The sequence below is a fragment of the Schistocerca americana genome, chromosome X (assembly GCF_021461395.2).
Source record: "Schistocerca americana isolate TAMUIC-IGC-003095 chromosome X, iqSchAmer2.1, whole genome shotgun sequence".
Classification (NCBI taxonomy): Eukaryota; Metazoa; Arthropoda; class Insecta; order Orthoptera; family Acrididae; genus Schistocerca; species Schistocerca americana.
In genome coordinates, this window is record NC_060130.1 from 212,511,539 (window position 1) to 212,583,627 (window position 72,089).

The following is a 72,089-nucleotide window of genomic DNA, read 5'->3' on the forward strand; positions in this document are numbered from 1 at the left end:
ATCATCATCATTTCATCCCCACCGACATGCAGGTCGCCGAAGTGGAGCCGGCACGGTAGCTCAACGCGTTCGGTCACAGAGCTGGTGCCTCTGTAACAAAAAAACAGTGGAAGAATCAACAAACGAATTTTAACGGATGTCATGTGACGTTCGCAACGACCAAACACAACGATCAACGACGAACAAAATGAAAAAAAAAAGTGGCGTCAACTCGAAAGACTTGCACCGGGCAAACGGTCTACCCCCCGGGAGGCCCTAGCCACACGGCATTTCTATTTTACTGCTTTTGCCAGTATACTGGGTCTCATACTAGTGCATACGTACTGTGCACAACTACTACAAACGACAATGTTAATTTTCGTACACACACACACACACACACATAACCAAATAAGTTCAATAAGTGGATAATCTAAGTAAATGAGTGCCTACAGGAAATGCACTCCATTGTCATCTAACTACCCTCTCAGTTACCCATAGGTTATTCTCTTATTGATATTATTTGGATGTATTTGTCTCTCAGGTTCGAATCCTGCTTCGGGCATGGATGTGTGTGATGTCCTTAGGTTAGTTAGGTTTAAGTAGTTCTAAGTTCTAGGGGACTGATGACCACAGATGTTAAGTCCCATAGTGCTCAGAGCCATTTGAACCATATTTGTCTCTCATACTATATTTTTATACTGTCTGAATAGTGTTAATTCATTATGGTGTGCTATATTGGTTTTATATTTTCGTTTTATAATAGGTATGAGGCACCTTAGGTATATGAGGTTGGCATACATTGCTGACCTCTCATACACAGGTAAGTTTTTACTGTTGTATCACGTTTCATACATATAAAATTTGATAAATGTCTTTGCTTTTGAATGGTTCACTAACAATGATGTAACGTTCTGTACGGTTCGGCAATTGGCAAATATTTACTGTAAATTTCCTTGGACATTATTTAACTCTCAATTTTTGTACCGTTCTTTTACTAGTATGGTTGTTAGCTTGTCTATATTGTCACTGTTATTTTTACACAGGGGCCAGAAAATAGTGTAACGCAACGGTGAAACTAATTGCGTAAATGAGTTAAATTCAAAAGAGACAGTTGCAGGTCATTTTATTTTGATTCCTTCACATATAATTTAAGTCGTACGTTTTCGCTGACCAGACCACTGAAGGCACATCGTCGTTCATGTCACTGATGGCACTATAATCTTGTGGTATTGATTCTGGTTAGTCTTACACATCTGGTCACGCAAACAGTCATGCAGTTCCCAGACTTTCATTATTAGAAGGTGAAATTAAATGCTTCATCATTCGTAGTTCGCTGTGCTGCAATTATTTTTCTAGTTGCTCACTTCCAAACATTTTAATACTGCCATTTAACGTTTTTGACTAGACTGAGCTATGCATTTACGGAAATGAAACAGCGCAGTACTTTCAAAGGACATAATGAAATTCGGTTTTGCTGTGGTCTCTGTCACTCTTGAGGGATTTAAGTGTTTGTACGTAAACATTAAGGTAAGCTGTTCCAAAGGAAGGAACGAACGTTTGGATTTAACTCGCCTTCAATGACGACGTCATCAGAACCAGTTCTGGTTATTTTAATATTCATATTAGATATTACTGGCACTGTTAGAATGGACATGCCATTACTGTTAGATTTTACCGGTTGATGTCTCCCGTGAATGTGTGCGCTGGAGTGGATCTTAACTGTACTTCTGCCAGGACATCGATGGTGCAGCTTACCATTATTTTCTGTATACCATACTCACAGTGCCACCTGACGCGTGTGACAGCCTTTGGTTCCAGCAAGATGGAGCCAAAACAAATTTCATTGTTTCTGTGTTCATACTCGCAAACAGCTAACTGTCGACTTTGGATAGAATTAGATAGGCAGAGCCCAACCTGATGCCTTACTTACCGTTCCTTGACATCTTTCTTTCGTGTCATGTCAATAATGTGGTGTACATTACTGTAACTACCAACAGGTATGAGCTGAATAACCAAATGAATAATGAGTTTCACGGCACTAAATTGTATTCTCGGAAGCTACACTGATTTAGATGTTCATGCTGCGAAGGTCTGTAACATATGACTACGTTCAGGGCAGACTGTTTGTGATTATTGTATGCTGCTTTTAATAAAGTATAATCTCTGTACAATTGTGATTACTCATTCGCAGAACCTTACGGACGTCTCATACGCATAGCTCACAAACGAAGGATTAAAAGTAATGTGTTCTACAACAAAAACGTAGCCAGTGTGGGACCTATCAGCCCCTGAAGGTTGTCGGTGAGACCCTGAAATATCTTAGTTGTACAACGTTTTTCATAGTGCTGTCGTATTGCTCCTTTTGCTGAGACTGGATAGTTACGACATCTCGCGAATGGAGTAGCCTGCTTATTCACCAAACGTGAAATCCACGGACGACACCTGAGGCGCATTTACATGTGTCACTCAGAGGTTGAAGTCACCATGAACCATTAGAAACCTCTACAGTGTATCGAAATTAGAATCTAACTACAAACTTACGAAATTTCCGACTCCTTCTTGGAGCGTGTCATTCTTTGCTGCTTGGGAGTGGTCATTCTGCTTTCCGTTGTGATGGCATTCGTTGAGCACTAAGAACACTTCTGATTGCACGGTGTTACACCGATAGCAGCTTTCTCATTTTTTTGTCGTATGTTCGTACGTTTTAACGAATATTTTCGTACACCCAAGGCTTTCTTGTGTGTTTTCAAGGTCACCGCAGCTACGTTAAGAAAACTGAAGACCAACAAGCATACTTGTAGGTTATTGGGTGTTAATAAAACACTTGTAGGAGACAGAGCTCTTCGTGTTTGGGTAACTGATTTACATCTACATCTATACTCCGCAAACCATCTTGCGGTTTGTGCCGGAGGGTACTTTGTGTGCCTTTGGTACTTTCCCAAGTTCATGTTCCAGTCGCGAATAGTTCGCGGGAAGAACGATTGCCGGCAAGGCTTCGTGTGGGCTCGAATTTCTCTAATTTTGTCTTCACATCCGTAGTATGAAGCAATGTATTTCTTGACTCTTCTAGGAACGGAACTTAGCAGAAATTACACCGTGGTGAAAAACACCTTTTTTGCAGCGTTGCCACTGGAGTTGGTTGATCATCTCTGTGACGATAAATGAATCTGTGACGAAACTGCTCTCGAGCGCAAGAAATGGAATGCTAAGGAGCAGATCGTAGGCACATGGTTTTGGAGTACTAGTCTATGAGTGTTTGGATAATTAAGAGAATTTCAAATCTGACATTGGTTACATTCTCAAACTACCATCGGAATCGATGTGGACGGTATGTACGGGAGGAATAAAAATTAGTTTAGTGTACTGGTTCAAATGGCTCTGAGCACTATGGGACTTAACTTCTGAGACCATCAATCCCCCAAAACTTAGAACTACTTAAACCTAACTAACCTAAGGACATCACACACATCCATGCCCGAGGCAGGATTCGAACCAGCGACCGTAGCGGTCGAGTGGTTCCAGACTGTAGCGCCTAGAACCGCTCGGCCACCCCGGCCGGCCTTTAGTGTACTGCTGACAACCACTCCATCACCAATGAAGCATAAGTTCAGATTGGACGAGTATGGTGCACAAATCCGAACGTGGTCTCGTATAGTAAAATCATGGAAGCACTGGCCCTAAGTGACTTAGGTAACTCGAAGAAACCTCATTCTTCAGGGCTGGGCGTGAATTTAAACCACGCTTCACTTGAGTGGAGCCTGAACCGAAGAAAAGTAGGTAAAGAGTGGTATATGCCTGGAAGAACGCCAAAATTGATGAGATGGCGCAGACAATAAGATGCAGATCTGTGAACCTGAGGAAGTTGTAGGATTTAGACGGATCTGGAGGCGTTGTAGAACTGAAGGAAATCTCATTATTCCCTACTGGATGCTTGCCGCTGGAAGCTATCGCGGCGAAAGACCTTGTAATTAATTTTCGGTGCAGAAATTGTTCTGGTAACCATAAAGATTGAGTGTCTTATATACGACCGGATTTTAATGGAATGACTACTTCCTCGTAACCAGTTTTCCCAGACAAAGTCCGATGCATCCATTGGGCACACAACTTCCTCGAGAGCTAAAATAACCGCATTTTATGATCATGGCATTCCAACCTTTAAAGTTACTTTATAACAAAACTTCCGTAAGATTAATTGAAATACGCGAAGGAAATCCGTGGCTGCAGCTCCGCAGTTTGTTTTGGTTCCTACTGTTGGGTAAGAATGTGCATCTTCTGTGACGGTAAGTCGAAGCAAGTTACATAAATTATCCCCACAACAGCGTGATGGCTTTCAATTCACTATCATAAGATTAATCAGCACTCATCACCCAAGTGCAATACTATTCTAGAAGCAGTTATCTGTATTCCTTGTAAGAAATGATGGTCATGCTAAATATATGATGAAATATTGGTAGCCATAAACCGTCTGTGCAGACTTCTCGTATGTTTAAGAAGGCTCTTTATTAAGGTTGAGGCGGGATGAATGGAAATGTCGGATCAGTTGAGTTGCAGTTTGCAGGGCGGGAAAATACAACTTAATAAAAAGGTCAATGCGTGGTAGTGAACCGCAAACCGAGCAAAGTTTTCCAGGTAACCATAGGCCGTAAAATTTGTTATTTGGATAGTAGTTACATGTTTCATAGACCTTTTGAACGATTCTGTTACAGAAATAACGTGGAACTAGCCAGTATAGAGGATATGGATAGATTATTAGCGTTAACATTAATTATCACATTATTATTTTAGTCCTTCTTCTGCAACTACACTTCAGAACAATTTTTTCTACTTACTATCATGTTTTAAGTAAAAATTCGTCAGTGGAATAAAAGGAGTTGTCCACGGTAAATAATTTAAATTTAGATTTAGAACTTGCTTCGCTGTTAAGACATATTATGTTCTTGGGCAAATGATCAAAGATTTTTGTTTCTGCGTATTGAACTCCTTTCTGAGCCACTGGCAGTTTTGATAACGGGTAAGAAAGGTCATTTCGCTTTAGTGTGGTAGGTATGGACATCACTGTGTTTCTCAAATTGTGGTGGATTATTAATGACGAATTTCGTAAGCGAATATGTGTAATGTGACGGTTCCTTGATGAGGTATGTACATGACGCCCGTGGGTGAATACCACATATTCTTACTACTCGCTTTTGTGCAATCAATAATTTCTTTCCAGGTGATGATTTGACGCAGAAAATCATTCTGTAAGAAGTTATTAAGTGTAAATATACAAAATATGTCAGAAGGTTGCTTGTTTGTTCCAAGATTAGCAATTATAAGAAGCGTAAAACGATGATAGGCAATGAACACCTCGTAACTCCATTTTGCTAAATTTTACAGGAGAAGGATAAACGGTTTCTTAAAAAATATATGAAGTGATACGTAGAAAGTTCCTACACATGTAACTATATAGTAGAAGCCCAGTTATTGACAGATTAGAGAAATCCATGCCCTTTCAAATCTGTCTTTGACAATGGAGTTACTGATTGCTGGAGTTGGGAAGTGTTCACAGACAGAGGGATTTACGAGGTTTTTATTGCCTGCCATCAAAAAGTAGCTGAACTTAATTGTTTGAGAAGCTCAGTAATATGCTTCTTCCAGTTCAAGCTGTCATCAGTATACCCACAATTTTGGAGCATTTTTACCCTGTTTATTGACTCCTGCTCCTGTGCTACAACGATTGTTGGTATCGTTGTGGAACTACGGCCCTAGCTTGGCAACCAATCAGCGACTTGCGCGTGGAAGTTTTTCCGGAAAGCGAACGTGTTTTCTGACAGTAAAAATCATTCGCAACATGCCAATAATTTTCTAGAGACTGCATCAATGATTTCTTCGACTATGTCAACTTTGTAGTGGTGTTAGCGGAAGCAATTCCTAACTTTTGCTCTAAAAATGCAATTTCAGTAAAAAAAAAGAGTGATTAAAATATAATTTCTGTTTCCTTTCTCGCCATTGTCGTATTTCACACATACTGATCTACTGTACTTGTTAAACTAAAAATTCATTAATGCTCTCTTTAAAGTGGTTAAAATGTGTAGCCTTTAGAGTTCATTTTTTAATAACATAGCACATTACAATGCCACACGTTGACTTGTCTTCCTCTAGTTGTGTCTCTGCATTATAGCTTATTATATTAATAAATAAATTGCCTTAAATACTTTTAGCGTGGTTGATTTAATAGTCAAGTATTATCTAATAACAATCACAGAAAATTCGCACCTGACGCAAGCAGCCATGAATAGGTAGGCCTAGCTGAAGCCATTATTTTCATCTACAATTATTAGTAACTGAGATTTAAGCTGGGTCAAGTTATATTAATTGCCCACACCTCCGCGCGCTCGTCGCTAATTGGCTGTCGTTTCATGGCCGTACATTTCCGATCTGTGGTTATGTGGAAAATTTTTGTCAATTAGACGTTCCCAACATTGCACCGGCATTGGAATCAGGCTGTTTTTCTCTATACTAAAGAACAATTCGCTACAATATGCCTCCCCCAGTTATTCGTCGGTCTGCGTCTGTTCGAAATCTGGAAGTATCTGAAGCTAAGTCTGAGATTGTTGTGGTTCAAAGACTTTAGTGGGACAAATGGTTCAAATGGCTCTGAGCACTATGGGACTTAAAATCTGAGGTCATCGGTCCCCTAGAACTTATAACTACTTAAACCTATCTAACCTAAGGACATCACACACATCCACGCCCGAGACAGGATTCGAACTTGCGACAGACTGAAGCGCCTAGAACTGCTCGGCCACACTGGCCGGCTTAGTGGGACACCAGAGTGCGTTAGTCGAGACCGGCATATCACTACTGAACAGAATAAACTGACTAAGGATAGAGACTCAAGTGCTAGAGCGAAAAAGTAAATATTTTGTATGCAGTGCGCATGAGGTAGCCACTGAGCTTAGCACTGAGCGTATCCAGCCAGCCAAGTCTGCGTTAGCTAAAGATTGCGTCCTGCTGCTTACTGTTTATCACCGCACTTGTCCTTGGACCGTCCCGTTTCTTTACGCGACCCGTGAGCAATACTCCTCACCTAAATTCCACGTAAGTGTGAAAGCAACGTGGGAGTCGCCGTTAGGTGACTAACGTGGACAGACAGATTGGCGTTGCTGTACCGACCACGTGCGGTGAAGCATAACAAGCAGACAGTTATTACGTCGTATTCCTTCGGAGACACTATTCGCTCCGTTATCCATCTACGGCTCTGACGAAATGAATTTCGTTCATTATTAAAAATAATTATTTACCTTCAGTTTCATCACTATGAAAATAACTATTTCTCTTCGACAGTGCTTATATGCTTGGAAGAGCTCAGTCTTTCTCTCTCTGCAGTTTTTACCCTCCACATCTATTCTATGACGACACAATGAATGTGAGTATTAATTATCTGCAATGTAATACTTCTAACTATTTACCCTCACATGTCTTTTGAAATATGAACGATGTGTGAGGATATAAAGCAGGATACTCCTCTTGGTTTCTCTGTGATTTTCCCGAACGTGTCCTAAAGATTCCTTTACTATACAAATTTACTGTGCTTTATGCAGAGATAAATATGATTTTGAGGCCACTAGAGCTAAGGAGATTTTTTCCTGTTGTTATAATACTTCGTATTCTGCGAGTTCCTTGGTACCCTTCAAACTATAAGGCACATGTAGATCAAATAGATGAGATGATCCATGATATCTTTTTCTACCTAAAATTCTGATGAGTAACAGAGACTTTGGAATTCAGAGTAACGATTTAGCAGATGTGGCAACGAACGAAATATGCAATGAAAATCCCGTGATTCAATGTGCCGACTCCGAAAATGCTATCACCTCGCTTTTGAGATACAAAGTTATGTATCGTTGGAAGAACAGTAGTTGGAAGTAAGGAACAAGACGATACAGCTGGTAAAGGCAGCTATTCGACGGTAGTCATTTAAACGATACCGTCGTTCTCGCTATTCAACAGAGTGCAATGATGCATGATTGGGCCGGCCGAAGTGGCCGTGCGGTTAAAGGCGCTGCAGTCTGGAACCGCAAGACCGCTACGGTCGCAGGTTCGAATCCTGCCTCGGGCATGGATGTTTGTGATGTCCTTAGGTTAGTTAGGTTTAACTAGTTCTAAGTTCTAGGGGACTAATGACCTCAGCAGTTGAGTCCCATAGTGATCAGAGCCATTTGAACCATTTTTTTTGCATGATTGGCTGCTCCAGTGGCGAGGCACTTCAACACATGATGCTTGTACTGCACAGATAAAAGTGTGTCATATTTTAACTGATCGTATTTTATCTTTTGAGAAGAGATCAGAATAATTTTGACCCACTCGTTAGCCCCCAATTTTAGTTGACGATCATACATCTACATCTGCATACATACTCCGCAATCCACCATACGGTGCGTGGCGGAGGGTACCTCGTACCACAACTAGCATCTTCTCTCCCTGTTCCACTCCCAAACAGAACGAGGGAGCCTCTGTACGAGCCCTAATCTCTCTTATCGTATCTTTGTGGACTTTCCGCGAAATATAAGTTGGCGGCAGTAAAATTGTACTGCAGTCAGCCTCAAATGCTGGTTCTCTAAATTTCCTCAGTAGAGATTCGCGAAAAGAACGCCTCCTTTGCTCCAGAGACTCCCACCCGAGTTCCTGAAGCATTTCCGTAACACTCGCGTGATGATCAAACCTACCAGTAACAAATCTAGCAGCCCGCCTCTGAATTGCTTCTATGTCCTCCCTCAATCCGACATGATACGGATCCCAAACGCTCGAGTAGTACTCAAGAATAGGTCGTATTAGTGTTTTATAAGCGGTCTCCTTTACAGATGAACCAAATCTTCCCAAAATCCTACCAATGAACCGAAGACGACTATCCGCTTTCCCCACAACTGCCATTACATGCTTGTCCCACTTCATATCGCTCTGCAATGTTACGTCCAAATATTTAATCGACGTGACTGTGTCAAGCGCTACACTACTAATGGAGTATTCAAACATTACGGGATTCTTTTTCCTATTGATCTGCATTAATTTACATTTATCTATATTCAGAGTTGCTGCCATTCTTTACACCAATCACGAATCTTGTCCAAGTCATCTTGTATCCTCCTACAGTCACTCAACGACGACACCTTCCCGTACACCACAGCATCATCAGCAAACAGCCGCACATTGCTATCCACCCTATCGAGAAGATCATTTATGTAGATAGAAAACAACAGCGGACCTACCACACTTCCCTGGGGCACTCCAGATGATACCCTCACCTCCGATGAACACTCACCATCGAGGACAACGTATTGGGTTCTATTACTTTAGAAGTCTTCGAGCCACTCACATATTTAACAACCAATCCCATATGCTCGTACCTTAGTTAGGAGTCTGCAGTGGGGCACCGAGTCAAACGCTTTCCGGAAGTCAAGGAATATGGCATCCGTCTGCTACCCTTCATCCATGGTTTGCAAGATGTCATGTGAAAAAAGGGCGAGTTGCGTTTCGCAGGAGCGATGCTTCCTAAAGCCGTGCTGATGCATGGACAGCAACTTCTCTGTCTCAAAGAAATTCGTTATATTCGAACTGAGAATATGTTCGAGAATCCTGCAACAAACCGATGTAAAGGAAATTGGTCTGTAATTTTGAGGATTCGTCCTTTTACCCTTCTTATATACAGGCGTCACCTGCGCTTTTTTCCAGTCGCTCGGGACTTTACGTGGGGCAAGAGATTCGCGATAAATGCAAGATAAGTAAGGAGCCAATACAGTAGAGTACTCTCTGTAAACCCGAATTGGAATCCCATCGGAATCGGACGATTTATTTATTTTCAACCCATTCATCTGCTTCACAACCCCAGGGATGTCTATCACTATGTCCTCCGTACGGGAACCTGTACGAGACTCAAACGGCGGACTGTTTATACGTATATGATATGAAGATTTAAGTGGCCGACCTACCCCGTAAATTATTAGGAAGGCGTCTATAATACACACTCCAAGAGAAAAAAAATTGGCACCACGGAGGAATTGTTGAATGGGGTCAATATCGGTAGATTCGATGTACTTGCATAGACAAACAAACGACTACAATTTCAGAAAAATTCGCAAGAGTAAAAACATCGCCCTGGGACCTCATTGACTGGAGTAGAATTGTCTTCAGAGACAAGTCCTGCTTCAAACTGAGCCCCGATGACTAGCGAAGATGTGTCTGGAGAGGTCCCAGATAGCAGTAGGATTAATACCTGACTGTCTCCTGCCGTACAGCGTGACGACCAGCACTGATGCTCTGGGGTGCCATTTCTTTTCATAGCAGGAGTCTTTTGGTTGTCATCCACAGCACCCTTACAGTATAGTGGGACTCGACGACATTCTACACCTCGTTTTGTTGCCCTTCATGGCAAGCCATCCTCGACTTCCATTTCCGTAAGGTAGTGACCGCCCGCACTCGGCGAGATATCCTGCCGCTTATCTTCATGCTTGCCAAACTGTACCTCGGCCAGCAACGTCACCGGATCTCTCCCGAATTGAGAACTTTTGGAGCGTTATGGGTAGAGCCCTTCAAATAGCTCAGTATTTTGACGATCTAACGCGTCAGTTGGACAGAATTTCGCACTAATACACACGCAACAGAAATCTGTCTGTATTACCACGTAGCGTTATGTACCTTGAAATTAATATGCCATTAGGCATAACTAATCTCTCTAGTAATATTTCACTATAAAAATACATCAACCAGCCACTTTTTAATGCGTTTTATTTATGCCAATATGCATTTCGGGTTTGCACCCATCTTCAGCTGGCAAATTACATGTATCTTTTTTTATATACATATAATTTTTTTGGTGGCAGTATCTTCAATACTGCCACAAAAAAAAATTATATACATCGTACTTAGAATACTTCTATCACCCAAGTCAATGTTTAGAAAACAGTAGCTTATCTTAGAACCTCAAAACTTTCGAAAAATATAACTCTGTCCATAGATAAACCGCTTGTATGTGAACAAAAACTGTCAGTCGACAACATGGCGGATAACGCAGTGCGCCTGTGTAAAATACGTGACAAAAAGTGTTTGTGTTGTTGCAAAAAGAAGAAAAGCCAAGAAAAAACACGGAGAGGAGAATGTAAGTGAAATGAACAACTGACAGTGCGTAACTTTAAACTCGCGAAATTGAAGTAAATGATTGGAATCGTTGCTTTTGCACAGGCCAGCTGCAGCATCCAAACTGCTGTCGAGATTGTACCACTGTAGAAACTGAAGATACATGTAGTTTGCCAGCTGAAGATGGGTGCAAACCCGAAATTCATATTGGCATAAATAAAACGCATTAAAAAGTGGCTGGTTGCTGTATTTTTATAGTGAAATATCATTATCCACGGCCACGGAGCTCAACAGTCCAAATAAAAATGGACAAATTGTTAATCTCTCTAGTAGTCAGTAAGCTTTAATGTTTACTGTTTGTAGTTTATAATGTACAAAGAGAGCACATTTTGGAATGTTGGTCAAATGTTAGTCATGAATATCGATTCGTTTGCCAGTGATGGGGTATGTGGGAAGATACAGGGTGTAACGGATATAAGGGCAGATATGAAACTTCCAGGCAAATTAAAACTGTGTGCCGGATCGAGACTCGAGCTCGGGACCTTTACCTTTCGCGGGCAAGTGCTCTACCATCCGAGCTACCCAAGCACGACTCACGCCCCGTCCTCACATCTTTACATCTGCCATTACCTTGTCTCCTATCTTCCAAACTTCACAGAAGCTCTCCTGCGAAACTTACAGAACTAGCACTCCTGGAAAAAAGGATATTGCGGAGACATGGTAGAGCACTTGCCCGCGAAAAGGCAAAGGCCCCGAGTGTGGTGTCACCGCCAGACACCACACTTGCTAGGTGGTAGCTTTAAATCGGCCGCGGTCCATTAGTACATATCGGACCCGCGTGTCGCCACTGTGTGATCGCAGACCGAGCGCCACCACAAGGCAGGTCTCGAGATACGGACTAGCACTCGCCCCAGTTGTACGGACGACGTAGCTAGCGACTACATGGACGAAGCATTGCTCATTAGCCGAGCCGATAGTTAGAATAGCCTTCAGCTAAGTCAATGGCTACGACCTAGCAAGGCGCCATTAGTAACATTGCATGTATCTAAAGAGTCTCACTTGTATCGCCACAATCTCCAGATGTACCAAAAGGATGGATTAAAGTTAAGTATTCCCGAAGCTACGTACTTTTCTTTATAGCCTTCATTACGTATCCTGTTTCAGACCTCACGCATCCGGCTTTAGCTTAGCGCGTGCCTTTCGGCTTCCTCTCATTGTGTCTAGGCTGTCTTGCCTAGACACAACACCGAGTTCGAGTCTCAGTCCGGCACATAATTTTAATTTGCCAGGAAGTTTCATATCAGCGCACGCTCCGCTGCAGAGTGAATATCTCATTCTGGATAAGGACAGATATTTTTATATTTGGTACCTTAATATATAATACTGGGCTCTCTGCATCGAACAGTCTTCCCACAAAGACGTCACAGACTTTAGGATCTGGTGTTTCCTATATGCCCATAACTCCATCCCTAAGCGGACTGTGCTTGTCAGTATAGACTAAACGTTTTTGGTCCAAGTGTCCACACTTCAACACATGATCTGCTGCCCAGGGGAAAATAGGCATTAATGTCTTGCTCTTGCCACATGTACTTGGACGTACTAACCAAGCTAAAAACATACTACTCTTAATAGTTCTGTTTACTAGTTCGCAAATGAAGTAAATACTGATGTAATGCTGTTCACCACACGGTCCTCAGTCACCAATAGAAATATCTGCGCTTATTCTCGTTAGACCGTGTATATCAGTGATGTTATGTTTTGTCAGTTCTCAATACATGCAGACATTGTAACATAGGTGTAAGACTGTTTTTTGATTGCTATGACATGACACAAAAATATTTGAAGATTTTACTGTCGAAAGAAGCATTGTTGATAGATACGATATATACATAGCGAAACAGCATATTTTTTTCTTAGGTGATTGGCTGTTGATTTTCGATAGTAAAAGGACCTCTTGAAGCATGATGCGCCATCATAAGAACGAGTCTTATATGTTTGACAGTGCATGTTTCCTTTTTGCTTATTATTTTTGACTGTGCTTACTGGCACTTAATATTACACAGCAATATTGACAGATTTCCATTAAATGTGTGTTAGTATGTGCAATAATGACAAGTAATGATTTGTATTTTCCTTGTTTTATACAACTTGGTAATGGGAAAATGTAGTCCTGGAACATTTTGTGTTAGTTAAATCATACATTTTTGACAACTGGTGTTTAACAATCGCTGTACTGTTACCGTTTGCCACATTATCGTTATTTCAGCAGCAAATTTCAGCAGAAACCATGGAAAAATTTAACAACTTCAGTTTCTGATTATGATTAGGCCGGTGAATACGTGTAAACGTGAGAGAGATAGAGCAATAGTTCAAGATTTTATCTCAAGTGTTTCTGGTTTTTGTGCATTAGTCTTTGATTAACTTAGCGACTTTAATAACCATGCGCCCTATCAACAAGCGCACTCTGACCGGTGCACACATTTTAACGATATTGATAATCTGTTTTTATCTATACAAACAGTCGTAAGGGATTCATAAAATAATGACCAACGTATTTTCGTAATGTTATTAGGCACAAAGACAACACATCATCTTTGTTTCTTCAAATGGAGCAACGTTGTATCTAAACCTTAGAATAACAGTAATCGCAAGCGCAAAACGTGGGCTGAGAGAAAGTGTAGACTACGTATAGACCCCAGCTCGAGCTGCTAAAACAGAATAAAAAAGATTGCAAAATACGAAAAATGTGTGCCACCGATATGTAAGTCATTTATCTGAAAATCTATGCATGTGTGTAAAATCGATGTTTGAAGGTCTTAACCACAAGTCGCTGAAGATGCAATAGCGTATAATAGACAGTTGTGACCAACAAATTCATATGTCATAAAGGGGGAGCATCTGGGAAATAACTAACATTTGAATGAGTAATATATATTAAGGCATGCGGTACTTACAGAGTCGTATTTGCAAGCGTACGACAGCACACCAATTTCTATAAGTTGGTGTGTTGTCGTACGTTCTTCCCTTATTCGTCACTGAAGTGTTACTGTGAAGATTCAACGAAGTGATTAAAAAGCCACAGTGATTAATTATTCATATCTTTGCCATTCCTACGTGTTAGGCCTGTTGTCCATTTTCTTTGTCTGCTGGTACTCGCAGTAGACGCAAAAAAAGAAAAACCTTATGTAACAACTCTGTTTCTTATCCGTTTTCTTCTCGGCTGCGTCGACTGCTGATTGCCACTGTAAGACAGAGTAAGTTTGCAAAGCCTCTTTTGTCTTTCTCCTCCACTTTCTACAATGGTATTTGTTCGAGTAACAACTCCTAACTTCCTAATTCCAACTCCATCTATAACCAATCTTTTGCAGGAGAAATTGGATTATATTGTTTTTTCGGCGGTAAAAGTTGAAACAAAAACGTTCTAACAGTTTGGTACTTGACCGATCTTGAAATGTGGAGCATGTAATCCGCATTCGGGTACGTCATTGCCATTGTCATCTAACGACAAAAATAAAGTAATATTATTATCTTGGAATACATTATAGTCACGCAATAATAAACATGACATGAGGAATAAAATTACCATCAATAGTAGCGATTTAACCAAACTCTGGCACAGAAAGGAGCAAGTCGCGCAGTCATAAATAATTACGACCACATTTCTTGTGAACTCAAGTATCTGACTGACAAATGAATTTAAACGTAACTCTATAAATAATGACTAAGGTTCTCAGATGAATTACAACATTGTGACAGCGTTTTCGCTGACAAAATGTAAACAGGTTGACATGCTTTACGTCACAGATATAGCGGACATGATCAGTGGGAAGAGAAAATAATTGACTGTTTTATTATAATGCTCACGTTATTACTACAATCTACAACGAACATAATGTTTCATTCCAAATAACAAAGAACAGTCTTGGTAGCGCTGAAAGCGATAGGTGATCTCGGGAGCTGTAAGCGATATCGTTCAGTGACTCAGCAATATACAGCACAAGGGAGCTGAACTCTCTTCGTATTGTATAGTATCGGATAGTTTATTAGTAAGCATAATATCAGCTCAAAGTAGGTTCGTATTTCCACAAAGAAGCTAAGATATATGGAGAGGGAGCTCACCGGGCCTCTGTAGCAGTCCGTCCGGCTATCGTTTGTGAACAATCTTTTATAGCATATTACGACAGAGGAAAATGTGCCTTTAAACTTCACAATAAACTTCTTCCGTGGCGTTAATTGCCTTGTTTTTTGTCGAAGCTACGAAATGTTTTCTGCCGCGTTGCCACGACCACCTGGACTTAATGTTAACTTCTGTGTGGAACTGCTAGTAGCTAAAGTATCCCTCGGACAGATTTATGGGCCTGATGAGTCAGTTATAACAATCTGCTTCTAGCGGACCATTCACCAATACTGGACACCGTACATTCGTTTTATTTCGTTATCCGCATAAATCCAGATGAACGCTGTACCTGACTGAAAACTGTCACCCTTTTTCTCTTTTTTCATCATTTTATTAGTTCTTGAAACTATCTGCTGGAAGAAAACAATATATTTCGATACAGTGTATGATATCGGAAACAGTACTGAGAGAAGAGTGCGACAGCGTTGTCATCCATATTCGATGTTCCTCAGTCTGTACATTGAGCAAACAGTAAAGGAAACGAACGAGACATTCTGAAAGGGAATAAAGAGAAGTCTAGGTCTGCCGATGGCATTGTAACTCTGTCACAGACAGACAAATTATAACAAGAACATGAAACACTTACAAGTAACTAAGGATGGTGGAGAATCAAAACAAGGAACCGATGGGCAAAAAATGGATCATATGGCTCTGAGCACTATGGGACTTAACATCTCAGGTCATCAGTCCCCTAGAACTTAGAACTACTTAAACCTAACTAACCTAAGGACATCACACACATCCATGCCAGAGGCAGGATTCGAACCTGCGACCGTAGCGGTCGCGCGGTTCCAAACTGAAGCGCCTAGAACCGCTCGGCCACCGACGGCCGGCAACCGATAGGCAAGTTGCTACATTATTAGCACACTGATCCGTTTCCGCGATCTGACTACAGTGACTGTCAAAGTCGAAGCCGATCACAGATTGCAGATCTTACCTTAAAAAGCGCTGGAAGGTTTCTTGCGGAATGGCAGCCCATTCTTCACGGAGTACTGCACTGAGGACAGGTATCGATGTCGGTCGGTGAGGCCTGACACGATGTCGGCGTTCCAAAACAGCACAAAGGTGTTCTGTAAGATTCAGGTCAGAACTCTGTGCAGGCCAGTCCACTATAGGGATGTTATTGTCGCGGGACCACTCCGCCACAGGCTGTGCGTTATGAACAGGTGCTCGATCGTGTTGAAAGATGCAATCACCATCCCCGAATTGCTCTTCAACAGTGGAATGCAGGAAGGTGCTCAAAACATCAATGTAGGCCTGTGCTGTGATAGTGCCACGTAAAACAACAAGGGGTGTGAGCCCCTCCATGAAAAACACGAACACACCATAACACCACCGCCTCCGAATTTTACTGTTGGCACTACACACACTGGCAGATGAAGTTCATCGGGCTTTCGCCATACCCGCACCATGCCATCGGATTGCCACATTGTGTACCGTGATTCGTCACTCCACACAACTTTTTTCCACTGTTTAGTCGTCCAATGTTAACGCTCCTTACACCAAACGAAGCGTCGTTTGGAATTTACCGGCGTGATGTGTGGCTTATGAGCCGGCGCTCGACCATGAAATCCTAGTGTTCTTTCCTCCCGCCTAACTGTAACAGTACTTGCAGAGGATCCTAATGCAGTTTGGAATTCATGTGTGATGGTCTGGATAGATGTCTGCCTATTACACATTGCGACCCTCTTCAACTATCTGCGGTCTCTGTCAGTCAACAGACGAGGTCGACCTGTACGCTTTTGTGCTGTACGTGTCCCTTCACGTTTCCACTTCACTATCACATCGGAAACAGTGGAACTAGGGATGTTTAGGAGTGTGGAAATCTCGCGTACAGACGTATGTCAAAAAACGTATTTTTTGGGATGTCCGGATACTTTTGATCACATAGTGTATTTCATCACAATACAACAGTGGCTTTGCTAGCGTCCTTGCCTTCATTGCACTGATGTTCCTGGTTAGATTTCTGCTGAGTACCTTGGAGTTTTCTAAGATGGAAAATTCTGGAACGATATCTGTTCATTACTGAGATCAAAAGAGAAGTCGTGCGAGTAAACCACCGCAGAGTCTTCAAATGGAAAGGGAGCAGCACATGAAGTGGTTAACTTTGTAACTTTTTTTTAAATTTTAGAAACCTTAAAGAATACATGAATTGAATTAGCTGTCTCTGTTGCGTCAATAAGTGTCCGAAGTCATTTCAGTTTCAATGAGTCCTGGTATCAATCTTTTGTTGTAGAAATGAACCAGAACGTTAACATTCTGAAGAACTTTTGCTCCTAATATGCCTTTTTAGATGACTGCAGCGATAAATGGCCATTGAAATAGACGTTTCAATCTTAGATAAACAACTAATAATTTTTGACCATTGCTGTCACCTGAGAACCATTCATTGTAAATAATTTATATTCAGACTTTTTTGTTTTGTCATTTTCTGTTGTTGGTGTAACGAGGACGTCTGCTCCCAGCGTCTGTCAAAACACTGTTGTTATAGCTATCATTAAAATTCACTATTTCGACCTTGAACAGTTCACCTTTCTCTGTGGCTAATCATATCTACCATGCAAATCTTTCTGACTACAATATCTACCTTCATCTGGTTTTCTGTTCTCATACACTCTTTCGCAACTTCATCTCCCGCTTCCTTTTCCACCCACGTTCGAAGGTCATTCGTTCTTCGTTACGCTTCCATGAGTTTCATGTGACACAGTGGAAAAATACCTACAACAACACAAAAATATTTTAGGTTTTACAACAGTCACTTCGTGTCGTGCAAGTTTCCGACACATCCGGTGTGTTTACGTCTTGCAACCGATACGTTAGTGCAACGTTCAAGGAAATAGCGAAACACTTGAATAGTAATCTACCAGACCTAAATTTGTCCACTTGCTTGACCACTGTCATAGATGTTTACCTAGATTTACCCAAAAGATTCCAGACCAAAGCTTTCATCTATATTTGCTCTGTCTTACTTATAATTCTAACATTCTATAATTCTAACATTTATTTGTTATTAGTGTGTAACACGATGTATAGCTGCATTGCCAGCTTAAGACTCAGAGGCCCAAAGGATTTTAAAATGCTTGCAGGTTGTATATACACGGCTGAAAGGTCGCTACTGACAACGGCCTTGAGCGTCCTCTCGGCTAATGCGTGAAAATTCGATAAACTGTGCTGAACAACCTTGTATAGACATAACACTGGTTTTTAACTACAATGTCATTTTAGTGTTGTTAGTTGTGTCAAGTGTGATTAAATGTTTTGTGTTGGCGATCCAGTCAAGGTTGGCTTGATTAGGAGTACCCCCGCTGATTCAGAATATTTGACAATACTTTTCGCAAAGTATGTGCGTTTGCCAACAACACTGTCTGCAGGTTGCTATTTTTACTGTATCCTTCAACTTGACACAGAGGTCTATTTAGACTGTCGGGCATTATTTCCAAGGTACCATTTACGACATGGCTGAAATTAGTTTTCACTTACAATTTAAAAAATGGTTGAAATGGCTCTGAGCACTATGCGACTTAACTTCTGAGGTCATCAGTCGCCTAGAACGTAGAACTAATTAAACCTAACCAACCTAAGGACATCACACACATCCATGTCCGAGGCAGGATTCGAACCTGCGACCGGAGCACTTGCAATTTAATTGGAATGAATTAGTTCGAGCTGTTGTTACTGCTGATAATCCACGGACTCTACGGTTCTTCCATTAAAGTGTCTACTCCTATATTCATTCTTCGACGAGATTACACAGTATGGTATGTGATCCGTGGTTTCGGGTGTATTCGAAAAGATCGGAGTCTATCGTCCTGAGGCATTTTTATAATTAACTTCTCATAATTACTAAAGTTTGGTCTTACACAGCTGTTATGAGAGATTCAGATTCCGCTGTGTTACTCCTCTGTTAAGTTACACGTATGTCCGATCCAAATCGACGTTTCATTCCTCAAGGCTTCTCATATAAGTAAGACTTTTTCTCTATGATTTTGCTAATTTTATTTGAATCCAATGAATTATTATGACGTGAGTCTGTATCTTTCCATTCTGTATTCTGCTTTGCAAAATTTATTAGCATTGCGTGTAATTCTACTGGCTCCATTTACTAGCGTAAATTTTGTTACTAAAATAATAACAACATTTTTCATATGTTGACTCATATACCGCTTGGTCATACAATGGCATATACATGAAACTAGACCATGTTCAAGGAGCACACGATCTAATATTCACAACTGTTCTTATTGAATTTGTCTTCAAAACAAAAATTAATAACAAAATTGGAACAGTTTCAACTGTTACAGTTACCATCAAAACTAAAAAAGAATGAAAGGCAAAATTAAAATAGTTACTGTAAAACATGAGTTAAAAATTACATAAATATTAGAGGTAACATACCCATTTATCTTGTCACACAGCAACGTGTCTCAGTAGTGGTTACAAAATACCAACGTCCTTTCGTGCTTCTGCGACGATTACAACAGCGAGATTAACTATAACGGTACACAGCGCAGACGTGTATTCGACTTACATAAGTTAGAAAACCCAGATAGATATAAAATAGAGATGTCGATAAAGTGGCAGTAGAAGCTTTACCTAACATTCGTAAATCTGCAAATCAAAATATTTTGTTTTAATCGGGAGAAACATATAGCAAGTAAACACGACGTCACAGAAAAATGTCGAATAACATGGTTATCATATCGTATTGCAGCGTGTTTCCTCTAAATGATTCAAAACTCACCCACCACTCTTGTGTACCATTTAGTCTTCCTCTGTCAGCTATGGGACATTATTATTAGCAATAGTCATAAAATAAAAGCTATGCAGTAAGTTTTGAAAGCACTAGGCTTACTTTCAGAGGGACTGAGGTTTCAATATCCAACCTGCATTCATCTATTCTGACTTCCCGTGATTTCCGTACATGACTTAACGTGAATCCTAGTACCGTTCCACGCCATATTTCAAGTTTCATCTTTGTCTAGCCGAGGCCTGAGCTTCATCTACACTACTGGCCATTAAAATTGCTGCACCAAGAAGAAATGCAGATGATAAACGGGTTTTCATTGGACAAATATATTATACTAGAACTGACTTGTGATTACATTTTCACGCAATTTGGGTGCATAGATCCTGAGAAATCAGTACCCAGAACAACCACCTCTGACCGTAATAACGGCCTTTATATGCCTGGGCATTTAGTCAAACAGAGCCTAGATGGCGTGCACTGGTACAGCTGCCCATGCAGCTTCAACACGATACCACAGCTCATCAAGAGTAGTGACTGGCGTATTGTGACGAGCCAGTTGCTCTGCCAACATTGTCCAGACGTTTCCAGTTGGTGAGAGATCTGGAGAATGTGCTAGCCAGGGCAGCAGTCGAACATTTTCTGTATCCAGAAAGGTCCGTACAGGACCTGCAACATGCGGTCGTGCATTATCCTGCTGAAATGTAGGGTTTCGCAGGGATCGAATGAAGGGTAGAGCCACGGGTCGTAACACATCTGAAACGTAACGTCCACTGTTCAAAGTGCCCTCAATTCGAATAAGAAGTGACCGAGACGTGTAACCAATGGCACCCCATACCATCACGCCGGGTGATACGCCAGTATGGCGATGACAAATACACACTTCCAATGTACGTTCACCGCGATGTCGCCAAACACGGATGCGACCATAATTATCCTGTAAACTGAACCTGGATTCATCCGAAAAAATTACGTTTTGCCATTCGTGCACCAAGGCTCGTCGTTAATTACACCATCGCAGGCGCTCCTGTCTGTGATGCAGCGTCAAGGGTAACTGCAGCCATGGTCTCCGAGTTGATAGTCCATGCTGCTGCAAACGTCGTCGTACTGTTCGTGCAGATGGTTGTTGTCTTGCAAATGTCCCCATCTGTTGACTCAGGGATCGAGACGAGGCTGCACGATCCGTTACAGCCATGAGGATAAGATACCTGTCATCTCGACTGCTAGTGATACGAGGCCGTTGGAATACAGGACGGCGTTCCTTATTATCCTCCTGAACCTACCGATTCCATATTCTGCTAACAGTCATTGGATCTCGACCAACGCGAGCAGCAATGTCGCGATACGATAAACCGCAATCACGATACTATAAACCGCAATCGCGATAGGCTGCAATCCGACATTTATCAAAGTCGGAAACGTGATGGTACGCATTTCTCCTCCTTACACGAGACACCACAACAACGTTTCACCAGGCAACGCTAGTCAACTGCTGTTTGTGTATGAGAAATCGGTTGGAAACTTTCCTCATGTCAGCACGTTGTAGGTGTCGCCACTGGCGCCAACCTTGTGTGAATGCTCTGAAAAGCTAATCATTTGCATATCACAGCATCTACTTCCTTTCGCGTCTGTAGCACGTCATCTTCGTGGTGTAGCAATTTTAATGGCCAGTAGTGTGGTATTGATCTTGTCGTGGAAGTTTTACTTTAAGGTGCTTTCCTTTTAAACATAAAGTACTAAAACATTCCTCGGATGTTATTAGCTCTCTTTCCTGACTGCAATGGACATCATATGCCTGGAATACCTTGATATTCCTTCTAGCACGGTAATAGTCCTCTCGGGGTAGATCACGTAGAGGTAAACGAGGTTTCCGCCATCGCTTTTCTTTGAAATGTGTATTAAATGTTGAGTTTCGTACAAACATATTCGTCATTAATCATTATGAGATAGTGATGAACCGTAAAGGTGTCTTCCCTGTGAGCTTAAAATCGGGCGGGAATTGGAACTGTTGGCCGATGCAGCTAAGTTTGGACGGTAGGACGAATGACAACAAGATTTGCGAATGCAGTTGCGACGCAAATGGGGACAGAAGTGGAAGCCAGTGAATCTGGAGGCAATGTTTGCACTTTCGCTGTGGACCTTTGGCCCCGCTCCCACACGCTCACGTCCGTCAGCGCGGTTGCCTAAGTACAGAAACAGCACAATTAGCCAACTGCCGGCCGCCTTCGCCTCCGAATGCTACTTGCCCGATAAATTACAAGTCCCCACGACCGAGCGCCTTTTGTCTGCGGCCAAACGTTCTCGCTTTCTGGAAGACTGTTGTAAACAAAGATCATCGCTTAAAAATACACGTGATCTCAACGTCACGTTCCATTACACGTTATGAGTATGAAACTGCGCAATGCAGGGATACTAAAGCAAAAATAATTGATGATGGAAAGCCACAGTGGAATAATTCAGTACGTTCAAATTTAGGTTTACGCCTATCACACTTAGTGAAACCTGCTGTTTTTTTCTGTATTTCTGGAGCACGTCATATTTCTCACTGTTACGAGGAGACGGCAGGTCTAAACAAATGCATGTGCAAGAGTCAGATTTAGCGACTGAGCAAGTGCAGCGTAAATTATAGCTGCGAGTTACATAGCTACCCAAGTCTAAATATTTTACCGTAATCGCGGGGAGCACTTCTAGATAATTCTGGGAAGGTCATCTAGTGAAAAATTTCTCATGTATGTGTGGAAACATCCAGAGGATTTTAAGAAATAGCTTTTCGTCTAACAAAGCATATAGAACGTCGAGCAGACGACATAGAAGTACACTATTGGTCATTAAAATTGCTACACTACGAAGATGACGTGCTACAGACGCGAATTTTAGTCCACAGGAAGAAGATGCTGTGATATGCAAATGATAAACTTTCCAGAGCATTCACACAAGGCTGGCGCCGGTGGCGACACCTACAACGTGCTGACATGAGGAAAGTTTCCAACCGATTTCTCATACACAAACAGCAGTTGATTGGCGTTGCCTGGTGAAACGTTGTTGTGATGTCTCGTGTAAGGAGGAGAAATGCGTTCCATCACGTTTCCGACTTTGATAAATGTCGGATTGTAGCCTATCGCGTTTACGGTTTATCGTATCGTGATTGCGGTTTATCGTGTCGCGACATTACTGCTCGCGTTGGTCGAGAACCAATGACTGTCAGCAGAATACGAAATCGGTGGGTTCAGGATGATAATACGGAAGGCCGTGCTGGATCCCAACGGCCTCGTATCACTAGCAGTCGAGATAACAGGCATCTTATCCGCATGGCTGTAACGGATCGTGCAGCCACGTCTCGATCCCTGAGACAACAGATGGGGACGTTTGCAAGACAACAACCATCTGCACGAACAGTTCGACGACGTTGGCAGCAGCATAGACTATCAGCTCGGAGACCATGGCTGCGGTTACCCTTGACGCTGCATCACAGACAGGAGCGCCTGCGATGGTGTACTCAACGTCGAACCTGGGTGCACGAATGGCAAAACGTCATTTTTCGGATGAATCCAGGTTCTGTTTACACCATCATGATGGTCGCACCCTTGTTTGGCGACTTCGCGGTGGACGCACATTGGAAGCGTGTATTCGTCATCGCCATATTGGCGTATCACCCGGCGTAATGGTATGGGGTGCCATTGGTTACACGTCTCGGTCACCTTATGTTCGCATTGACGGCACTTTGAACAGTGGACGGCCGGCCGGAGTGGTCGAGCGGTTCTAAGCGCTGCAGTGTGGAACCGCGCGACCGCTACGGTCGCAGGTTCGAATCCTGCTCCGGGCATGGATGTGTGTGATGTCCTTAGGTTAGTTAGGTTTAAGTAGTTCTAAGTTCTAGGGGACTGATGACCTAAGATGTTAAGTCCCATAGTGCTCAGAGCCATTTGAATTTGAACAGTGGACGTTACATTTCAGATGTGTTACGACCCGTGGCTCTAGCCTTCATTCGAACCCTGCGAAACCCTACATTTCAGCAGGATAATGCACGACCGCATGTTGTAGGTCGTGTACGGGCCTTTCTGGATACAGAAAATGTTCGACTGATGACCTGGCCAGCACATTCTCCAGATCTCTCACCAATTGGAAACGTCTGGTGAATGGTGGCCGAGCGACTGGCTCGTCACAATACACCAGTCACTACTCTTGATGAACTGTGGTATCGTGTTGAAGCTGCATGGGCAGCTGTACCTGTACACGCCATCCAAGCTCTGTTTGACTCAATGCCCAGGCGTATCAAGGCTGTTATTACGGCCAGAGGTGGTTGTTCTGGGTACTGATTTCTCAGGATCTATGCACCCAAGTGAAAGTGAAAGTGAAAATGTAATCACATGTCAGTTCTAGTATAATATATTTGTCCAATGAATACCCGTTTATCATCTGCATTTCTTCTTGGTGTAGCAATTTTAATGGTCAGTAGTGTATAATTTCTTTCAACGCTCCATGCAATAGACAAATCAGCAAAATCTAATAATATCCCATATGTTTAATCTACACTGTGCAACCGTAGATTCTTGTGGTATTAATAAAATGGTTGTCATTGCTTGAAATGGCCTATTAATGGCACACGCTCGATTTCGATTACCGACAAACTTGCACTTTTTGTTAGTCACTGAGTTTCCTTTCGAATTGAGCAGCATTTTCAAAATCATTCTCGCAGCATAGATCGATTGCACAGAGAGTAGTATGTGGCAATCAGATACGACAGGGAGTCGTCGATATTCCATAAAATTAATTCTGCCTGGAAGCGGATCTTCCAGTCAGGACCAAGGAAAGAGAAACATTTTAGAGGTCGTCATCATAAAGGTTCGCCCAAGTCGATGGCTTATCTCTTGGAAATTGTTAGGGGAACAGCCCACTGCTTCCACGTAACAAATCACCAGCGTACAAATGAAGTAGAAACGCCAAATAAGACTTCGCAAGGTGAAATACATCGTCACTATGACAATGAAGGGCATAAAAATTGCATACGTGTCAGATAATTAGAAGTAATTACGAGAAATTAACGTAAGACTACCCCTACCAGAAAACCAAGAACAGAGTTCTAGAATTTTAGTACTTTTGCAGCTGCTTAATCTCATCGAAAATAAGAAAAGACTGTTGCTAGAGAAGCTTTCTGTGTGGTGTGAAAAATCAACAGTATGCAATGCCGATCCAAGGAAAACACTCATTTTTGACGACTATCAGAAAGACACAAATGAATGTAAAACACCTTTCTCATTTTATACACCGCACTACCCTCTTGCTAGTCATAAAGGTTGAACCAAAATGTTTACTGTAGGACAACTGAAATGGAGAAACATTTTCAAAACCGTGTTACTCACTCTTTCTCCTGTAGGTGGCAGAAGCTATCATGGCACGGTATATCGCAGTATGACTGCTCAGTAAACCCTATGCTTCAAACATATTAACAGACCATCACAAGGTTCCTCTGTTGCTATCCTGTGAAGCGCTGTGTAAAATGTAATGTACTTCCCATTGATACTAGCATCGACGTAAACTAGGCCTACAGGAAAAAGCATATCGCCTTCTCGTATGGTGGTGGTGGTGGTAGTGGCAGTGGCGGTGGTAAGTTGCTATGGGACCAAACTGCTGCGGTCATCGGTCCCTAGGCTTGCACACTATTTAATCTAACTTAAACTAACTTACGATAAGGGCAACACCCACACCCCTGCCCGAGCGAGGACTCGAACCTCCGACGGGGGGAGCCGCGTGAAACGTGGCAAAGCGCCCCATACCACGAGGCTACCCCGAGCGGCTCTTCTCGCATGTTTCTCGGCACACGCATACTAGTGCTAGGTGAAAATCTAAAAACGAAACAAAAAATTTGAATATCGTGTGGTAAAGTTGTCTGATGCAATCTGTCTGCTCAGAAGTATACGGACACTCCTATGTAATTCGGAGTCGATCACTAGATGTCACTAGAGAGGAACTGCCAATATTTAAGAAGATGGGGAACATTGCGTTGATAGCAAACTGTAACAGAAGAATGGGTCGGTCAGCAAAGCTCGCTGACTTTGAACGTAGCCTGGGCACCGGATATCACCTGAGTAACATATGCATTCGGGACATTTCAACACTTCTAATGCTGTCCAGGACGACTTAGTGATATCATTGTGAAGTGGAAAGGCGAAGGAAAAATCATACTTAAACCGAGGCCAGATAAGTCTCTTGCACAGATGGTCAGGGACCGTCGACCATTGCGGAGGGTGATTGTAAAAAATCGCATGAAATCAGCAGAAGGAATAACTTGTGAGTTCCAAACTGCTGCCAACAGTTCAACTAGCACAGTGGATGTGTGTAGGGAGATAAAAAGCATGGGATTCAATAGCCTAGAAGCTCCTCGCTAGCCAAACATTGCTGCAGTCAGTGCTAAGTGACTCTTGAGGTCGTGTAAACAGCGACGCTACTGGACAATTGATGACTGGAAGCGTGTGATTTGTAGTGATTAATCACGCTATACCCTGTGGCAATCCGGTGGAAGGGTTTGGGTTTGGCGAATGTGTGGAGAAGATTACCTGCCATCATGTACAGCATCATGTGTACCCTGACAACTTATCCCGAACCTAACACAGGCAGATCCACCTCTGAATCCTACACATACGAACTCTGTCCCATACCTAACGTTGGTGGATTCACTTGCGTACCCTACCTATGCTGGACACAAGCAGCACCTGCGACGTGCTCTCACATGCACACAATCACACACACACACACACACACACACACACACACACACACACACACACACACACACACACACACACAGCAGTGCTATGGGGTTTGGAATTTACAATTGGAACATTAAAGACCCAAGACGTATGTAACAGATGGAAATAGAGCATGTAGGAGGCTTTGAGAGCAGCAGCTGATCATTATTCTGTGTTATCAACACACAAGGAAGGTAAATGGGACATCACCTATGGTATGTGACCAATAATCAGTAAGCATAATGAATGGTGCGCTAACTAACATTATAATGCACTCCACTTCCGCCATAATTTATGTGTTTAAGTGTATTTGAGAGATGGCTTTGACAGCTAGCATTATGTTGACGGAAGTTTTTCCTTGGTAGACGTTTAGAAGAAGAAGGAGAAATATAACTCCTCCAATCACTTTACAGATACTCAGGATAGGTGGGGGATTTAGGACAAGGAATAAGAAAACAAATGTTCTTACACAAAATCTAATTTTTGCATATGCATTTACACATAAAAAACACATCCTACTTTACATTTGTTCGTCTTGGTTCTCATAGTACGCAGCTTAATTTTTAACTTATAATTTAAATCTGCATCCGAATCGTGTAGTTCTTTCTTCAACTAGTAATTCGACAAATACAAAGATAGTGTGCTCTCTATGTCTGATATGTATATAATTTCCCTTATTCCCTTAATAATTAGTTCTGGTCCTTCTTGCAGTTCTTCTAGCTGAGGGAATTCGGAGAGTTCAATTTTGCTTTTATTTCCCACATTACGCTATTGTTAAATGGTTCCATGTGTTCTTCTCCCTCACATTCTTTTCCAATTTCCTTGTATAACTTTAAGTTTACAACATTTGCAAACAAACTACCATTAAATGTAATTATTCCGTCAGTTTTAAACTCTGCAAACGACTTTTGTGTTGCTAGCTACATGATGGCCAGTCCACCACATATAGCTACGATGCAACCACTGTTTTTAAGCAGATCCAAATAAGAATGAAGATTTATAAACCGATTTTTCGTGTATTATGAGCAAAAGATCCGAGACCTATTAGATCCGACGGCATACCGAAAACTAAGCGCAGATCCGACGCAGCGTATCACACGGAATACGAATCGTTTAATCAAGGCGTCTCCTCTGCCGGCGGACATACAGAGAAACCTGCGCAACACAGAAGCCCTACCTAAGATCCATAAGAACAACGTTCCACTAAGACCGATTGTTAGCGCTCCTGGCTCACCGACGTATAAACTGGCAAAATACTTGGCCTCTCTGCTCCAGCCGCACTTGGAGAAGACCGATAGATACATAAAGGACTCAGGACATTTCACTGAGAACCTGAAGAAACTGAAACTTGCACCAAACGACACCCTGGTCAGCTTTGATGTTGTTTCTTTGTTTACGAAAGTGCCACTCAGTGACGCTCTGGAGCATATCGGTTCCATCGCAAAGCTCTTCCTTGCATGTCTCACCACGAGCTATTTCATGTGGAATGGCTGTTCTACGAACAGCTGGAAGGCGTCGCCATGGGTAGTCCTCCTAGTCCAGTGATGGCCAACTTCTTCATGAACATTTCGAAGCACAAGCACCGGACTTGGCGACTTGCACACCTAAGGAGTGGTACAGATACGTCGATGATACTTTAGTTGTGTGGAGCCATGGTGAAGAACAGCTCGGTCACTTCCTAAGACACTGGAACAGCCTCCACGCCAACATAAAATTTACCATGGAAGTAGAAAAGGACAAAAAACTACCATTCCTAGATGTGCTGGTTACAGGGGATGGTGAAAACCTGTGACACAGCGTGTATCGAAAACCAACACACACGGACCGACACCTGCACAAACTATCAAACCACCACCCGAGCCATAAAAGAGGCATGATTAATACGCTCGTAACGAGAGCAGGACGAATATGTGAGCCGCAGCACTTCAGATGCGAAATGCAACACCTGGAAAGGGTTCTGAGGAGCAATGGGTACTAAACAAATTATATTAGAAGTGTAACATAGTCAAACACTCGGCGAAGTAAGGAATCAGAAAAAGAAATATCGGGCAAGGCCTTTCTACCATACCTTCCCAGAGTGACGGACAACATCAGCCGTATATTGCGCAACACGGCGTAAAGAAGATTTTCAAACCGACAAGGAAGATCAAAGGGTGTCTTAGATCGGCAAAGGAGAAAAGGGACCCACCTGCAGTGTCCTATGCTGTGGGGTGCCCTTATGCCTGGCCAGAGAACATATACCGTGTACCTTGCACATGCGGGAAAGTGTATGTCGGAATGACTGGACGATCAGTCAACACCAGGATCAAAGAACATAAACGACATTGCAGGTTGGGACAGGTGGAGAAATCGGCAGAGCACGCACTGGGTGAGACCGACCACGTAATAAAAATCGCCGACACGGAAGTTCTGGCTGTAGAGAAGCACTATCACACCCGCTTGTTCAGAGAAGATGTAGAAATACAAAAACACGCGAACAGCTTCAACAAGAAAGAGGATAGCATTAAGGTAAAAGGATACTGGCTTCCCGTGTGTAGCGATCGACCGTCGCGGGTAGCAAGAGGAGAACCGCACCGGAAATGACCGCGGAGAAGCCCTGGGACGTTGGCGCGCCAGGTAGATACAGTCTGCGGCCGCGAGCTCGGCTCCAGTTCACGACCGGCAATGGAGGGTGAAGCTTTGACAATGCTAGCCATTCGTGCTGGCGAAACGTCAGTCAAATCATCACATGAACGTAGGCCGAAGAATCCGAGATAGATGCCAATAGGCAGTTTGTCTATGTGAAGTATGTTTTTCACAGGGACTGCTCTCGATTTGGATAAGAAAGTTACCAGGTAAAAGCCCAATTCATTCCTTGGGACTGTTACCTGTTCTCTGGCCAGGCATAGGGGCATCCCACAGCATAGGAACCAACCTATGTCTGTTTTTATTCTGGTAAGAGAATCATATTTCAGTGGAACTATCTGTGTTACGTACTACGCCTTGGACAGCGTGTACGTGTTAACGCATTCGACACATAATTTTATGTTGTTTTTCCTGGAAGGGTATCAAGACTCCATTTATTTTTTGTACACTTTCTTTTGCGTACTCATTCACAAACACACATATTCTTTGTCTAAGTCGAATGCCTTCTAGTTTGTTTCCGTCACATTCCTCAAAGGGATGAGCGCCGAGGCGTATGTGATTCGTTAACCCGAGGAATTTGCTTTTCCTTTCTTTAATAGATGCTCCACATGTCAACTTGTAGGTTATCAAAATACTGTTCATCCAGATAACTCGGGCATTATTTTTCACTATTATGATTTAGTCATCTGCATGCTCATTGACTGTAAAGCTGCTGTTTCCAATCTGCTCGCCTTCAGTATGGCTATGTAGTGTATGTATTAATAGCTATAAGGATATTAGAAATACAACCATGGACAGCGAGCACCCTTATCTTATAGATCAGTACACGGTCAGTCCTTCCGTTAGATGTCTGTTCACTTGGACCCTTGAAATAATGACTGCATTTACCAGTAAGATTGCGTGAATTATCGATCCCGGAAAACTAAAGTGAAGCATCACTGCTCTCATGGCAAAATGGTTCAAATGGCTCTGAGCACTATGGAACTTAGAACTACTTCAACCTAACTAACCTAAGGACAGCACACACGTCGATGCCCGAGGCAGGATTCGAACCTGCGACCGTTTCGGTCGCCCGGTTCCAGACTGTAGCGCCTAGAACCGCTCGGCCACCCCGGCCGGCACTGCTCTCATGAATTCGCGGTTTACTTTGGCGAATGCACTGTCTATGTCCATACTGAGGAAGATAGTATTTTGCTGTTGATTTCTCTGGGCGTGTAAAACACAATCTCGCGATACTTCCGATTTCACTGAAAAACGCTACATGTCTGCCCTGGTCCAATAATGTCTTGCAGTACTCTCTGTATTCTCACTGCTAGAATTTTTGCTATTACCTTGTAATTTGTTGAGCTAATGTAATTGAAGGTTAATCGTATACTGTGCTCGCTGTTGGATGTTCCGGCACAGATAGGCTTATTATTATTTCTGGATCTGTAGCCCTGTATAGCTTCCTATTTCCGACCTTATCTTTTGTAACTTCGAAAAATTGATTACCTACGATACGCCAATATTTTGTGCAAAGCTCGTACGGAATGCAGTCAATGCCCAAGCTTCCGTTTCTTGACAAGATTTTCATTTCGGATTTCAGTTCGTCTTCTGTCACAGGTTCCATCAACGAGTTTCTGCTTTCGTCTCATAACTTCCGTTCACATTTCTTTAAGAATGTGTCGACTTTCTTGTAATTAATTTGTTGGTAACTGTAGAGCGCCTTGAAATGGTTTCTTATTACCATATCTGGCGACTTGCGTGTCGTTGCGTGTTCTCCGGCTGTTGTGTCCTCCAGTTCTTCTCTTTCGTCATCTTTCTTCTGTTGCTAAGCGGTAGAGACTCCACTTTTCATCTTGGTGACATGTGTGGTCTTTGGACCTAACAATATTCACTTTCAGACTGTCCACCTATTACTCGAATATTTTCTTTCTGAGCGTCCTCATTTCCCATATTTTCTCATCACCATCACCTATTTGCTTTTGTACTTCTGGTAAGGTGCTCTAATAGAATTCGATGGAATCTTGCCTTACTCTGTAAAACTGATACAAAGCAATTTTTAAAAAACCTGTAATACCTGGTTTGGACATCTTCTCCCACCATTCACTGTTTCTTTGTTTTCCAGTTGGAAATTTCAACGGTGAAGATTTCGTCAACATGTTTGACATCAACGACGCTAGTGTTTAGTTTCCAGTAGCTCTTACCACACGGTGTTGATCTCGGGAACCCTTTCACTTTAGTTAGTACTGCGTGGTGATCAGTCATGCTGACTAGTATGACTTCATATCCGTCTACGTCAATATTTTCCAAAACGTTACACTTGTCGTGTCGGGATGCTGCGTTTGACCTTATGTAGATGCAATGAGTCGTCTGGATGTTAAGGTTTTCGTCTACGTCTTTTGCACTGACAGAAGTTCTTACACCTCACAAGGACTCACAAATTGGTATCCGTGGCTCGTAGTAGACAATGAAAGTCACCTTTCTTTCTTTCACTTGCGCCTGTGTCCCGCAATGTTCGCAGGGTCGGCGTGCTTACAACAGATTTGGCAAGGTGAACTGAAAGGGGTGGCCGGATGCCCTTCCCGCTGCCACCCCATACACCCCCCCCCCACCCCCCCCCCCCCAGGACGGAATCAGTGTACCCCAGCTGTCTGCGTCTGGTGGAAACCATGAAATAGTGCGGAAGTGTTACAAATGTCTGCGCGTCGTGTAACTTAGGCTGGATGTGGGGACCAGCCCGGTATTCACCTAGAGGGGTGTGGAAAACCGCCTAAAAACCGCATCCAGGCTGGCCGACACACCGGCCCACGTCGTTAATCCGCCGGGCGGATTCGATCCGGGGCCGGCGCGCCTACCCGAGTCCAGGAAGCAGTGCATTAGCGCTCTCGGCTAACCTGACGGGTCTACACAATAAAAGTCACCCTCAAGTATCAATTCATCATGGGAGATTCTTATATGAGGGGCGTTCAGCAGATCATGTAACACATTTTTTCTTGCCCAAGTTCAGTAATAAATGTGCAGAATTTGTTGTGAGACATCGTCCAATATTCTCGCTGCAGCCTCTGTACTTTCATGAAGTTTCGACCGGTAGCGGCGCCATACGTAGCCCTCAAAATGGTGTCTGTAACGGAAGTGAGTTCCAAGCAGAAAGCTGTCACTGAGTTTCTTTTGGCCGAAAACCAGAGCATCGCAGATACTCGTAGGCGCTTGCAAAATGTCTACGAAGACCTGGCAGCGAACAAAAGCACGACGAGTCGTTGGACGAAGTGTCTCTCATCATAGCAACAAGGTAGCGCAAACATGTTTGATCTCCCGCTTGCCGGCCGGCCGCACACAGATGTGGCCCCTGCAATGTTGGAATGCGCGGACACACTCATTCGATGTAAAAGACAGATCACAATCAAAGACCTCGCTGCTCAACTGAACGTCACATATGTCAGAGAGGAGCTCACACAACTTCACTGGACTGTTCTTCCTCATCTAGCCTACAGCCCGGATATCGTACCATCCGACTTCCCTGTGTCTGGCCCAATGAAAGATGCACTCCGCGGGAAACAGTACGTGGATGATGGAGGGGATATTGGTGCAGACAGACGTTGGCTCCAACACCGATCAGTAGAGTGAAACCGTACGGTCATACAGGCCCTCCCAGTAAGGTGGACGACGGTTCAATCCCGGGTCCGGCCATCCTGATTTAGGTTTTCCGTGATTTCCCTAAATCACTCCAGGCAAATGCCGGGATGGTTCCTCTGAAAGGGCACGGCCGACTTCCTTCCCCATCCTTCCCTAATCCGATGAGACCGATGACCACGCTGTCTGGTCTCCTTCCCCAAACCAACCAACCAACCAACCAACCCAGTAAGGTGGTGTAATGCCGTCACATTGAACGGAGATTATGTTAAAAAATAAGGCTTTGTAGCCAATAGACTGGAAGACTGAATAAATCGAACTTGCTATCAGGAAACGCCCCTCGTATAACAGATGAGAGTTTTCCATAAAAATCTATAGAACCCCTTTCTTGTTCGATCCGGACGGAGCATACATGTTTACAAAGAATAATATCATCGATGACCTCTTTTGTCACCCGGACGTCTGGATGAAATTCAAGTTGACTCATTTCTTGACCTCTCTTAATTGTTGTTGTTGTTGTGGTCTTCAGTCCTGAGACTGGTTTCATGCCGCTCTCCATGCTACTCTATCCTGTGCAAGCTGCTTCATCTCCCAGTACGTACTGCAGTCTACATCCTTCTGAATCTGCTTAGTGTATTCATCTCTTGATCTCCCTCTACGAGTTTTACCCTCCACGCTGCCCTCCAATACTAAATTAGTGATCCCTTGATACCTCAGAATATGTCCTACCAACCGATCCCTTCTTCTAGTCAAGTTGTGCCACAAACTCCTCTTCTCCCCAATTCTATTCAATACCTCCTCATTAGTTATATGATCAACCCATCTAATCTTCAGCATTTTTCTGTAGCACCACATTTCGAAAGCTACTATTCTCTTCTTGTCCAAACTACTTATCGTCCACGTTTCACTTCCATACATGGCTACACTCCATACAAATACTTCCAGAAACGACTTTCTGAACACTTAAATCTATACTCGATGTTAACAAATTTCTCTTCTTCAGAAACGCTTTCCTTGCCATTGCCAATCTACATTTTGTCTTCTCACACTACTTTCTGCCGAAATGCGGCATTGACATCATTAGTTTTTAAGAATTTAGCTAAAACTTCCCATTTGGACAAGGTGTTAATAACTAATATACTGAGTGTTAGGATCTAATAACTCTACCGACGTTCGTATATGAAGTGATTTGACGGACAAGATATAAATTTCCATTTGCAGTTCGTATCAAAATCAGTTCAGCTCTTCTTTCTGCGACACAGGTTACACGGTCTCTGCCATCCTGCATCAGATTATCATTACTTCCTGCTGCACAGTGAAAATTAGGTTTCATCTGGCTGGTCACTGATACACTACTGGCCATTAAAATTGCTACACCAAGAAGAAATGCAGATGATAACCTGGTATTCATTGGACAGACGTTTTCAATTGGTGAGAGATCTGGAGAATGTGATGTCCAGAGCAGCAGTCGAACATTTTCTGTACCCAGAAAGGCCCGTACAGAACCTGCAACATGCGGTCGTGCATTATCCTGCTGAAATGTAGGGTTTCGCAGGCATCGAATGAAGGATAGAGCCACGGGTCGTAACACATCTGAAATGTAACGTCCAGTGTTCAAAGTGCTGTCAATGCGAACAAGAGGTGACCGAGACGTGCAACCAATAGCAACCCATACCATCACACCGGGTGATACGCCAGTATGGCGATGACGAATACAAGCTTCCAATGTGCGTTCACCGCGATGTCGCCAAACACGGATGCGACCATCATGATGCTGTAAACAGAACCTGGATTCATCCGAAAAAATGACGTTTTGCCATTCGTTCACCCAGGTTCGTCGTTGAGTACACCATCGCAGGCACTCCGGTCTGCGATGCAGCGTCAAGGGTAACCGCAGCTACGGTCTCCGAGCTGATAGTCCATGCTGCTGCAAACGTCGTCGAACTGTTCGTGCAGATGGTTGTTGTCTTGCAAACGTCCCCATCTGTTGACTCTGGGATCGAGACGTGGCTGCACGATCCGTTACAGCATGCAGGTAAGATGCCTGTCATCTCGACTGCTAGTGATTCGAGCCCGTTGGGATCCAGCACGGCGTTCCGTATTACCCTCCTGAACCCACCGATTCCATATTGTGCTAAAAGTCACTGAATCTCGACCTACGCGAGCAGCAATGTCGCGATACGATAAACTGCAATCGCGATAGGCTACAATCCGACCTTTATCATAGTCGGAAACGTGATGGTACGCATTTCTCCTCCTTACACGAGGCATCACAACGACGTTTCACCAGGCAACGACGGTCAACTGCTGTTTGTGTATGAGAAATCGGTTGGAAACTTTCCTCATGCCAGCACGTTTTAGGTGTCGCCACCGGCGCAAAATTTGTGTGAATGCTCTGAAAAGCTAATCATTTGCATATCACAGCATCTTCACCCTGTCGGTTAAATTTCGCATCTGTTACACGTAATCTTCGTAGTGTAGCAATTTTAATGGCCTGTAGTGTATTACCTCTCAAATGCCATACAAATTAAATATAAGGACCAGTGATAAAAAAAATATATAGATTAAAATTAAATTTGAGCGGGAGTCGAACCGTCGCTTCGTATATTATCGTTTTGTGGAGCTCGAACCCTAACCACTTTTTTTTTTTTTTTTTTTTTTTTTTTTTTTGCGTTTGGTCGGGGCGGACATCTCATGATACCCGTTCAAGTTCATTGTCGATCCTTTCACTCAGTTTCTTGTTATTACAGAGGGCAGCCAGTCCTCTGACCGAAAACGCTGAGCTATCGTGCCGGCTTCATTTGACCACCATGAACCGTAACCTGCGGCATCTACGCACAGATGTATCAAGTGCGCAATAGACGCTTAAAACTTCTCTTGCTATTTTCTCGGAATTACGTGAGTAATGCATCTTACTAATTGCACATTATGTTGTTTTAATAGCCTACTAAAGGTGTACAAATTTTGAAATAAATCCGTGATCCGGATGTCATGGCCTCCCCTTTTAAGTACCGGCAAGATATACGATCGAACCGTGCATGAGTCCCATCATGCAAAAACTGAGCTAGTTGACAAATTATCAGTCGAGTGTGTTCAGAAACATGAGGTATTGCCCGACCACGATAATATTGCATTTGGCCTCCCGACAATATTTCACGAGGACACGCTGAACCTCTCGAAGGTACAGATACAGATGACCCGAAAGTATTGATAGTGTGACGCATTTTCGTTAGTCACCATTGTATTTTTTTACGTCACCTCGTGTCTCCGAAGACGGCCACGGGATGCTAATTTCAATAATATCTCGGTCGGATGGTACGGTGTTTCCAGGGAGTTTGTTTACACATACCACGTAAGTCTGTTTACAAGTACCGTGTGATCAAAAAGTCAGTATAAATTTGAAAACTTAATAAACCACGGAATAATGTAGGTAGAGAGGTAAAAATTGACACACATGCTTGGAATGACATGGGGTTTTATTAGAACCACCCCATATTGCTAGACGCGTGAAAGACCTCTTGCGCGCGTCGTTTGGTGGTGATCGTGCGCTCAGCCGCCACTTTCGTCATGCTTGGCCTCCCAGGTCCCCAGATCTCAGTCCGTGCGATTATTGGCTTTGGGGTTACCTGAAGTCGCAAGTGTATCGTGATCGACCGACATCTATAGGGATGCTGAAAGACAACATCCGACGCCAATACCTCACCATAACTCCGGACATGCTTTACAGTGCTGCTCACAACATTATTTCTCGACTACAGCTATTGTTGAGGAATGATGGTGGACATATTGAGCATTTCCTGTGAAGAATATCATCAGTGCTTTGCCTTACTTTGTTATGTAATTATTGCGACTGGAACAGAAAAGGGAGGTAATGACAGTGGCACGTAAAGTGCCCTCCGCCACACACCGTTGGGTGGCTTGCGGAGTATAAATGTAGATGTAGATGTAGATGAAGCGCCATCTGTCGGACGTTTTTTAAACTTTTGAATTTTTTTGGTTCTAATAGAACCCCATGTCATTCCAAGCATGTGTGGCAATATCTACATTATTCCGTGATTTATTCAGTTTTCAAATTTATACTGGCTTTTTGATCACCCGGTATATGGGTTCGAACTAACCCATCACCAATGATACTGGTCCACATGTTGAGGGAGACTCGCACTTTGTGATGAGATGGAATAGTTGCATGTGGATCTTCATATGCCCATACATTCTTTCTGTGTACGTTTGAAATGTCATCTCGTGTGAATTGCGCTTCATTTGTGAATAATAATAACGCAGAAAAGAACAGATATGTAGCACCGCTGCAAGAATCACTGGCAGAACATAACCCTTGCAGGGTAATCTGCTGCTGACAGGGCCTGTATGTGTTTCTCTCGCAAATGTCTCAAAGCTGTCGTATGAGGAACATTCGCTAATAATTCTGACCTTCGTGTGGTGACAGAAGCAGTTACGTGCACAGAACCCAGAATCTACTCCTTTATATCTGGAGTTGTAGATCGTGGTCACCCCGCTTTCCAAACCGGGACGTGTAAACTTCCCATGAATGTGCAGACAGTAACGGAGACGTTCAAATATCTTTCGATCACGACATCTTCGGTGTTAGTACCTCTCTTGATGAAAACGACGAGTTAACGCAGTATTGCCGTCCGCCTTGCCATACACTGAGCGCACTTCTGCCAGTTCCTCATTTCAGAACATGTTGAACACCAATGCACCCTTTGCCACGTTATAAACTGCCGTCTTCTGTCATGGCAACTACCTGCGGAAAGAAAAACGTTCCTGTGGATATCAATGTCTTGAAGGCCATAACTCGGAAATCAAGCATTTCCGGACACATATTGAAATGAACTTTTTTATTGTGTACATATCGGGATCACGTACATGAAATTATGCCCCCTGTTTCAGAAACACACAATGGAATCTCGCAACTGTATCATCCAGTACAGGTGCCTTTCCAACGTTGAGCGGTTATAGTGGATCTTAATATCCTGCCTCACCTTTTTTCAATATCTTCCATTTCGGCGTTCGTACAATGACTGATTCACACGGTGAAAGAGTTTCGTAAAACCTAATTAGGTGTTTTGTTTTCTCTCTTTCATCTTTAGTTTCGGTTACAGTATGGTCGCTGAGTGATTGAATAGATGATTTCTATCCGTTTACTGACTTTACGTTAGATTAGAACATTTTAGGATTTTTGGTCAGATCGGTTGTAGAGAACTGTACTTCCACATTCATTAAATTGACGAATGACATGATATGTGAAGTACGGCAGCAGATACTTTTAGTAAAGTCCGCAGCTCGTTGTAGCAGCGATTGTAGACGATACCCTGGCCATCACACAGCGTCATCATAGCTGTGCGTCCACAACAACACACCAGAGTACATCCCGGAACACCACTGTAGACTATTCATGCCTAATTCTACAACAAAGAGATTCGAGACGCATGATAGAAATCCAATTCATAGTTCCAATCTGTTGTTCATTTTCAATAGGACGAGAGAATTCATCATTGCAAATGTCCCTTTCCGTAAAATAATTTCATTTTTAATTCCTAATTTATTTTTACTTCAATATTAAACCTATATGCATGAGTAGACCTATAGATTAAAGCATTTATTTCAGAAGTCATACTAAGAAAACAAACGGCGTGATAGTGTTAGTCACTATTCAGTATCTTGTGTTGTTGTTGTTGTGGTCTTCAGTCCTGAGACTGGTTTGATGCAGCTCTCCATGCTACTCTATCCTGTGCAAGCTTTTTCATCTCCCAGTACCTACTGCAACCTACATCCTTCTGAATCTGCTTAGTGTATTCATCTCTTGGTCTCCCTCTACGATTTTTACCCTCCACGCTGCCCTCCAATACTAAATTGGTGATCCCTTGATGCCTCAGAACATGTCCTACCAACCGATCCCTTCTTCTGGTCAAGTTGTGCCACAAACTTCTCTTCTCCCCAATCCTATTCAATACTTCCTCATTAGTTATGTGATCTACCCATCTAATCTTCAGCATTCTTCTGTAGCACCACATTTCGAAAGCTTCTATTCTCTTCTTGTCCAAACTATTTATCGTCCATGTTTCACTTCCATACATGGCTACACTCCATACGAATACTTTCAGAAATGACTTCCTGACACTTAAATCAATACTGGATGTTAACAAATTTCTCTTCTTCAGAAAAGCTTTCCTTGCCATTGCCAGCCTACATTTTATATCCTCTCTACTTCGACCATCATCAGTTATTTTGCTCCCCAAATAGCAAAACTCCTTTACTACTTTAAGTGCCTCATTTCCTAATCTAATTCCCTCAGCATCACCCGACTTAATTAGACTACATTCCATTATCCTTGTTTTGCTTTTGTTGATGTTCATCTTATATCCTCCTTTCAAGACACTGTCCATTCCATTCAACTGCTCTTCCAAGTCCTTTGCTGTCTCTGACAGAATTACAATGTCATCGGCGAACCTCAAAGTTTTTATTTCTTCTCCATGAATTTTAATACCTACTCCGAATTTTTCTTTTGTTTCCTTTACTGCTTGCTCAATATACAGATTGAACAACATCGGGGAGAGGCTACAACCCTGTCTTACTCCCTTCCCAACCACTGCTTCCCTTTCATGTCCCTCGACTCTTATAACTGCCATCTGGTTTCTGTACAAATTGTAAATAGCCTTTCGCTCCCTGTATTTTACCCCTGCCACCTTTAGAATTTGAAAGAGAGTATTCCAGTCAACATTGTCAAAAGCTTTCTCTAAGTCTACAAATGCTAGAAACGTAGGTTTGCCTTTCCTTAATCTTTCTTCTAAGATAAGTCGTAAGGTCAGTATTGCCTCACGTGTTCCAGTGTTTCTACAGAATCCAAACTGATCTTCCCCGAGGTTGGCTTCTACTAGTTTTTCCATTCGTCTGTAAAGAATTCGTGTTAGTATTTTGCAGCTGTGACTTATTAAGCTGATAGTTCGGTAATTTTCACATCTGTCAACACCTGCTTTCTTTGGGATTGGAATTATTATATTCTTCTTGAAGTCTGAGGGTATTTCGCCTGTTTCATACATCTTGCTCACCAGATGGTAGAGTTTTGTCAGGACTGGCTCTCCCAAGGCCGTCAGTAGTTCCAATGGAATATTGTCTACTCCGGGGGCCTTGTTTCGACTCAGGTCTTTCAGTGCTCTGTCAAACTCTTCACGCAGTATCATATCTCCCATTTCATCTTCATCTACATCCTCTTCCATTTCCATAATATTGTCCTCAAGTACGTCGCCCTTGTATAGACCCTCTATATACTCCTTCCACCTTTCTGCTTTCCCTTCTTTGCTTAGAACTGGGTTTCCATCTGAGCTCTTGATATTCATACAAGTGGTTCTCTTATCTCCAAAGGTCTCTTTAATTTTCCTGTAGGCGGTATCTATCTTACCCCCAGTGAGATAGGCCTCTACATCCTTACATTTGTCCTCTAGCCATCCCTGCTTAGCCATTTTGCACTTCCTGTCGATCTCATTTTTGAGACGTTTGTATTCCTTTTGGCCTGTTTCACTTACTGCATTTTTATATTTTCTCCTTTCATCAATTAAATTCAATATTTCTTCTGTTACCCAAGGATTTCTACTAGCCCTCGTCTTTTTACCTACTTGATCCTCTGCTGCCTTCACTACTTCATCCCTCAAAGCTACCCATTCTTCTTCTACTGTACTTATTTCCCCCATTCCTGTCAATTGTTCCCTTATGCTCTCCCTGACTCTCTGTACAACCTCTGGTTCTTTTAGTTTATCCAGGTCCCATCTCCTTAAATTCCCACCTTTTTGCAGTTTCTTCAGTTTTAATCTACAGGTCATAACCAATAGATTGTGGTCAGAGTCCACATCTGCTCCTGGAAATGTCTTACAATTTAAAACCTGGTTCCTAAGTCTCTGTCTTACCATTATATAATCTATCTGATACCTTTTAGTATCTCCAGGGTTCTTCCATGTATACAACCTTCTTTCATGATTCTTAAACCAAGTGTTAGCTATGATTATGTTGTGCTCTGTGCAAAATTCTACCAGGCGGCTTCCTCTTTCATTTCTGTCCCCCAATCCATATTCACCTACTATGTTTCCTTCTCTCCCTTTTCCTACACTCGAATTCCAGTCACCCATGACTATTAAATTTTCGTCTCCCTTCACAATCTGAATAATTTCTTTTATTTCATCATACATTTCTTCAATTTCTTCGTCATCTGCAGAACTAGTTGGCATATAAACTTGTACTACTGTAGTAGGTGTGGGCTTCGTATCTATCTTGGCCACAATAATGCGTTCACTATGCTGTTTGTAGTAGCTTACCCGCATTCCTTGTTATTATCCGCATTATCTTGTGTACCATTTAGAAACCATCGTCTCCTCACAGTTATAGAACTGAAATTAAACCATTCCTTTGGCACACAACGACACACGAAACGACTATGTTCGTTTACATATTGCCAGGTTCTGTGACGGAGGTCGCTAACGCACTATGGTACGGGGTTAGTTGACGCAGAACTATCAGGTTCAAATCCTAGTTATGGAAGACATTCCTTCACCACTGGGAATCGAACTGATACGTCCGGATTGTTCGCTGGTCTAATTGCAGGTGTTAGCTATCTCAGCGACGGATGCTTAATGAAATATGCTGACTCCTGTCAGAATATTACTACTGGAACCATCACTAGAGTATTATATGGCGCCCAGTGTGAAGCTATACGAATAATATATGAGCTACAACTGCAGACAAATGGCTCTGAGCGCTATGGGACTTAACATCTGAGGTCATCAGTTCCCTAGAACTTAGAACTACTTAAACCTAACTAACCTAAGGACATCACATACTTCCATGCCCGAGGCAGGATTCGAACCTGCGACCGTAGCAGTCGCACCGTTCCAGACTGAAGCGCCTAGAACCGCTCGGCCACACTGGCCGGCCAACTTCAGACATCTTCAGTACGAATAATAATGGAAAAAGATGTTCAGACATCTAACTAGCAATCGGCTGGCATCTAGTGGCCTCCCAACGCCTTTAGGGGTTTATGTTTTATTCTTGGATACTTGAACTCTCTACGCAACAAAATGAAAGGCTGACTATTTTGTGGCATATTCGTTTTGCTTCTTTTTATTTACGAAGCGTCTTCAACAGCCTGTAAAATATATACAGGGTGGTCCACTGATAGTGACCGGGCCAAATATCTCACGAAATAAGCATCAAACGAAAAAACTACGAAGAACGAAACTCGTCTAGCTTCAAGGGGGAAACCAGATGGCACTATGGTTGGCCCGCTAGATGGCGCTGCCATAGATCAAATGGATATGAACTACGTTTTTTTTAAAATAGGAACCCCCATTTTTTTATTAAACATTCGTATAGTTCGTAAAGAAATATGAATGTTTTAGTTGGACCACTTTTTTCGCTTTGTGATAGATGGCGCTGTAATAGTCACAAAAGTACAAGTACGTTGTATCACGTAACATTCCGCCAGTGCGGACGGTATCTGTTTCGTGATACATTACCCGTGTTAAAATGGACCGTTTACCAATTGCGGAGAAGGTCGATATCGTGGTGATGTATGGCTATTGTGATAAAAATGCGCAACGGGCGTGTGCTGTGTATGCTGCTCGGTATCCTGGACGACATCATCCAAGTGCCCGGACCGTTCGCCGGATAGTTACGTTATTTAAGGAAACAGGAAATGTTCAGCCGCATTGAAACGTCAACCACGACCTGCAACAAATGATGATGCCCAAGTAGGGGTTCTAGCTGCCGTCGCGGCTAATCCGCACATCAGTAGCAGACAAATTGCGCGAGAATCGGGAATCTCAAAAACGTCGGTGTTGGGAATACTACATCAACATCGATTGCATCCGTACCATATTTCAGTGCACCAGGAATCGCATGGCGACGACTTTGAACGTCGTATACAGTTCTGCCACTGGGCACAAGAGAAATTACGGGACGATGACAGATTTTTTGCACGCGTTCTATTTAGCGACGATGCGTCATTCACAAACAGCGGTAACGTAAACCGGCAAAATATGCACTACTGGGCAACGGAAAATCCACGATGGCTGCGACAAGTGGAACATCAGCGACCTTGGCGGGTTAATGTATGGTGCGGCATTATGGGAGGAAGTATAATTGGCCCCCATTTTATCGATGGCAATCTAAATGGTGCAATGTATGTTGATTTCCTACGTAGTGGTTCAAATGGCTCTGAGCACTAGGGGACTTAACTTCTGAGGTCATAATTCCCCTAGAACTTAGAACTACTTAAACCTAACTAACCTAAGGACATCACACACATCCATGCCCGAGGCAGGACCGTAGCGGCCGCGCGGTTCCAGACTGTAGCGTCTAGAACCGCTCGGCCACCCCGGCCAGCCGGCCGGTGTGGTCGAGCGGTTCTAGGCGCTTCAGTCCGGATCCGCGCGACTGCTACGGTCGAAGGTTCGAATCCTGGCTCGGGCATGGATGTGTGTGATGTCCTTAGGTTAGTTAGGTTTAAGTAGTTCTCAGTCGTAGGGGACTGATGACCTTAGATGTTGTCCCATAGTGCTCAGAGCCATTTGAACCACCCCGGCCGGCTCCTATGTAATGTTCTACCGATGTTACTACAAGATGTTTCACTGCATGACAGAATGGCGATGTACTTCCAGCATGATGGATGTCCGGCACATAGCTCGCGTACGGTTGAAGCGGTATTGAATAGCATATTTCATGACATGTGGATTGGTCGTCGAAGCACCATACCATGGCCCGCACGTTCACCGGATCTGACGTCCCCAGATTTCTATCTGTGGGGAAATTTGAAGGATATTTGCTATCGTGATCCACCGACAACGCCTGACAACATGCGTCATCGCATTGTCAGTGCATGTGCGAATATTACGGAAGGCGAGCTACTCGCTGTTGAGAGGAATGTCGTTGCACGTATTGCCAAATCCATTGAGGTTGACGGACATAATTTTGATCATTTATTGCATTCATGTGGTATTTACAGGTAATCACGCTGTAACAGCATGCGTTCTCAGAAATGATAAGTTCACAGATGTACGTGTATCACATTGGAACAACTGAAATAAAATGTTCAAACGTACCTACGTTCTGTATTTTAATTTAGAAAACCTACCTGTTACCAACTGTTCGTCTAAAATTGTGAGCCACATGTTTGTGACTATTACAGCGCCATCTATCACAAAGCGAAAAAAGTGGTCCAACTAAAACATTCAGATTTCTTTACGTACTACACGAATATGTAATAAAAATTGGGGGTTCCTATTTAAAAAAAAAAAAAAAAGCTGTTGATATCCGTTTGACCTATGGCAGCACCATCTAGCGGGCCAACCATAGCGCCATCTGGTTTCCCCCTTCAAGCTAGACGAGTTTCGTTCTTTGTAGTTTTTTCGTTTGACGCTTATTTCGTGAGATATTTGGGCCGGTCACGATCAATGGACCACCCTGTATACTTCCCCCGATCTCCTATAGGTTTCCTCAAACTGAAAACCAATATTTACGATAAAATCATGACTTTCATGTCGCGTAGGTTTTTTTTTACCAATTTTATTATATATTTTATTGTCAAGTAATACAAAATAAAGGTTTGTTTTGCAGTTAGTGACTGTTCTACACCTGACATTTACTGTTCTACAGCAAGTCGATTCACATATCTGCTTCATCTGTGCATGTTTTATGAAGCCACTTCTTACAGTGAATTCAGTGAATCCAGTCCGCTTACGGCCCGTTATTTTCCTGATAGTTTCTTTTACCGACAACGCAGTCATTGTGTTCAGCAGTCGATTTTACTTTCTCGCTCGGTTGGTGGTTGGACGACTTTTCTCGTGTTAGTCGTTTTCTGTTGCGCTGATTTCAAACTGTGTAGCGTTTCCTGGACTGTCAACACCGAAGCAGTTTTCTTCCTCTTTTTCTCTGGTGTCTCCAACATCAGTATATGTGTAATCTCTTCAAACGAGGCAGAGGTCCCTGCTTACCTGCAACACTTGCGTTAGATATAATTCCTGTGCTTAGAGTTTACAAGTGTTGGGTTCTGAGTTGCCAGATCCATCAAGATGGTTTTACATAATTCCGTAATTTCTAGACATTATTTGCATGTAAATAATTGTATAAAAATGGTATTAAAAGTGTCCATATCTCTCTAAACGAATATTGCTTCGTTCCCAGGTATTGGGGCGAAATACAAGTTGAAATACGTGTTCCTTTATAGCAGCAAACCGGAAGGAACTGGATGCACACATTGCTCAAGACGCTGAGTACAGGGTAAACACACCGTTAGTAACTGTAAAAATGTATGTAACTCAAAATTATTGTTTTAAAATATATCTGTGATTATTTTACAGCACAAATTTTAATCCATACCACTGTTTTTTGGCTCCCAAAGACGAAAGATATCAGTTACAACTGCACTCATCGTTGCCCTTAGACACGTAGATTCAAGGAAGCGGTGCACAGGTGCATGCTGCGTTCTCTTCACACAACGAAATAACACGAGCAGTTAGGCATCATACACTACTGGCCATTAAAATTGTTACACCACGAAGATTACGTGCTACAGATGAGAAATTTAGCCCACAGGAAGAAGATGCTGTGATATGGAAATGATTAGCTTTTCAGAGCATTCACGCAAGGTTGGCGTCGATGGTGACACCTACAACGTGCTGACATGAGGAAAGTTTCCAACCGATTTCTCATACACAAACAGCAGCTGACCGGCGTTGCCTGGTGAAACGTTCTTGTGATGCCTCGTGTAAGGAGGAGAAATGCGTACCATCATGTTTCCGACTTTGATAAATGTCGGATTGCAGCCTATCGCGATTGCGGTTTATAGTATCGTGATTGCGGTTTATCGTATCGCGACATTGCTGCTCGCGTTGGTCGAGATCCAATGACTGTTAGCAGAATATGGAATCGGTGGGTTCAGGAGGGTAATACGGAACGCCGTGCTGGATCCCAACGGCCTCGTATCACTAGCAGTCGAGATAACAGGCATCTTATCCGCATGGCTGTAACGGATCGTGCAGCCACGTCTCGATCCCTGAGCCAACAAATGGGGACGTTTGCAAGACAACAACCATCCGCACGAACAGTTCGACGACGTTTGCAGCAGCATGGACTATTAGCTCGGAGACCATGGCTGCGGTTACTCTTGACGCTGCATCATAGACAAGAGCGCCTGCGATGGTGTACTCAACGACGAACCTGGGTGCACGAATGGCAAAACGTCATTTTTCGGATGAATCCAGGTTCTGTTTACAGCATCATGAAAGTCGCGTCCGTGTTTGGCGACATCGCGGTGAACGCACATCGGAAGCGTGTATTCGTCATCGAAATACTGGCGTATCATCCAGCGTGATGGTATGGGGTGCCATTTGTTACATATCTCGGTCACCTTTTGTTCGCATTGACGGCACTTTGAACAGTGGACGTTACATTTCAGATGTGTTATGACCCAAGGCTCTACCCTTCGTTCGATCCCTGCGAAACCCTACATTTCAGCAGGATAATGCACGACCGCATGTTGCAGGTCCTGTACGGGCCTTTCTGGGTACAGAAAATGTTCGACTGCTGCCCTGGCCAGCACATTCTCCAGATCTCTCACCAATTGAAATCGTCTGGTCAATGGTGGCCGAGCACCTGGCTCGTCACAATACGCCAGTGACTACTCTTGATGAATTGTGGTATCGTGTTGAAGCTGCATGGGCAGCTGTACCTCTACACGCCATCCAAGTTTTGTTTGACTCAATGCCCAGGCGTATCAAGGCCGTTATTACTGTCTGAGGTGGTTGTTCTGGGTACTGATTTCTCAGGATCTATGCACCCAAATTGCGTGAAAATGTGATCACCTGTCAGTTCTAGTATAATATATTTGTCCAATGAATACACGTTTATCATCTACATTTCTTCTTGGTGTAGCAATTTTAATGGCCAATAGTGTACTTCGATTACCATATTCGTTGCTCTAATGTTTCCAGATATGTTCCTGTATTACAGTTTTATTTTGTATTCCTAGGTAAGAAACAACTTTTTGAGCTCAGTTTTCACGTATTTGGCTCTATCTACTATTCTCTGATCCTATTATACCATATGTGTCGTTCTGGAGTTGCGTTTCGTTGTCCTGAGAACACAGTTAGGTCCGATTTTTGACCTTTTCGAGCCAATAGCACCGGAAATTTTCACTTTCACTGTGTGTTGGTAGTGTGAGTTTACGTTATATAGTGTTGCCAACTGTCGCAGAGTGTTTTTGGACATCTTTTGTTTGTGGTGTCAGTATGGAGTTTGATATAATTTTGTTTGTTACATGATACGAGTTCGTCTGTATCTGTGCGTGGTGGGCTCTGCTCTGGAAACTTTCTCTTATTCACTGAGAGAAGAGAAATGAAGCGCCTCGCCTGTGGAGACATGCTCTTTATATTGTGTGTGATTTAAGAAATATACGCGAATCTGAATGACGACGACTGCAGTTCGGACTCCACGGTTGTCACGTATGTCATAGCTGAGCTACTCTCCTCAGCTTGGAATCTTTTGCTAGCTTGGTGGAGGCTGAATCCTTTACAGGCTCCCACAAGTGATGTCCCTTCAGAAAGGGAAACGTGACCTATTCTGCGTAGTCACCAGCGTTTTGTTCAGGACTCGCGAGTCATCCTGTAGCTGTCACTGAAGCCTGCTGTCTTGCCCTCGAACAAAGCTCCACACTATATTAACGATTGCTTCTCATTAGTTTAGCAACATCCATTTGCTCATCTTCACAAATTTAACAGTTTTCTCCCACCTTGAATCATTTGAGTGGTTTTTCATAAAGGTTGTGCCTGCGCTACATGAGAAACTGGAAGGATAGAGAAATAAATAAAACTCGACGATCAAGCAGACAACAATGTTTTCTATAATTTATTTATGTGTTTATAATATAGCTCGCGTACCAGACAAAAACTAACGGAGTATCATATAGCTAAGGAATTACTTCAGAATCCCCGCCTACAGCCACTGTCGACAGTGACTCTGAGATCATACACCTCGCTACAACGTAAGCCACCACCTTCGGCTACAAGAGGCGGAAGCCGGGTGTCACGTCGATTGAGCCACTCCTACTGATACACTGATGAGCCAAAACATTATGACCACCTGATTCATAGCTTGTTTGTCCGGCTTTGGAATGAAATACATAACTGATCCTGCGTATCAGGGATCCGACAGCTTGTTGGTAGGTTTGTGAAGGTATGTGGCATTAGATGTCCACTCACCGGTCATGTAATTCTCGTGAATAACCGGCCACTGATTTGTGTACGCGGTGATGGCGCTCGACCCAGATAGGTTCCAGCCGGCCGGAGTGGCCGTGCGGTTCTAGGCGCTACAGTCTGGAGCCGAGCGACCACTCCGGTCGCAGGTTCGAATGCTGCCTCGGGCATGGATGTGTGTGATGTCCTTAGATTAGTTAGGTTTAATTAGTTCTAAGTTCCATGCGACTGATGACCTCAGAAGTTAAGTCGCATAGTGCTCAGAGCCATTTGAACCAGATAGGTTCCATAGGATTTACATCAGGCGAGTCTGGTCTCAGATACATCAACGTGAGTTCACTATAATGCTCCTCAAGCCACTGTAGCATGGTTATGGCTCCAAACCATGGACAATTATACTGCTGAAATACGACATCACCATTGGGGATGACACCAAGCACGAAGAGATGCAGGTGGTTCGCAGATGTCAACGTGTCTTCGATTACTACCACAGGTCCCATGCAAGCACAGGAGAATGTCACCCATAGCATAATACTGCTCCCACCAGTCTGCGTCTTTGGTGTGCTGCACGTTTCGAGCCGCCGTTCATCTCGATGGCGGTGTTTATGGAGACGACCATCGACCTAGTGTAGCAAAAACGTGATTCACCGAAAGAAGCGACACCTTTCCATTGATAGACGGTCGAATGCCAATGGTCCTGTGCCCACTGGAACCGTAATAGAACCCAGAAAGTTGTCCTTGATGGTGAGTGTTCATCGGAGGTGAGGGTATCATCTGGAGTGCCCCAGGGAAGTGTGGTAGGTCCGCTGTTGTTTTCTATCTACATAAATGATCTTTTGGATATGGTGGATAGCAATGTGCGGCTGTTTGCTGATGATGCTCTGGTGTACGGGAAGGTATCGTCGTTGAGTGACTGTAGGAGGATACAAGATGACTTGGACAGGATTTGTGATTGGTGTAAAGAATGGCAGCTAACTCTAAATATAGATAAATGTAAATTAATGCAGATGAATAGGAAAAAGAATCCCGTAATGTTTGAATACTCCATTAGTAGTGTAGCGCTTGACACAGTCGCGTCGATTAAATATTTGGGCGTATCACTGCAGAGAGATATGAAGTGGGACAAGCATGTAATGGCAGTTGTGGGGAAGGCGGATAGTCGTCTTCAGTTCATTGGTAGAATTTTGGGAAGATGTGGTTCATCTGTAAAGGAGACTGCTAATAAAACATTAAAACGATCTATTCTTGAGAACTGCTTGAGCGTTTGGGATCCCTATCATGTCGGATTGAGGGAGGACATAGAAGCAAATCAGAGGCGGGCTGCTACATTTGCTACTGGTAGGTTTGATCATCACCCGAGTGTTACGGAAATGCTTCAGGAACTCGGCTGGGAGTCTCTAGACGAAAGGAGGTGTTGTTTTCGTGAATCGCTACTGAGGAAATTTAGAGAACCAGCATTTGAGGCTGACTGTAGTACAATTTTACTGCCACCAACTTACATTTCGCGGAAAGACCACAAAGATAAGATAAGAGAGATTAGGGCTCGTACAGAGGCATATAGGCAGTCATTTTTCCCGCATTCTGTTTGGGAGTGGAACAGGGAGAGAAGATGCTAGTTGTGGTACGAGGTACCCTCCTCCACGCACCGTATGGTGGATTGCGGAGTATGTATGTAGATGTAGATGTAATTGACAATGTCGTTGGGTCAATATGCGAACACGTAGGGGTGGTCTGCTACGGAGATCCACACTCAACAATTTTCAATGAACGGTGTACTGTGAAACACTTGTGGGTGCACCAGGAGTGCTCTTTCGGTGGAGATGCCACACATCACCATCTATCCTACTCTGCAGAAAGACAAGCCCCCAAACCCACGTTTTGTGACGAGTCGTGGACGTCCAACCATTTAGCGCCTGGTGATAGTTTCACTGTCCTTCTACCTCTTTCCGTAGATGATCACGACAGTAGCACGTGAACATTCGACCAGCTTCGCCGTTTCCGAGATACTCCTTCACAGGCTCTGCGTAATAATAGTCTGCCCTTTGTCAAAGTCGCTTAGCTCAATGGATTTCCCCATTTGCAGCCCATATCTTCCCTAGGATGCTTCCCCATTCGTGTTTGCTCCACTTATATACTTTTCTTACCACGCCATGAGCCTGTAACGCCACCAGACGGCATCCAACGTCGCGGTGGGCTGTGGTCATAATGTACTGGCTCATCAGTGTACATGCCAGCAACGAGGCCAGTATTTACTTACTCTGTGTTGTACACAATGCTCTGCATCTCGAGATGTCATTACACATGCAACACTTTTGTATTGGAAGTGGACAGAAAAATTACTGTATCAGTGTAGTGAGCATTTGAATGTATGGGTGATAAAGAAATTTATCCCCAGTACTTGTGATCTCTAACAAGATGGGTCTCGACAAGATGTAGTCTGGCATAAATACTGGACTCGATCGACCCAAGGACCAGTCTCAGGTAGCACCTGAAGAAGACAGCGAGGCACGCTGTTGAAATATCGTGCGAGAATGACGCGAACATCCGGCTGGATTCCCGAATATCCAAGATGTCAAGATGTAGTCTGTCTATTCCTGGTGGCGTTAGGAATCGTCATTACAAGGGTTTGTGCAGTACGTTTAGAGATATGGCATAAAGATCCTGATTTTTCAGACTATGTTGTAGTGTAAATAAGTTATACAAAACTGCAACCAGTCACTTTTTTGAATAATTATGTTTTATTCCATGAACCGGTTTTCGAACCTTTTCAGGTTCATCTTCAGATGGTTTCAGGAACTTACATCATTATTGCTAGCATAATGCTGGGTGCTGGCTCTATGACAAAAAGATGGAACACACTTTAATGTATCGCCATGACTATAGCTTATCTGTCGATATGGATGTAAATTTAGTTTTTTTACTTACTGCGACAGTATAGGCGGCTTTTTTCGGTTAGCGTGCACCTGTCTGCCTCCATTTTGACGTCCAGTTGTTGTATCACTACACACACTTCCACACAAACTATATTAATTACACTCTGACAGCGAGACTTTTCCAGCATCCAGCATGCGCTTTACAACTGTTGCTAGTAACAAAGATCTTGACAGAAAGGCCTACATTGCACAGAGATGTAATTTGTTCTTCTTTACATGTATTAAGGTCGATATAAGGGCAAATATTTTAATCAGACTGGCGATAACAAGAGAGTACAAAATAAATTAAATAAATAAACTGCTACAAGAACAAACTTCAGGTGATCTGATATCTTATTTCTATTTGTATATTGCGTATAATACAGGCAGTTTACAGCTTATTTTATTTTATTTTATTATGTGATTGGCATTAACATGGACATCTTTGAATCAGTGCTACACAGTTATTGTATCTGCAGTGACATCCAGCTGTCTCCCCCCTGCGGGTCCGGGGTAAGAATAGGCCCGAGGTATTCCTGCCTGTCGTAAGAGGCGACTGAAAGGAGTTTCAACCATTTCGGAGTTCTATGTGATGGTCCCCCTTGGGGTTTGACCTCCATTTTTCAAAATTCTACAGAAGTACGAGCCTTTTGGGGAAGGACACCTTACATGGTGTACCACTGGTCCTAAGTGCACTAAGACCTTGGCACTCAGCATTGCACCGCCGTTGTAACCATACCCACTATTCCTCAAATTGGGCCTAAACGCCTGATGGGTTGTCCAAGTTACGCCCATAGTGCATCTCCATCTGCACCAGCGATCATGATGGACTTTCCATGGCACCAGAAATCCAGCACGGTAGCCAGCCCGTTGTGGTGGGGTCGTCATGTACCCTCTAGGTTGTAGCCCCCTGACAGCACAGGGATCGTACTGCCGATACCTGAGCTGCACCCTCCCCACGTTGGCCAAGGAGTAGATGCCCGTCTCCTTGGGGCATCAGGACTCCCGGCAACGGTCATCCTGCCAGGTGGCCCTTACTGCGGCTGGGTGGCGCCCGTGGGGAGAGCCCCTGGTCGGAGTGGGTGGTATCGGGGCGGACGTTTCGCAGATGAAACGTCAACACGTATCAGGTCGCTCTGCGACCGAGTCTTTCAAAAGAAAAGTTACCGTTTCTAGTTCTAGTTCTCCTGCCCTTTCCCCCTTGGCCACTCCATGGGAGGAGGGACAGGCCCGCCGGCTTGGGGCGAAGTACTTCCCCCGCTATTTGGTCTGTTCTCGAACCGATGGGGGGACGTTCGCCACCTCCAAGCCCATGTTCTTTGTTCAGCACATTGAGGACGTCTTCGGGGAAATCGAGGCTCTCAGCAAGATGCGATCAGGGTCCGTTCTTATCAAGACCACCTCTGCCACACAGTCGGCGGCACTCCAGGCGTGCGACCGCCTAGGGGACATCCCAGTAACCATTGTCCCACATCTGGCACTAAATAGGACGCAGGGGGTTATTTTTCATCGTGACCTCCTGCTACAATCTGATGAGGAGCTCAGGGCCAACCTGGAGCGCCGCGGCGTGCATTTCGTCCGGCGAGTCCAGCGCGGCCCCAAAGACCGTCGCATCGACACCGGGGCCTTTATCCTCGCCTTCGAGGGGGACGTTCTCCTGGAGAAGGTAAAGGTGATGTGCTACCGGTGCGACGTGCGACCTTACGTCCCGCCTCCTATGCGCTGTTTTAGGTGTTTGCGCTTTGGGCACATGTCGTCCCGGTGTGAGGCTGAGCCCCTTTGTGGCGATTGTGGACGTCCTCTTCGTGAGGAACATACTTGCACCCCACCACCTCGGTGCATTAATTGTCCTGGCGTCCACTCGCCTAGATCCTCAGAGTGCCCCGCCTATCAGAAGGAGAAGAAGATACAAGAAATCAAAACTTTGGATCGTCTCTCTTATTCCGAGGCCAGGAAGAAGTATGACCGCCTTCATCCCGTGTCACTGACCACTTCGTTTGCCTCAGTTGTGTCCACTCCTTCCGCGGTATCCTCACCCCTATCCTGTCCCCCCTCCACCTCCTCTGCCCATCAGGGGGCTCTGCCTCCGCCTCCCACATCCCTCCCTTCCAAATCCTCCTCCCCCGTGGCCCCCACCCCCTCTGCCCCAGGGGCCACCCTTCCTCCTCCTCCTCCCCCCACACCACCTGAGAAGCGATCCTCTTCTCAGGCGTCCATTCGGGAAACGTTCCGGACTCCAGCTTCCGAGGTCCGGCGTTCCAAAACGGACCCCGCGCGTGAGGATCTTCTTCGGGTTCAGCCCACCATCCCTGTACCTCCTTGGCCTTCCAAGAAGGCCTCCAAGCAGAAGTCTCTATCCCCCTCTCCACCCCGGCGCGTTTCGTCTGACGCTTCATCCGTGAGTCGCTGCTCCCGGCCGTCCTCAGTTTCGCCCGGACGCTCTGCTGCCAGGCGCTCCGCCTGCCTTTCGTCGGCAAATGATGCGGCCCCTCCTACACAACCAGGGACAGCGGCCGCAGCTGGCGACGAGTCGATGGAACCGGATCCGCCTCCCGTCGGTTGTAGCGTTGTTCCCTCACAACCTGGCCCTCCGCGGCCATCGAGGTGACCAGCTCTTCCCCGTCTCGTTCCCCCAACTTTTTGACTAGCAATGGCATTGTTTCATTGGAACATACGAGGTATTCGATCTAATCGGGAGGAATTACAACTGCTCCTCCGCCTGCACCGTCCGCTCGTCCTTGGTCTCCAGGAAACCAAGTTGCGCCCGACTGACCGTATTGCCTTTTCCCACTATACCTCGGAGCGGTATGACCTCACCCCTGTGGACGATATCCCAGCTCATGGTGGGGTCATGTTGCTCGTTCGGGACGATATCTATTACCATCCCATCCCATTGACCACCCCACTCCAAGCAATAGCTATCCGCATTACTCTTTCTGCTTTTACTTTTTCAGTTTGTACCATCTACACTCCACCGTCATCTGCTGTTAGTCGGGCTGACATGATGCACCTGATCGTTCAGCTTCCCCCCGCCGTTCTTATCGTTTGGCGACTTCAATGCCCATCACCCCTTTTGGGGCTCTCCTGCATCCTGTCAAAGAGGCTCACTCTTGGCGGATGTCTTCAACCATCTCAATCTTGTCTGCCTCAATACCGGCGCCCCGACTTTCCTCTCGGACTCTACTCATACCTACTCCCACTTGGATCTCTCGATCTGTTCTACCACTCTTGCCCGTCGGTTCGAGTGGTATGTCCTTTCTGACACCTATTCGAGCGACCACTTCCCCTGTGTCGTTCGTCTCCTGCACCACACCCCATCCCCACGTCCTTCGAGCTGGAACATACTGAAAGCTGACTGGGGACTTTACTCCTCCCTGGCGACCTTTCCGGACCACGATTTTCCCAGTTGTGACGGTCAGGTCGAATACCTCACGGCTGTTATTATCAATGCTGCCGAACGTTCCATACCTCGTACTACTTCTTCTTCACGTCGCGTTTCCGTCCCCTGGTGGAACGAGGCTTGTAAGGACGCTATCCGTGCTCGACGACGTGCTTTACGCACCTTTCGCCGCCATCCTACGTTGGCGAATTGTATTGAATACAAACGACTCCGAGCGCAATGCCGTAGAGTCATCAAAGACAGCAAAAAAGCTTGTTGGGCCTCTTTCACGAGCTCCTTTAGCAGTTTTACTCCCTCTTCCGTCGTTTGGGGTAGCCTGCGCCGGCTGTCGGGCATTAAGGCCCACTCCTCGGTACCTGGCCTGACCTCAGGTAATGAGGTCCTTGTTGATCCTGTGGCTGTCTCCAACGCCTTTGGCCGCTTTTTCGCGGAGGTTTCAAGCTCCGCCCATTACCATCCTTGCTTCCTTCCCAGGAAAGAGGCAGACGAGGCTCGGCGACCTTCCTTCCACTCGCTGAATCTGGAAACTTACAATGCCCCCTTCACTATGCGGGAACTCGAACATGCGCTTGCACTGTCCCGGTCCTCTGCTCCGGGGCCAGATGCCATTCACGTTCAGATGCTGGCACACCTTTCTCCGGCGGGCAAAAGCTTCCTTCTTCGTACCTACAATCGCGTCTGGACCGAAGGTCAAGTCCCCATGCGTTGGCGTGACGCCGTTGTTGTTCCTATACACAAACCCGGGAAGGATAGACACCTTCCTTCTAGTTACCGCCCCATTTCTCTTACAAGCTGTGTCTGTAAGGTGATGGAGCGCATGGTTAATGCTCGGTTAGTTTGGATTCTTGAATCTCGACGACTACTTACTAATGTCCAATGCGGCTTTCGTCGCCGCCGCTCCGCTGTTGACCACCTTGTGACCTTGTCGACATTCATCATGAACAACTTTTTGCGAAGGCGCCAAACGGTAGCCGTGTTCTTCGACTTGGAGAAGGCTTATGATATCTGTTGGAGAGGAGGTATCCTCCGCACTATGCACAAGTGGGGCCTACGCGGTCGTCTGCCCCTTTTTATTGATTCCTTTTTAACAGATCGAAAGTTTAGGGTACGTGTGGGTTCCGTATTGTCCGACGTCTTCCTCCAGGAGAACGGAGTGCCTCAGGGCTCCGTCTTGAGCGTAGCCCTTTTTGCCATCGCGATCAATCCAATTATGGATTGCATTCCACCTAATGTCTCAGGCTCTCTCTTTGTCGATGACTTCGCGATCTACTGCAGTGCCCAGAGAACATGCCTCCTGGAGCGCTGCCTTCAGCGTTGTCTAGACAGCCTCTACTCATGGAGCGTGGCAAATGGCTTCCGGTTCTCTGAAGAGAAGACGGTTTGTATCAACTTTTGGCGATATAAAGCGTTCCTTCGGCCATCCTTACATCTCGGCCCCGTTGTTCTCCCATTCGTGGACACAACTAAGTTTCTAGGGCTCACGTTGGACAGGAAACTGTGTTGGTCTCCACATGTCTCTTATTTGGCGGCCCGCTGTACATGTTCCCTTAATGTCCTCAGAGTTCTTAGCGGTTCATCTTGGGGAGCGGATCGCACTGTCCTGCTTCGCTTGTATCGGTCCATAGTCCGATCGAAGCTGGATTATGGGAGCTTCGTCTACTCGTCTGCTCGGCCATCCCTCTTACGCCGGCTCAACTCCATCCACCATCGGGGGATACGTCTTGGGACCGGAGCCTTCTACACTAGTCCTGTCGAGAGTCTTTATGCTGAAGCTGCCGAGTTACCATTGACCAACCGGCGTGACGTACTGCTGTGTCGGTATGCCTGCCGGCTGTTGTCTATGCCCGAACACCCCTCTTACAAGTCCTTCTTCGCCGATTCTCTCGACCGTCAGTACGGGTTGTATGTGTCTGCCCTGCTGCCCCCCCGGAGTCCGCTTCCGTCGCCTGCTTCGACAATTGAATTTTGCCCTCCCTACCACCTTCAGAGAGGGTGAGAGCCCGACACCACCTTGGCTCCAGGCTCCGGTTCGTATTTATCTCGACCTCAGCTCACTCCCGAAGGAGGGTACTCCGGCCACAGTGTATTGCTCATGGTTTGTCGAACTTCGTGCTCGACTTGCCGGTCACACCTTTATTTACACCGATGGCTCCAAAACTGACGATAGTGTCGGCTGTGCATTTGTCGTCGGGGCCGCCACCTTTAAATACCGGCTTCTTGACCAATGTTCCAGCTTTACGGCCGAGCTTTTTGCTCTCCATCAGGCCGTTCAGTATGCCCGCCGCCACCGCCATTCATCGTATGTACTCTGCACTGACTCACTCAGTGCTCTTCAGAGCCTTGGGGCTCCCTATCTGGTCCATCCCTTGATTCAACGGATACAGCAGTCCCTCCATTCTTTCGCTGATAATGGCGGTTCTGTCAGCTTTCTGTGGGTTCCCGGACATGTAGGAGTGCCTGGGAATGAGGCTGCGGATGCTGCAGCCAAGGCTGCAGTCCTCCAGCCTCGGCCAGCCTCCCATTGTGTCCCGTCGTCTGACGTTTGTGGGGATGTATGTAAGAGGCTAGTGTCCTTGTGGTGGGATGCTTGGTCGTCCCTCCAAGGAAACAAGCTCCGGGCAGTGAAACCGCTCCCAACTGCTTGGACAACTTCCTCCCGACCATCTCGGCGCGAGGAGGTCCTTCTGACCAGGTTGCGGATTGGGCATTGCCGGTTTAGCCACCGCTACCTGCTCTCCGGTGACCCAGCCCCACAGTGCCCTTGTGGTCAGGCATTAACGGTGCGCCATGTTTTATTGTCGTGTCCCCGTTTTAGTCAATTTCGTGTTGTCCTGTCCCTGCCATCTACTTTACCGGATGTTTTAGCTGATGATGCTCGAGCAGCTGCTCGTATTCTGCGTTTTATAACTTTAACTGGCTTGACCAAAGACATTTAACCTTTTTACTTATTTAATCTGCATCTTTGTCAGGCCCTTCTGGTGTCCCCCCATCCCCTTGAGTTTTAGCAGATTCCATGTGCTCTAACACCAGTGACTGGGCGCTAATGACCTCAGCAGTTGAGCGCCATTAAACCCTACCAAAAAAAAAAAAAAACATCCAGCTGTCTGTTAGACTAGGACCTTTATATTTAAATATAAATTAATAACTAACATTCAGATCAACTGTTGGCTTATTTCTGTTGTTATGTTCTGGGGTATTAGCAAGAGTAGATTCTGTTTATTTTGGCTAAAGGTATATGTATAAAAGTTATAGTGATTGTAATGGACTAAAGCTGCCTGTATGGCTATACACTTTATATCTAGAAACCATGAACAAAAGTTCTTTAACTGTTAACTTATTTTCATTCTTACATAAATCAGTACTTTTATACATATTACTTCTAGGTGGAACAAACAGAAGCTGCCTTTACCAATATTCCAGGTCACTTTAATGTTCCAAAAGTAATCGCCATAACTATGAGTTCATTTATCCCAGTGTGAGACAAGATGGTCAGTGCTCTGATGATGTAAAAATATTCCTATTTGTCTACGGGATCATGATTATACCCAGGCGTGCATCTCTTTGTCCAATGCAAATCGACTACCCCGAACTTGTAAGGCCTTCCCATCGAAACTTCTGCAGCTTAATGATAGCAGCATGAACGCCAGCTCCGGGAAAGTCATGGTGATCTTTTACTTTGACTGCAAGGGTCTACAGTAGGATAGCAGGGCGGATTCAAGCCGAGATAATGATCTTATCACATCCGGTGTCATGTTTCACATCTGCTGCCAGGTTACATACTTGGGATTGTAGCCTCCCCCTCACTTATCGACCTTAATGACAGTGAAAAATTAAACCGCGTGCACCTAATGGAAATTTGGGAAAAGCAATCGTCACCGAAGTTAATTTGTCGGTAAAGAGGGAGGAAAGGGTTACATCTAAATGAAAGGAAAAATGCAAATAAAATTGGTGAAAATTAATTTTGAGAAAAGGATAAAATTAATAAAGAAAGTAAATGTGCAGTCGTTACATTAACAATTAATTGGCATTAATTAGATAGTTGAGATTTGGGGAAAATTACGGTCGCCAGTCCTATGGACAACTACTATAATAACTGAAAATGAAAGATTAATGTACATATAATTAGCACTAAAAGCATGGCAACTGAAGGTTGCACATGTTGTGTGAAAACTGAATGTTTGTCAGAAGTAATAAATTTCGCTACACTCTGACTTAATTTAGCAAAAGAATTAATAAAACCAGAAAATTGAAAGTTAGTTTAGTGACTGAAATTAATAGTGAATGTTGTTTCTAAAGCACTACGAAATTCAATAAAATAAGGTTAGTCTTGGGCTACCTCAACAATCATTTCAAAAGCTACTTGAAGCTACGCAATTTAGAAATAAGAGATTTAACTTTGAACTTGAATTAAATGATTCTGAACAATTAACAATAGTAAAATTTAGTACATACCAAGCTGAGCTACAGTCACAGGTAAGCTAAAATATGGTAACAAAACTCACACTCTTAATTTGTGCTTGTGTAATCTAAATATTGTAGCCAACTACGAATACTTTAACTGAACTTTGAAATTAAAGCAGTGAAATGGAATTTTGAATTTCAACGACACTCGGGTTCATTTCGGAAAAGGAAGGGACCCTGCTTGGTAATGCAATTGGGACAATGAGCAACAAAGGTTCATGCTACGTTGCTGTAATTTTGTGAGGCAAATGGGACAATTTTAAAAGTTGAGGTCTGCCATACAGTTCTAAAACTTTACATGCTTCCAGTCTTCCTTGTTGGTTGATTGAAGGTTTGAAGTCGTCGGTCGAGGAGGTGGCAACAGTCACTCATTGTCGGCCGTCGCTGTTGCAGAAGCTGGATGTTGGCACATGTTCTTCTCGACACTGTCACCAGGCGAAACGGGCTCTTGATGTGCACCAGCTAATGCTTCCCGTCCGCGACACCGTGTCATAAACTATAATAGCAAGTCGAGCGCAATTACATGCTGCCAAACCCCGAAAGCACGGCAACTCGCGGGAGCATCACTCAACACACCTACTCCACTGCCCTACTCCAGCCAGATTCCGCTCTGCCCACGCTCCACGCGGCAGAGTTAACACTACCAAAGATCCTAAACACTTTGGTTCTCCACACGACCTATCGATGTAACCGTTCGATAGCATAGTTTTCCCTAGGCCAGACCCAGTGTAAAAATACAAATAATATTTACAAAACAAACCAATTAAACACCGACATAAATGCATAAATGTATATATACAAATAGTAAAACAATTACAATATATAAAGACACAGAAATGCCATATCTTCAGGTAACAAAATAAGGAAAAAATCCATAGTACAATGGATGAAAATAGGAGGATATGCATTTCCGGCGTTACAGGCTCTTAGCTTCCCCTCTCCCTTCCATTGTGAAACTACCGGGAATTGATCGAGCTTACCCAGAAGAATCACCCAGGCAATTGCGCTATAGTCTGATTTAAAGTAGTTGTCAGTTGACGAATGCGCTGCGAAGTTGCGGCGTTGTCACGTCAAGCACTGGCTGGAGGCAGCCACCTCAGCGCATCGCTACCCCCGGCGATAGAAAATCGTTTTAAAGCCTGTATCTTCTACAAAAAGTAAGTAAAAAATTTCAAACCCACATATGATGTATATCTCTACAATGACTCTCAATCTGTCAAATATCTATTCTTAATTTTAATTAGGACAAGAGTTACGTTAATTTGGTTGAAACCATTTAAATTCTCGATTTCGCAAACAGCTTCTAACTTATCACGTCATTACTGAAAAACTATTGGTGTCACAGCAAAATCCATTCATTAACAAGATAATGCACTCGGCAAAGAATCCTTAAAAGTTTTCGTAGTGCATCACGTTTCTTGTATAGAAATTTCTGTAAACAGCATTTTTAAGCAACCCTATCAGTACTGAACTCGAAACAAGTATGACGTTTAAAATCTCTATCTCCTATAAATATTATGTAAATATTTTGAAATTTACGTGCAGTATCGGTCTCAGTGGTATCTATAAGCAAATCAAATATCTTTTCTTGATTTCAATTAGGGCCGTTGTTACATTAACTATTGAAGTGTGAGAAATTTTCGCGTCCGGAAAAGTTTTCTTCTTTAGATTGCAAATCTCGAAAACTATTACACACATTGAATAATATCTTGGTGTGTATACAAAATGAAATAGAATTAAAATTCAGTCTAACTTACCGTAAGGAGATGACGAGAGCTGGCCAAACAGTATTTCTTAGTCTCACAACAAGAATAAGAATTAATCGAAATAAATTCAGAAACACACTATTTAATGGCAGTAAGTACACTACACTCTAATCAGACAATGCGAAAACACCGCTTAATTCAGAGTCAGAGTCAGTGGAACTATCAATCTCGCTGCTCGTATTGACAGATATAATCAAGTCTTCGACACTTTGTTCTAAGATACCTTCATTGTTCCATGCGTCCTGTATCACTCCTTTCACATGATGTACTACCTTCTGCCAGTCTTACGATGTCACAATTTCAGCTGCCTCTTTCAAAAGGCGTTCCACTTCGGTTAATGTGAATTTCTTATTTTCTGCAGCAATATGCCGCTTAACCTGAGCCCAAATCAGCTCAATTGCGTTGAAGTGGCAGTGATAAGGAGGCAATCTGAGCACTTTATGCCCGTATTTTTTTGCTACTTCATCCACAATGTAAATCGGGTTCTTTGGCTTGTGTTGCGATACAAGTTCTAATAATTCTGCCCTTGTAAAATTACTGTCGAACTGCACCTTATGTTTCTGTAACCAGCAAACAATGTCGTTTTTCCTCGTTGCCTTTGTGGGTGCTTTGTCTTGTATTACTGAATGATAAGGAGCGTTATCCATAACAATGACAGAGTTTTTTGTTAAGTTCTGGAGCACACAGTCTTCAAACCATTTCACAAAAGTATTATGGTTCATCTCTTCGTGGTAGTCGGAGGTCTTATTTGAACTGAATAGCAGCAGACAATTTGGAATGAAACCTTTTGAATTTCCGGCTTGTGCTACAATTATCCTTTTTCCTCTGCCGATCGGAGCTACCATACTTCCGCTGATGGTACCGTCTGTCCAGCCTTTTTTTAAACTGTGTCCTGCATTCACCCACGTTTCATCAACCAAACGATATCATCAAAATTTGTCCCAACTAATTCTCTAAGAAAGCGGCATCGCCAGGCTGCAATATCTTGGCGTTCCATTAGTAACTTTCTGCCAGAGATGGATTTATAGCGGAATCCTAACATTATCACGACTCGTAACAAAGACGATTTACTACCCTGAAACAGGTCAGCCGCTGTGAGGGTAGCATGTAGTTTTTTGAGTGTTGGATACTCCTTCCTCGAATAAAATGCGTATATTTGACGACGAATGCCATCTTCCTGAAAAGAGTCAAGTTTTGTGACCCTCTTCTCCAGTCGCCTCTTTCCCTCAGGTGTCTCCAATTTAGATGAGTCACTTGAGCCTTCTTTCATGAATTTCTCCTTGCAGATTCTTATTACTGATCGTTCGCTAACTTGCAGAGCAGCTGCAGTTCGCTCCACCACCTTATCCAAAGGAACGAGAGGCCCTCCTGCATCCCTCTCTCTCTCAAAATACTCCCTTAAGGAACACAGATATTCACGCGCCTGACTGCGTATAACGCCATGTGCGCCACTTTTTGAAGGTTTCCGAGGAGTGTGCAGCCTCGGCCTTCCTCTCCTGCGACTGCTTTCATCAGACATCGTAAACACGTGAAGCTACAAGTCACTCAAATCTCTCACCCGCACGTCTACAACGGCTCGCTGGGGACTGGCTGGCACAATGCCTTAGTCAGCTCAGCAGAGCGAAGTGGCAACGCAGTGGCAGCCAACAGCGCCGGCTGCCATTGGTTTATTGGTGGCGGGAGCCCTGCAGCACGTTGCCTGTCAAGTGACAACTACTTTAAATCAGACTATAGCTATATTCAAGGTCATGTTGTCACGTGTCCTAAAAAATGGTGACAACCCATCCTCTTATCCACGGATCAATGAGGATCATACACCCTGTCTACGGACAGCTAGACAGCATAGGGAGAAGATATGTCTGTTTGTTAATAACAATATTACATGAAGCCAGCAGAGACTACACCCCAGCAGATATGTAAGTACTCTTATTTTCCATTTTTTCCCCTTTTTTTTTTTTAACAGGAGGCACTCTGGAGCGTAGGGAAAGGTTCTAGACCAGGGCCGGCCAGAAATTCTGCACGCGTGCGGTGCTCTTGCACATGTGCAACTTCCGGGTCACAGTGTGCACGCCGCAGCCGTCAGCGTTCATGTAGTGCATGTTTCTACGCACAGATGTCGCTTTATCCACTTGCTGGGATACTCTGTACCGGCGAATTCTAGTGCTCTTTCCACAGCTTGCAAGCCAACCATGGGAAGGTATTTCGCGTATTAAACATTTAAAATACTGTCACAGTCTGCTCATTGAGACACCTACTTTTATGTTAACAGTTTAACCCAGTAAGGCAAGCAATACAGTTAATAACTGTGGGTTTTTATTAAGGCAGCTTGACTGACGGCACGTAGATACGCGTAATGTTTTTGATCTAGTATTTAAGAAAGAGAGCACTTAGCGACTTCCAACGAACCTTATTCATGCTTTCAAATAACATCAAACTAATGCAAGGTTTCCTATAACTAATTCTCGGTGTCCTCAGTTACCTCTGAACAGAATAACCGGAGACCTCTCGATGATCACTTGTTATTTCAATACCATTATTGCTATATCTTACATCAGTTCCGTCTGAAATCTGCATAATAACCGACAATTAGATGAATGTTACGTATTATCGACTTCAGCTGAGCGTAGCCCTTCACACATTAATAAAAACCCCTATATGTAAGTATACATTGGAACAATCGGTTTAATGACCAATTTTCCTGATAATAATGTAACATGGAGCAGAATCAGGCAATAATGCACAATTAGTAAACAATAATTTTTAATTATGAAAGGAATAAATCCAAACACGTTTATCACTGGTCATGAGAAATGATATAGTTAAAGTTGGGCGCAAAAACACGGCTCATTGACAAACGCAAACAGTTGCGGAGATTTTCATCACTTATGCTTGATCGAAACCTTGATTTATTCATTTTCATCACCAAGAAAAATCTTTCACAAACAAGCCCTTAAGTGTTCCACATAAACAGGGAAGTGGAGCCGCCGCCGTTCATTTAGGACACATGTGTAATAACAGATGTCGCTGTCGCTCGCTGCCGCACACGTGCGCACATGTGCAGCACTTCCGCACGTCTGCACACTGTGCAGCGTTTGGCCGGCCCTGTTCTAGACATTGTCTACATCTTTAGAAAAAATTTCTTCACTCTAGATCTAATTGTAAATAACAGTTTAGTACTATGTGGCACCAGCAGAGACCTCACCTACGCATAGCATATGTTTAAGCAGTCTCAGTTTTACGTATTTTTCGTATTTTTCACAATTTTCCGCATTTTTACCGGTTTTTCACCATTTTACATATTTTGTCCTATAAAGCAAGATCGTCATGATGCTCTGATGCAATCACAATAGAGAATTAGATATCACTAATACTGAGGCACACGTCCCCAACTCCATTTTTTATAACAGGTACACTCTAGAGCTGGGCGGTAAAGCTATAGGCCGAGTCTGTTTGTTAATGACAAATTATGTCACTAGAGGTCTACTTTTTTAACATACTGAGGTACTAGCAGAAGCCACACCCAATATGTAAGTACTTTCAGCTTAAGTTATTTTCCACGGTTTTGGCGTTGTATCCAATTGAACCAGTACAGGTCGGGATTGCTTTTGCAACTAATTTGGTTTTTTGCTCATAAGACTGTAGACAGCAACTTACAGATGTGTAAAAAAATAATATTAGAATGTTTTTACTCTGACAGCCTCTGCTGTTTGCTTTGCGTTCGACAGGCTATAAGCTGGTGGCTTTATCAAGCCGCCCCCTGTATATTACTGGCAACGCGTGTTGTAGCCTTGGTTACTGTTGCAATTGTCACATTGCGACCTATGTGAAGCGGGTCATCAGACGAAAGCCATTGGAAAAGAATTTTGAACCGTTACTCCTACCCACACACTGATCGTTGATTTCCCTCCATTTATCAGTTTGCGTACGATTCTTCCTGCTCCAAGATAGAACGAACGAGGTGGCTCTTCCTCTGGGATGTGCGAGATGTGTGTTACTAGTCAGTGTTGTCAGGGATCTTTGCAGGCTCAGAGCGACGATTTTGGCCCTCGTGTTACCTAGGTCTGTTGTGCTGGCAGTTACGAGCAGCATCTCGTCGTAAATACGATGGTGACTGAACTGTTATTAGGGAAGCGCAACTAGATTTTTCCATCTGTCATTCTGCGTGTTTTGTTCGCACTCTTGAATCACATTGGTAATCGATCTTTGGAGTATTGGTTTATCGGTATACGGTGCTCGATCTCTAAGGGCCCATTTTACAGTATTGTGACCTCTGTGAGTCTGTGAATTTGTATAAAATTAATTTTGTACTCCACTGCGACCACTTCTCAGTGTCGTCTGCGTGTGGCAATGTCATATATGATTATTTCCGCATCTATTTATGAGTCTGATAGTGATGCCAAGTTGTAATATTGAAACGTCCCCTTTGAACAATTCTTACACAACTGTCCTTAAACTGACACACAATATTTTGTTAGCGCAACGCAATCTGACTTTCAAAATTCCCTGCAAAAGAATGGCCCTGACTAACATTAAACTATACCTTTCACAAATCACTTACCTCACAAAAATCTTCGCTGCTCAAGCTACTGCAATACAGCGAGCGCTACTACTGCCAGCTAAATAAAAGATTCAAACTATGGAAGGCACTAACTACTGATAGGGATAGTTAGCAAATGAAAGATATTAATAGAGAACAAACAATGTATTTACCTTGATATAATCATATATAAATATAGCAGTTCATGACAAATTACAAATCTCCGCCATCTTTCTCCCCACATCCACCACTGCTGGCGGCTCACCTCCAACTGCGCAACGCTACGCGCTGTTCACATCCAGCTGCCGCTGCCCAACACTACAATGGCAGACAACAATGCAAACTAGCCACAGACTGCACACAGCACAGCCAGTGATTTTCATATTGAGCGCTACGTAACGTTGCCAATAAGAAAACATAAACAGCCTACTTACATAGAGAAAACATAAACAGCCTACTTACATAGAGAAAACATAAACAGCCTACTTACATAGCCCCCATGCTCCCCATAAAAAATTTTACAAAATATTTTTGGGCAGTGGCCAATAATGATTTGATAAAATTTTTCATAATTACAATAACAAAGAAATCAAATGCACACACTTATTGATACAATGTTGGTCAAAAGCTAAAATTTTCTCACAGTCTATAAAGACAGTCCTGATTCATCACAGTAAAATTGCAGTGTTTTTCTCAAAGTCTGAGCAGTAAAAGAAAATGCACACAGAAGTAGTGGATTTCCATGCTGTCTTGAAGAAGGAGTGTTGTCTTCCAACGAAAAGACAGTGCTGACTCTCGACATGCAGACAGGTAATGGGCCACAACAGAGCAAACCCACAGCAGAGTCATTCGAAGTTCTGACGAATATTGGTAGGTAGGTCATCACAGAGCAGACCCACTGCAGTCCTGGTAGAGAGTATTGGTTGGCCACCAGAGGTGCAGACCCACTGTAGTCCTTGTAGAGATTGTGGACAGGCCCACTGTAGTCCTGGTAGAGATTGTGGTATTGGTTGGCCATCAAAGATGCAGACCCACTGCAGGCCTTGTAGAAATAATGGTACTGGTGAGTCAGCAAAGGTGTAGACCCACTGTAGTCCTTGTAGAAATGGCCAGCAGCCATCTGTTGCGACTGTGCAGGTGCACAATCACCATCGAAGAGTCTTGCAGAGAATATAGCAAGTCCATAAACCACCACCTGTGCACTCACAAAGTGTTTGGAATTGTCCTTAGAACAAGCAATGCTGTTATCCAGTCCCTTGCTGAATAGTAACACACGTGCAAACACTAACAGTCCCAACTTCTCACATATTGTCCATATACTATGACCAACAGAAATGTGTGCAGTGAAATGTAACTAACAAGTTAATAATATCATGAACTGGTGACAATTACAATTTTATAACATAAGAATACAATAACAAAGGTACACAATACATCATTAAAAACATAACAATATAGATAACATTTGTAGTAATAGGGGCTTTACAAAAGAATAGAAATAACATATATATCAGTGTTACAGGAATTATGACATAAGTGAATATATAAAATAATGAGAATAGTTTTTGAAACATTAATTTCACACATGAGCATTAAATCAGAACAGAATAAATAATGTCTAAGCATCTTTACAAAGTAAATAACAGAGCATTAGAAAAATTCTACAACATAGCTCTCATCAGCTAAACACATAAAGACAGGAAAAACACAAATACACAAGGGTACACAAACATATAGAGGGATGACACAAAAGGAAAGGACAGGGTTTGTTTTACTGCAGTATTTTGCATGGAGATCTCCCTTCGTTCAGCATTATTCCCAAAAAGTCCTATCTAAACCTGCTTTCTGTATTCTGTTCACATCCTCTGTCAAAAATAGTTTTTCTCCACTGTACAGTATCCTTTTTTTTTTTTTTTTTTTTTTTTTTTTTGCCAGACCATTTTCTGATAGCTTCTCAATGCATTTCTTATAAATTCATCATAGTTAGTTTCTTATATAGTCTACCCCCTCTTAAGCTAACTTAAATCTACTGAGCTCAGATATATATACCATGGGACGAGGCAATGCAGCATCACATAAAACAATTAATATAAACAGCAATAAAAAAAACGCAGATTTGTGAAGCAAGCAGCATTAAGAAATTAGCAAAGCAATTGTAATATTACAACTAATCTAAGGCAATGTGCAGCAAGCAATAAAACTAAATCATTAGTAAAACTGGCTTAACAGAATAATGTAAAGTCAAATTCAATAACACTATGCCTGGCAAACAGCAGCAACTTATACCTAAACATGACATAGCTCAAGCAGAAAAAATATTACAGTAAAAACAACAATGCAGATAAGGGAAATGTATATTCACATCTTAATATCTATGTAATTAAAGTGGTGCACCACAACAACTTATTGTAAAAAAAATATTACCATGTACTTGAAAAGAATATGATGTATGCAATTACTGTTACTAGTCCCTTCTTATTGTTCTTTCCTTTCCAAGTGCTCCTTTTTTGAAGAATGTGGATCACAAAATTATTATTTAATAGATCTGTTGACAGAAAGTGTTCACATTAGCAAATGCATTTAATTTTATTTTATGAAACCTAATACTGTAACACAGCTGGAAAACAGGTATCAAATGAAATAAGCAATTACCCAAACCAAAGCATAAAAATATCATTCAATAGTCATGTGACATTTCATAAGTTAGTAGAAATTCTCTCAACTCTCATAGAAAGACGCTTGTCATAATCAGGTGTGCAGATGTAAAAATATTTCTCGTCATTTCATTAGGCATTTCAGTAAATATCATAAATTAAGAGCACAGTGTAATCGTATGTTTTCAAGTTCGACCGTGTCGTTTTTGCGATGCTTTCTACAAAGGAATGTCAGAAGTGAGGTTAATGGCCTCCCTTTTTTTTCTACCTGTGCCGCTGAAAGGCTAATGGCTTTTTTTTTTTTTTTTTTTTTTTCGGGCGGCTGTCGCCCAGGTGGGTGCCCGCGACGCATTACGTGCAGGTGGTCACTTAACTTTCTTACGGAAATATTTACGACAGCAGTTTCCGCTACAGTGACAGTCTCACATAAGAATATTTCACAGGTCAAGAATTAGCGTTCCAAATCTATAGAAACAAAACCCTATAAATATAACAGTGTCCAAAAAAATTTTCGGCGGCATTGTAATACATTCACACATGTACACACATTTCATAATTCTAAAGTACGATTCTTGGTTTCCAACATCCTGTTTCACAAGTCAAGAGTCCCTACCCACTATTCATTACTCCTTACCTTATTACACATATACGTATCCATCGACACTCGTCAATATTTCGTCATTATGAATATGAAGCATAATCAAATAACTCATATAGCCTCAGCCTATTAATCATAAACATACCTCAGCAGCATAATACACATCGTCGTCGTAAAAATAACATCATAACACCTCAGTCAAATCTCAAAATCGTTGTAGCTTTCTGCAATAATTTCAAACCCTAAAAAAATATTCTCTGCTCATTTCAATAATGTCATCTACCTCAAACGTACTTTAAAATCATGCTCCCTTACCAAATATATCATTCAAAGCTCTCATAGTATCACAATGATTCCGAAAAATATGAGCATTTCTCAAAGTACAGACAAAATACAATTTCGTAGGTGTGAAGTTATCCAACTGCGTAATTGCGTAAACATCTGTTACTGATGTAGTAAAAAAGTTTATTTCTCTGTTAAATGATCAGATAGCTGTGTAATTTGTGTGTTAGAGAAATATGGTACCGATGTGTAAAGTTGTATAAACAAATACCATATTAGCTAGGGTTCCTTGTGGTTGCCACACACATGGTACACAAAGTAAGCGTGTACCCCCCTGAGGATTAATGTAAGTATATCCTCAGGTGTTACAGATTACACCAATGGAATGAAATATATCACGGAAAACTTTCTTTGTAATTCAAAAATCTTTAAAAATAAATGTTTTAAGTATAAAATTGATCACTCAAATACGTGTACTGTAGCGCTAAATGTGCGTCTTGCTGTAAGATAATTCTGTGGAAGTGTCGTAGTTATCGTCCTCCGAAAGCTAAGTTCTGCTGAAGTCAATGTACTTACCTCATGATAAACAAAAGTGAAATGCTTTGCGTATAGATATCGTAGTTATTATGCTTATTGGCGTGATGAAGAAAGTACTGTACAGTAACGTATTGTTGTGCCACGAAAAAGGCTGTCTCATTGTTGCTATACCACAAAAGTTACTACTAAAACATGTTTTTCTTTCCAGAATAAAACAGAAAACTGTGCAGATATAAAACAGATACACCGCAAAAGCCACATTGTAAATTGTCACTCATTAGTAGCGTCGTGATAAAACCGTGTAGTTGTCAGATAAACTAACCACTGTGTCGTCTGGTATCTCACAGAAAGTACTTTAAACCCAGAATGTATTTTCAAGTAAACCAAAATGTTGCATTAAAATCTCATTAGCAGTACCAGTATAGGTTCCAAGTATGTAAGCCTGATAGTCGTTACGTAATCGTGCAACTAACAAGCAAGAATGTACAAATACAACACTGTGTCGTCTGTTCACTATAACAATGCATTCGTCATTTCTGTTTAAATAAGTTCTCTTGGTTCTTGATTGGATATTTAACTTCAAACATTGTTGTATGTTAACAGATTCTAAGTCTGACAACGCTTACTAGCAATGTAAAGTGAAAAGTTATATGGCAAAGACAAAGTTAAAAAGCAGATTATCTTTCAATAAACGGTTTTACATGTGAAATGTGGTGTAAACCTTTACTCTTCCTAGTACGCAGAGTTTCAATTTCAACGCAATTATCATGTGGTATACGTCGGATTCTGTAAGGTCCATTGTAAACTAGAAAGAATTTGTGACTCAAGTGTTTCTTCTTATGTGACAATGAATGAGCTTTAATGAGAACTTTCTGACCAATATACAATTTCTTTGCATTTGATTTACCGTGTAGTTTTCTCCTTTTGTCTGCTGCAGATTTTATATTTTTAAGAGCCAAATCAATTATGTCTTTGTGTCGAAGTTTACGTGTATTCGGGAAAGGTACAAGCTCTCTGATTCTGTTCGGTGGTTCTTCATTCTTCAGTACAAGAGTAGGTGGTAAAGCAGTGGAGTCGTGAGGCATTTCATTCAGCACGTTTTGAAATAAGTGTAAATATCTGTCCCAATGCTGATGCTTCCTGTGACAATAAAGTCTGCAAAGCTTATTGATTTCTTTCATAATCCGTTCAGACGGGTTACAATGTGGTGAGTACAATGAAATAAAAACAGGTTTTATTTTATGATTCCAAAGCATGCGTGACCAAACAGCAGATCTGAATTGCGGTCCGTTTTCTGAAATGACTTTACTAACGTGTCCAACTTCACGTAAGAAATTTTTAACAAAGGCGTTGGATACAGACCGTCCAGTGGCTTTACGTAACGGTGTGAAAGAAACAAATTTTGAAGTAAGTTCAACAGCGACTAGAACGTACGAAAATCCATTAGATGTTCTGACAAGCGGTCCCAAGAGATCAACAGCAGCAAATTCTTTTAATTTAGAAGGAATGATAGGAAACAGCGGAGCACGATGGGAGATAGTAGATGGTTTCGCCTTTTGACAAAGTTTACAAGTAGACAAGACTCTTCGAATTCTCTTTTCCATATTGTTAAAATAACAAGTCGTTCGAAGAATATGATAACATTTTCTTGGACCAAAATGTGCATAGCTGAAATGAATGTACCAAATGAGCTTATTAACAAAATCGTCAGGAATGCAAAGTACCCATAGCTTGTCATCAACAGTGCAGCGTTTGAACAGTATGTTGTTTCTAACCAGATAATAATGCCGAATCTGTGTGTGTGTCTTTTCATGCCATTTGCTTTTGATGTCTTTCCAAATCGGATCTTTATCTTGTTCATGAGCAATGTCCTTTAAAGATGTGGTGATGAAGTTTTCAAAGGCGACTTTCTGAATGTAAAGAATACTGAAATTTTTCTCGAGGTTGCCTTCTGTGTTACTTTTCTCAAGCCCAGCCGGTGCGCGTGACAGTGCGTCCGCAACAATGTTCTCCTTGCCGGGAATGTAGACTATTGTGAAGTGGAATTCTTGCAGAAACAATGCCCAACGTTTTAACCTGTCATGATTTAATTTAGAAGACATAAGAAATTGTAATGCACGATGATCACTGTATACTTTTACGTGCTTACCAGAAAGAAAGAAACGGAATTTGTTAAATGCCCAAACGGTAGCTAAAGCTTCTAATTCAGTAACGGAATAATTTTTTTCAGATTTGGTTAGCACTCGGCTAGCAAAGGCAATGGTTTTCTGAACAGTAGTGTCATTTTCTGTGGCTTCTTGAAATAAATGGGTACCAAGTCCGACTTTAGAAGAATCCGTGCTAAGGCAGAAATCTTGTGACAGATCTGGATGAGCTAGTATTGGTGCGTTAAGGAGCGATTCTTTCAAAGAATTGAATTCCATCTGTGCTTGTTCGTCCCAGTTCCAAATAGTGTTTTTTCCAGTGAGAGAACAAAGTTTTGGTGTAGCAAGAATTTGCATATTCAGAAAACGACGGTAAAAATTTACGAGACCTAGAAAACTGCGAACTTGTCTTTTTTTGGATGGAACTGGAATGGCTCTGATTGCTTCTAACTTTTCAGCATCCGGCTGAATGCCTTCAGAAGAAATAATATGTCCCAAAAACCTCACCTTTGACCTACCGAATTCAGACTTTTCCAAGTTAACTGT